Source organism: Chenopodium album, chromosome 1 (assembly GCF_948465745.1).
Source record: "Chenopodium album chromosome 1, dcCheAlbu1.1, whole genome shotgun sequence".
Taxonomy (NCBI): Eukaryota; Viridiplantae; Streptophyta; class Magnoliopsida; order Caryophyllales; family Amaranthaceae; genus Chenopodium; species Chenopodium album.
Genome location: NC_137834.1, coordinates 87,000,865 through 87,056,478, shown reverse-complemented (window position 1 = coordinate 87,056,478; position 55,614 = coordinate 87,000,865). Strand labels below are relative to the sequence as shown.

Genomic DNA, 55,614 nt, shown 5'->3' with positions numbered 1-55,614 from the left:
CAGGAATGGTCGCATAAGATTCTCAAAGACTGATTCTTGCATGACTTCAATCTGACAAAGAAAAGTTAAACACTAGTCAAAATCACTAAAACCCCAGAAAAAAAGGGTGAAATTACAGATTAAATTGTAGTATAATTTCATAAGATGAACATAAAAAAATAATAGAGTACAGAAAATTAGAATGATTGGAAGAAGATGATGACTTACTTGAAATTGGTGGGAAGTGAATAAAGTGGGGTACTCGTGAAATTGGAATGATGTATGAGAGGGGAGTGAGCTGCCATGCTCACTTCCATATCTCTCTTTCTCTCTCCTAAGAAGGTGAATTAATGGTGATTTTGAGAAATGAGGAAGATGATTAACCAACACAAAATTGGATGAAAATAGACAAGCCCATTCCATTAGCAGGGAATCATAATGGGTTGGGTCACTTGGGTGGTTGGGTCAGATGACTCACATCTTACCTCGATTCATTTTTTATACTCCCTTCGTTTCGTAATAATCGCAAGCCCATTGCATTAGCAATGAATTGATATTGGTTCGGATGATTCGCATCTTACCTCGATTCAATATAATCCCAACATTTTTCTTTTACATTTGTTTTATAATAGTCGCACACTTATTTGTTTAATAAGTATTTATTATTATTTTATTATTTCTCTCTTATCAACCTCTGTTAAATACAGGTCTGGGCCGCACCCGTCACGGGAGAGTGCAAGTCCACCACTTTTACAAGACCAAGGAGGTTCCACCTCAAAACCATATGGCAATGAGGGAAGTAGCCCCTTAGCCTTATATAGTGGTGGTAACTCTTGAATTCTTTCAATGTGGGATTTCATTACCATTACACTCCCCTTTTAGTGTTTAGTGTTTAGTGTTTAGTGTTTAAGTGTGGGACAAGAGAATGCTCACATGTATTGGAGTACATTTTTTTTTATTTCTCTTCTACAAACACTTCCCCATATAAATTTTGTTATTTCATGTGCTTTTATTACTTATCTCTTTTAACTTTTTTGCAAACTCAATATGAACTTCACTTTTCAATGTACTTTTTTTTTTTCATAAATAATGCTAGAATATAAATTAAACTTATTCCTTATATATGTCAATCTCTCAACTATTTCCTTACATATCATGGTTATAATCCATATTTTGATACGTGTAGAATATAAGTAAAGCCAAGCCACCACCTTTATAACTTATAAGGTATAATAATAATTACAAGTACAATTTTGCACCTAAAAAGAATCTTTAACTTAAGTTGCAATCAATCAAGCATGAAAACAACTATCATTATGTTTTGTTGTTTAAGCAAACATGTATGATGTATCCATGGCAGTAATGTTGCACATTTATCCCAAGTCACCCATATATGCAAACATTGCCACACTACAATTATTATAGGCATGTTGCATATATGTAGTCCATTATATTATATTCACTACCAATTCGAGTAAGCCTTAGCCTTTAATTAGCTATTTATAGAATATTCAAATTAAATTTAAAATTTCAATACTAGATCAATAAGTTTACATGCAACCACAAAAAATAATTTAATGTCGTTGATGTGGTTCAAATCTTTCAATGCTTGAGCGGTTGCACTACTAACTTGGGTCAGCTTCTTAATTGCACTACAAATTATTGTAGAATGTAGATGTATTGCATGTTCCCCCTTACAAAACAATAAAGATATTGGATGCATAGTAAAATTATTATGGCCCATCAATATTTGCATCTAAATCAAGCCAATAATTTTGCTTAATTAAGTTGGTGGAAGAGATTTTGCATCATTGCATGTCATATCATAATCCAGCCAATAATTTTGCATGTCATATTTGATACCATTAACTCCTAGGGGGTGTCCATTGTATCATATATACATAAACAAAGCAATATTTAATGAATAAATTCCAAAATCAGGGCTTTTATTTTCCAAAATACCACTATATTAACATCTTATACAATAGGGGTTCGCTCATTAATTTCTTATTTGGAGTTCCCTTAAATGATTAATGAGCCAAAAAATACTCCGTAAGAGCCACAAGGGTGGGGATGAGAATCGATCCTATGACCTCCTAGAATCGGGAGGGAAGCTCTAACCACTTGAGCTATCCCTCCCTCACTCTCATATATCTCTTATTTCATTCATGTAAATATTATAAATATTTGATACTCCCTTCGTCCTTTAATTATATGCCTATTTTTTTTTTCAATTATTACTCACATAATATAAATAAATAAACATATAAGGGACGGAAGAAGTATTAATAAAATGAACTCAACAAGATCACACATGTCTATTTTAACTATTATAGATACAATGACAATTTATAGTCAAAGTTTAAAAAGTTTGACCCAAATATTAACAATGAAAAAAAAAAAAAAAAAAAAAGAACAGAGGGAATAACACCTATGCGTTATAGTTATTTGCTAACTTTATTCAAAGCTCTTTGTTCAATGAAAAGAGTTTTGAATTTAATTCAGCTTTATCTTTACCCATGAACAACTAAGAATTACGCCTATAAAATTACTCCATTACATATAACTTGGGTCTTGTTGACGGACTTGTTAGTTTTTAGTCTTTTTACCGTACCCCGAGCACCATTTAGGTTATTTAGGCTTTTGCCAAATCTAAACCAAACTACATTTTACAAATATACGTAGAACGCAGTACTTGATCATATAAGACAGAAAGTTAAGATTGTGGTCATCTTTTGGGCAACGTTAAATGCCCAACACCTCCTTTCTTATCCCTTAAATACACTAAATACCAGCAATTAAGAACTGTCATGTCATTATTCTTACAATTATGCTGTGTTTTCGTCAAACACACGTGAATCCAATGAATTCTAAAAACCCCATTAAATACCCACAAATTATCAATTGCAAAAAACCATCAAAATAATTTCTTGATATCTTACACATTTCCTGGTAAAAACCCTTGATTTTTCTATGCAATTTCCATCCCTTTTCTTGTCAGTTTATTTAGTTTACTTGGGTTTTCAACAAATTTTATAATTAATAATTGCATTGCATTTGGTGTGTCAATTTTCTTTGTTGAATGTGAACATACCCATTATTATTTTAATGCTTGACTTTTCTTGGAAATTGTTTATAAATAAAGGGGATCTCATACTGTAAACTGTGCAATTATTAATTGTGTTTGTTATTTGTTGCTGTTGATCAGATAATTACTGATGGAGAATTCTGGTAAAAGGGTTTTGCTAACCTCTAATGGGGATGACGTTTCTGTTAACATTGCTTACAATTTGGCTAAACAAGGCTGCAGGTTTGAAATTTATTCTGTGTTTTGCAATAATTTATATAGTAAATGCATGTTTTTGTATGTTCTTTTCAATTTTAAAACTTGTATTTTTTTTATATATTTGTTTTCATGTTTTGATCTATTTTGAATTTAGATTATTGTAATGTTCAATGTAAGTTCTCTGAAATGTAAGATTGGGATTGATTTCTCATGCCCCCTTAATCTCATGGTTTTGTTTAATGGGTTTGGTTTGATATGATTTTCGAGTTTGAGTTCGAGTTTTCAAGGCGAGTTTGCGTACATCTTGATGGGATTATTTGAGTTTATACATAAAGCTATAGATTTGACTAGTTGATTTCATTTGAAACAAAATTAGCTCACTTTTATTGGCTATACTATAAGAGTAAGGGGTTTTTTTTATTAGTGTAAAAGGAATGTGTAACTTTTGTCCTCTAAGGGCTCTGACATTTTGTTTAGATCAGTTTGTTTCTTAGCAGGAATGTGTAACTTTTGTTTTATGTGACTTTTTAGATTGTATCTTAAGCAGAATAAGTCTGCCTTTTGTTGGTATTTGATGTAAACAAACTTTGATTATGTAGTTTTAAGATGAGCCTCCACCCTTTAGTTAGCCATGGGATCTGTATGAGTTAGTGGTGTTGTTTCGAAAGACGTTTTAGGCTGCGTTGTTGCTCGTAAGGAATCTACAGTTATGTTAATTTATATGTACTCAGAAAGTCAGAAGTGGACAAGATTTATGCTTGAGGGGGTATGCATTTCAAATTTTGGGTTTCCCTTCCAATCTCTTCCTTTATAGGAGAAGGAAAATGAAGCTAGTTAATTCTCTTTCCCTTCCATTTTCCTTCCCCATTTGTATCCAAATATGTCCTGAACTGGATACATGCTTTCATGGACTTTGTAATTTTGTATTAGCTAGAAGTGTCTCAGCCTATCAACTTAAGCTTCCAGATCTATCTCTAATATTCATTACATTTTACTGTGACAGACTTGGGCTATATATGTATGTTTTCAAACTTTGGTACTGTTAATTTGCACACTATGTTTTCTGTCTGATAAATTTTTAAAAATGTTTAACAGGCTGGTTTTAATGGGAGATGAAGGCTGTCTGCGAAATATCGGTGATAGGATAGCTGATTCTATAAAGGATAAAAATGCAATTGAAGTTGTAGGATTGGATATGGAGGATGATAGAGAGGCGGTCTTTCACGGTGCTGTGGAGAAGGCGTGCAATTTCCTTGGAAAGTTGGATGCCTTTGTGAATTGTTATGCTTATGAAGGTAATTTAAGTGACTATTACAATGTTAGTTTCCTGGATGTGTCCGTTGCAGAAATGCAAAATATGGTTGTTTTTTATTAAAATAAGAGTGAAGAAGACTTGGCTCAGAAACTCCTGCATTGTAAATCCTTCTCCTCCTAAAAGAATTATAAATAACATAGAAAATTGAAAAAACAAGACGAAAAACTGCATAGTGGTTTGTAGGTTATTATATTAGCATTTCATGCAGGTTTTTGATTAGCATTGTTAGGCATTATATTATGTTACATGTAATATAGTAATCGTGGTGGGCCTAATTGAGAATTTTGTGGATCATGTAATTTTTCTGTTATATTAAATATTGAGGTACTGCTTTGTGCCCAGGAAAAGTTAGCTCAAAAGGGACTTGGATGTTACGTTATGCTGCTCAATTAAAACGTGTGGAGGCTCCAAATTTGCATTTTGTGCATGCACTTCTTATTATACTGTTGAATTAGTCAGTGTATCTTTAACTAGTAGTTTATTGCTGCTTATCAGTTATCACCGTTGATGTGCCTCCCTTAGATGTTACACTTATTAAATTGCTTCTTATTATTGGCCTGCTCTGATTTTTGCAAAAATTAAATAAAACATCTTATGAAACTGTCACTACTTATATGCTGAGAAGTCGTACATTAGTTAATTGCGTTTGCATTATGACATTGTAAACGTATTATTGTTGATTGAGTTCCTTGTAGATTTGAAGGTTGCTGAATTTTATTATTTGTGACAGGCAAAATGCAAGACCCTTTAAAGATGGCCGGAGATGATTTCAAGAAAACCTTAAAAGTAAATTTTATGGCAGTCTGGTTCTTAGTAAAAGCCGTTGGAATTAAAATGCGCGACCAGAGAACAGGAGGATCCATTGTACTTTTGACTTCAATAATTGGTTCTGAGAGAGGATTATACAAGGGAGCTGCTGCTTATGGCTCATGTTTGGCTGGAGTTAATCAATTAGTGAGGGTAAGATGCAAGTAATTTAAGCTCTGCAATTTCGATGGATTTTTTGAGTTTTTACACCTTGTCAGTAAAGCAGGCTCAAGTGTCTTGCTGGCAGGGCAGGGGCATTTGGCTGCACTTTCTATGGCATGGCAGGGTGAGGTCCTGATGGGTACCCTTTTCCCAGTATACCCAGATACACCGCACCTTTGCCATGCTGTGGGCAGCTTGTGGCCGGTCTGTGCCATTTGTTAACTATACATCAATAATTTATATCAGTAAATCTTTGAGTGATGCTTTTTAAATTGTAACTCTCCATCCCATAATAATCTTCTGACTTCTAAGTGACTTGAGAATTGAGATTGATAAATAGTGGAAGATGCCCAATGTTAAAAGGAAGTGATGTGGGGGAAAAGAATAATTAGAAAGGAATGAGGTTGGGGGATAAGGAAAGTAAACTAGAAAAGGATACACAGGCTGTTGAGATGTATGCTCAGTGGGCTAATCTTCTGTGCTGAGCGAGCTCATGCCTCCCTCAGAAATTGCAGTGTAGACATGCGAGCCTTATGCTGCCTACATGTCCCTGTTGGCTGGCCCCGTAGACATGCGAGCCTTATGCTGCCTACCTGTCCCTGTTGGCTGGCCCTTTCTCACCCGAGGCCTTGTGCCAACATGGTCTTGTGCTAGCCTTGTCAGTTTGTAAAGCTTATAATGTCTCATTCTATCATAAGATGGACAATTAGTTATTAATGTTGCCTTTAGGTATGACTTTAAAAGCATCGGACATCTAGTATCAAAGCATAAGCGATTGATCCATCCTTCACTTGGATCATTATCCTGCTTTATGCATAATGGGTTCCCTCGTCTTATGTCCTTCAGTCCTAAATTAGACAATAAACCTTTTCTAACATGAGGACTTTATTTGTGGCCTTTTTCTTTGATTTGTCTTTGTCCCTGCTACTGTTTTCCAAGAAATCTGGAAACAAACGGCTATCCTCATTTGTTTCGATTTTACACTTGATGAATCTTTGCATCTATTAGTAGTCTCTGTAAAGGATGCGTTTGCCTAGGATTCAGAAGGGGAAGTGCTGCTGGCCTGCTGGGAGAGAGTTTTGGCTTTTAAGGCTGGGATGTGAGAGGGTTGGGAGCTGGAATCTGCAGATGAAAGATGTCACCAGGAAAGAATGGAGGTGATTGAGGCTATATTAGTCAAATTCTGGGTAGGAGTTGAATTTGATTCCAGTAACCTCTTTTTCTTGACACTCCTCTTCTAGTACAATAAACTTCCTGTACTGCAATGTCTGCAATTAAACTTTTGGACTCAAATTCTATTTGTTTCTGTCCTCCCTTCACCGACTCCTCTTCGTTCTTTTCTTTCTTAATTTATAATATTCCTAGAAATTACTGAATACAGTTAGTGGTTATGTTAAATTATCAGTCCGTTTCCCTAAAAAATAAAAGTGAAATTTTTTTGCTTTCTTAATAAGTTGCTGACTGTTGTGTTATGGCTAGTATAATGGACCTAACAGCCCAAAATGCTTTGGCTGCAAAATACAAGACTATTTCTTAAAGGGTTTAGTGTGGAGTTCTATTTTTCTTTCATTTTCATCGATTTAATTTCAGATATTGAAGTACTGGTTTGGTAAATAGCATTTGTTGTTTCACCACCTGAAAGAATTACAGTTGGTTTTTCTTTTGTGGCGTATCATGACAAGACCCACCACCCACAGACCACAGGAGTGCAAATGGGGTAGGACCATGGCATGTGCAACCCATATGGAGCTATGGCTTCATGTCATATTGATAATTAATTTTGTTATCTTAGTAGGTGGCTGGTTCAAATTAATCACAAATTTGTTGGCATTTATTACAAGGTTGTAGGTTTCTGTAAGAAGTTGCTGTGTTCATCTCGTGATTGATTTGTGTTAGGCAACATCTACTAATACTTCTATATCTTGCAATTGTGCACAAGGGATTTTTTTTGTTCACGGTTCCATTTTTTTGACTTGTGTATCTGATAATGCTGACTTAATGACTCTGTAGATTATGGCAATGGAGATAGGGACACACCAGATCAGAGTTAATGGAGTTTCCCGTGGCTTGCACATTCAAGACGATTACCCAACTTCAGTGGGGAAAGAGCGTGCGGAGAGGTTGGTGAAAGATGCAGCACCTCTGCAAAGATGGCTAGATCCTAAGAAGGATTTGGCTTCAACAGTTAGTTATCTAATAAGCGATGGCTCACGATATATGACCGGGACTACAGTATTTGTCGATGGAGGTCAGTCTCTGACTAGGCCTCGGATGCGATCTTATATGTGAGTCTGCTAGCTGAATTGGCAAGCTAAGTCTATTCGGAATCAATATCTACAATTGCTGAATATCATTTTATCATCACAGTTAGATACAACTTTTCACTATAGTAGGTATATTTATAGGAGGTTTAATTGTTACTGAATTTGTCAACTCATTATCTTTTTTGTTGTAAAAAAAAAGTTGCCATTAATATAATATAAATGATCAAGTTAATCATCCAGCTTGTTGGGCCCTAGTTTTTGAGTAGGTGTCATTAATATCATTTAGAAAATTTGCTGATTGCTGATGCAACCTGGAAGAAGCAATGTATGGCTTGGAATTGGAAAGGCAGCATTATATTTTGAAACTTTGATCTAGTTTCGTTGTGCATCTTTTGAATTTTTGGTAAACAAATTTATTACTGAATACAGAGTACTATTTACCGCGATTTTGAGTTGGTTTCGTATATTTAGAGTTTTAGACCTCCTTGTGCACTTTTTGATGAATAATAAAAATACGCGAATGTAGATTTTTTTTTTTTTTGAGGAAAAAAATACGCGAATGTAGATGAAATTCTATTGCTACGACTTTCAAGCTTTGGTATTATTAGTCACGAACTCAGTACTTTTTTTTAATTACCATTACCGTTATTCATTAACGTATATGGCACGTATCGCGCATCATGGTGACATGAGATAATTGTATGCCTTCTCTCACAATTATAATTTGCAATAAGTAGTGTACATGTGTGTGAGTCTCCATGATGTCTAGCATTTTGTTATTTTGTTGCAAAATTAGTGTAGTTGTTTCAACTAGTTTATCAGAGGTCCCTGCCTTCTTCTGCTGAAGTGAAAGATGAAAACTACCTCACCCTGTCTCTGTGTGGCCCGCTATTCATGCCTTTTTCTTCCCCTGTTTCAATCACCCTTTTTGTTTGTGTGTTCTCTTCTGTCTTCAACTCACTTGTTCATTGAACTAAAAATTACATAAAATGAGAGAGTACTAATTTCTTTTATCTTCCACTTTTCATAGAAAATAAAATATAAAAAGACGTTGCTTAATTAACAAAGCATCCTCCTGGTTGTGTCATGTGCATAGTACAACCGATTGTATAATGGAAATATTACCCGAGTAAGCGGTATGGTATGAAAATACCACGTACACCATACTAGCAAGGGTAAAAAAGAGTTACCCAAATAGCTCCCCTAAGATGGAGCAGGTATGATCTATTTAAGAATGGAGTGACTAAAAAGTGGAAATGATTAGAAAGTGGAAAAATAGTGAGTCAATGGTTCTCAACCCCACATTGGGTATTGAAAAATATAGGGAGATTTGATTATAATTTATAAATACTGTAGATTTGAAGTTCATACAACTGTTATTTCTCCTGTACTTGTAAATAAAAGAGGCCTACTTCATGCTTTATGCAGGGACTCAGAACTATTATCACCAATATAATCCAACTATCATTGCAGAAATTATTTTAAAACAAATTATTAAAAAAAAAAGTGTTTTTTTTTTATGTATGTACTGGTATATACTTTGCAGGTTCTCTGATTCTGATATCATATTATCGGACTCATTATGTTCACCCTCCTGAGGAGAGTCTCCTAATGTTTTTATATCCGTGATTAAGTACATAGGCTTAGATCGCTACTCTATAAATACGGAGTTAAACCCGAAACCACACTTTGCATCCCTCTAAACCCAGTGATAAGACAAAAGAGCTTGTCTTTTTTACTTTCTACTGTAGTATCTAATGTGGGGGACAAAAATACTTGTGTTTCCTCTACACCCACAACTAATGAACTTGTCCTTGATTTCTTCTTAAGGGAACACAATTTTTTTTGCTCCCCCCCCTACCCACAAAGTCATTTCCCTATCTCTCTTCCCACCTCATATTATCTCTCATAGTTAGTTTACCTTATGATCAATGGTTTTTCATTATCCTGTTGTCCATGTCAGAAATATGGGTGGCTTAGGAAGCCCTAATTTAGTGCTCTTCTGCTCAAGAACTTGATTGTATGTTTACTCTCTTTCAATCACTATATTTAATTCTCTTCTTCATTGCTTTGGTACTTGGTTTTTATTATATAATCACATTTTGTACTGTCCATGCACTTTCTTGCAACTACTACTTTTGCCTTGGTATTTCAAAAACTATACTTTATAATATGTGATGTTTTGTATTCAGTTATATGTATGGTTTTAACAGGATTTAGGTCTTACTTTGTATGTTGGTATTTTTGTATAGTTAGTAATTAACTTGCAGTTTCTTTTTCTTACTGTTTTTTTGTATGTTGATGTTCAAGGTTTGTTTTCTGATGTAAATGGAGTTATCAGTATGGTGATTTAGACTGTATACCGACATCGGTCTGCAGTGGGGTCGTAAACATAGCAAGTTGTGTGGATAAAAAGGTTTATTGAGTGGATATCATTGTAGTTTGTAGGAAGAGGAAAGGGGTAATGGAGTGGGACTCTAAATCATGTGCTTGGAATGGTGTGAGTAAGGTGGAGTTTCAAGATAATGGTTACCATCACCATCTGGCTACGTTAGCAGGTTCGAGTGGCACCGGAATTAGTAACATGTTTTCAGTGGATCTGAAGCTGGGAAGATTGGGAGATATGGGTGATGTATCTATGGATACCTTAAAGAATTCAATGCCTTTGAATATGGCTTCTTCGTCGTCTCCTTCACCGGTTTTGGCGCTTTCAAAGAGGGGAAGGCCACGCAACAGCGGCGCCCAAAGTACTGTTATTTGCTCGGTTGATGGGTGTGCTTCTGACCTTAATCAATGCAGGGAATATCATCGCCGCCATAAGGTATGTGAGAGGCACTCTAAGACGCCTGTTGTTCTTGTTGGTGGGAAGGAGCAACGGTTTTGCCAGCAGTGTAGCAGGTAACAAAAAGCTTACTCCTTTAGTTTGGAAATAAGCATCACTATTTACCAATGTGACAACTAAATTCAGAAGGATAAAAGTCAGTCGGTGTGAAATTAGAAGCTTTATTTTGAAACTTGAATGTTTAATGAACTTAGTTACCCTCTAAGCAGCGCTAATTAGGTGAAATTATTATCTTATGAACTAATTTAATGGACCATTGACCTCGTTTAATGTATTGTCTTGTCTGTTAGCTAGCCCTATCTCTGCATTGAGCTGATAAGAAACCATAACTTATTGGTGTAGATATAAACTTCTCTTCGGATAGCTTTAGGCTTAATTTTATATCCTGCAATGTTTGTCGCCGTTTTATGAGATTAGGCAAGCATCCGAGGTGCATTTATACAATCTATGTGCAGTTAAATAAGTTCCATAATGTATCACGTTCATCCTTCAACAAAATTATACAATTCATAGATAAGTTTTGCCCCTTCATTAGTAAATCAATTCATAGTGGAAATAGATTAATGAATTTGTTTGTGCTGCATTGATTCTGCTGCATTACCTGTGTTATTTTAATTCATATTTTTTTCCTCTCAATGTATGCACTTTAACCCCTCAGGTTTCATTCCCTGGAAGAGTTTGATGAGGTAAAGAGAAGCTGCAGAAAACGCTTGGATGGACATAATCGTCGTAGGAGGAAAAGACAGCCTGAAACTTTTTACATGCCTGATTCTGCTGGTGGCGTTTTGTCATCTCATACAGGTGACCTGATCAATTAAATTTCATTGCATAAAACGTGTTTTGGCATTAATTATATATTAATTATCTCAGGACTTCATTTTAATAATTAAGATTTCGTATTATATTCAAAATGTAGCAGATGGAATGCTGCAGTATTCCTGCCCCCAAATGCATACTGTAAATTGGCCTACAATGTCTCAGCAGCCTGATTTGTACTTCCAAAATAACCAAGAAACAATATATCAGCCACTTCTGAATGACGTTGCTCCAACCGGAAGTAGGAGAGGCGGCCTAAAGGTTTCACCTGATAACTCAGGATGTGCTCTCTCTCTTCTGTCAAGGTATTCATCTCAATCGTCAGATATTCGTGTGGGTCTTGTTATGCAACCAACGGTTATGAGTTCAGCAACAGCTCAAGGTAGCAGTACTTCTCTGCATCTAAATAACAGCTATCATCAACTTCCCTGCTCTCAGGGTTTGGACGATATTGAGAGTTCAGCTTCACTCTCTAGCAGTTCCAACACCAATGCTCCAAACATTGGAGGATTCCACACAGGCCATGCAGGGTATCGCGAAAACAGTTCTAGGATTTTCCCATTTGGTTGGGAGTAGTTAAGTCTATAAATACTCACTATTTTATAATCATGAATGTTAATTTTCTATGATTATTTATATCAAGATCCTGTGCTATAAGAGGATATGAACTAACTTCCATCTTCTCGCTTTCACTTGATTCTTTATGAGAGCTTTTCTTATGTGTGGTGATCTTTCTCTACTGTGGCTTTTGTCCTTAGACATGTTGGAAACAAAGTTTTATGATTATTTGCATTAATGTATCATCAGGTTAGTTTGTCCTTAGCTATAGTGCTGCCGGGAAAGCTAATAAAAGTATTTCTTTGTTGCCCTTGTTTTAGTATGTTACTCGCTTGTTGGATCCTTAACACTCCGACATAGGTATAGACTAGGCCATGTCACTTATTGTTGGATCAAATAAAGGAAATTTTTCACAAATTACCGAGTCTGACACTTGGATACATACATCAATAGTCTGACACAAGCATGAAGCACCTCGAGTGTAGTAATACTAACATTCAGATTGCTGAGCCTTTTTGGTTTGAATATCAGAAAAAATCTCGCAGTAATAGCAATGTTTATGGGAGTAATAAGAGTAGATTCTATACATTTTAAGCTAGAGGAGCGTGTAAAAAATCAGATCAGAATACTGCAGCAAAAATTAAACAGATTCTGAGGAAATTGGCAGAAGATCATTTTAGAGATATGATAATTATTTTCATATATCTTTTATCAGCGCTGAAAGTCGGAAACAGTGCTCTGCCCTCGCTCCTCAGTAGCCATGAAAGGATGAAGAGGATCCTCAATTATTAAAGAGAAGAAAAGAGAAACAGAATACTGAAGAGCCTCAGACTGGGGCATCTTTAAAGGATCATACATTGATACCATTAAAAAGATGCCTGTAAATGTGGTCCATATTATGTGAAAGGACTTTATAGTGCTCTGAATCTCAAGTTTTGTTTTCAGAAAGCAAATCAAACTAGCCATCTTAAACAAAAGTGATGCAGGAGTTGTATGTAATATGTATACACTATCTATCTCTAGACACTTACACCGGTACACGTACAACATACGAGTATATGAGGCTGCAGTACGTCGTTGCTTTAATTTACACGCGTACTCTTGAGTTGCTAATCCATGGAAGTCGTTTTCTGGTTTTAAAAGAATTTAGTGATGAAAAAGATATGGTTCTGATCATTTTAACACGAAGAAGCTAATCATATATCATTAGTCATAACTGTACTAACAGTGTAACGTTACGTGTCATGAACATATTCAATGGAAACATATTAAGCTTACTCCGTATGATTATAAAGATCGTCACATAATTCCATATAAGAAACCGATTATTGATATATTGTATAGACAACGTGAAGTTATACTTAGCAATATCTTAATTAACTGCACCTTTATTATTTAGCTAACAATAACTTAATACTTCGTATGAAATAAGCTACAGCATAATTAAGAATATATTTCAATAACTCATAATTTAGTTCTGCATTACCTGGAAATAACTTTGTAGATAGTGACATGAACATGTAATCTTTTATGATTCATGAAGCATCAGAAATCTGGAGAACAAACAAGACATGTTATAAGTGTAAAAATTTACTTAGGAAAGGCTCCATATTGACAATTATTTTGTCTTTGTGTACTGTATGGGGGATAAAATGTCGTAAATACCCTTGATAAACCAATTGGTGTTGACTTTAAACATATCGCCCCTACTTAGTTGCCTAACTGTTAAGCAATTGGTCAGACTTGTCCTATCAACAAAAACTAGTTAAAAATAGTTTCGTGTTTAAACCGACTCTTATCCAATAGGTCATTGCATTGTATACAATATTCTTGAAAATTTTGGTTCGCGGTAAAGTTGGCAACTTTTAACAAGTAAAAGGTGCATCAAGTCATTATAAATAGAGCATTTTCCATAGTCCATATAAAGGAAAAACACACCATATTCCATCAAACACTAAACATAAGCTAGAGATAAACCAGATAAAGATGGATTCACAACACAATCGTAAAGGATTCATCAAGGGGAAGTTGTTTTCCTTCACTCGAGCTTCAAAATCTTCCCAAAATGTTCATTATAGCAACAACAGAATGAGGCCGAAGCTGTCATCTGCTTCTGTTCCCTCGATCACTTATCTTGTCGATCATCAAGACTTTAACCCTCAGCCTAGACAAAAGGTTTCATTCTTTGTACCGGAATACAAATACAATTCTGTTAACGAGTTTGAGAGTTACTTCAGCACAGTAGATGATGAGAATGTTAACATGAAGGCTGCAAGCTATATTTCTTCTGTTCGCGAAAGGTTTAAGCTTGAGAGGATCAACTCTGAAAGAAATAACAGCTTGGAATTAATCTAAGTCGTACTTTAGATAATCGATTGTTTTTAAATTACCCTTAGGAAAATCTATGTTCACACTTTTATTTTCTAGTGTAATAAATCTGTAGTAAATGGATAGTGTTTTAACTTTTTAATGTATGTTACCTCTGATCTTGTAGTCTGTTTTCTGTATGTCATTGTTAATATCTTGTATAATGCTGCGCAATGCAGTAATCCTGTGTTAAGTTCTTTTTTTATTCAGTCTATCAAACAGAGTTCTACGTCGAATTCTTTCTATATGTTTCCTTATTCTTTTTAATCATGTTTTCTATCTAATTTGGCACTCTGCAAGTGTATAGAAGTTCATGAACTAAGAAAAAAAAAATGTAGTTTGGATAATAATAATCGATTTTAGAAGGAACATAAGATATTTCATCAGAAATAGTTGTTGGAATCTAAACATGACAAACACATAGCCACTTGCAAGGTGGTGCCAAAACTTGAGGAACCAATTCTTGCAGTCTAAGATCTAAAGTTACTTTAGTGCACAAAACAAAAATTGACTGAGGTGTACTTATTATGGATAATGTTGTATAAGTGAAAATGCTTGTGAGATTTTATCATGGTGAATATCTTGAAGTCTTATCAATCATCAGTGGCGGATCTAGAGATAAATTTGCATTCAGTTTTTCGTTGAAAATGTGTTGTCGGAAATACCTTTGTCAGAAATATACACTTTTCCGACGAAAAAGCCATCGAAAAGCACTTTTTTCCATCTGTTGCATTTAAGGGTCATCGGAAATTTCCTATGGCTTCAGTCATCGGAATTGTTAATGGCTTTCGAAAATTTCCGCCGGCTTTTAAAACCATTAGAAATTAACGCTTTTATGTGGTCGTCGGAAGCTATCCATCTACAATAGCGTGTTTTCTTTTAGTGGCATCAGATGTACGCAACTTTACCTTTATATAAAATAGAGGCTTCTAGAGACACTTATAAGTTCTATTTTACCAAAAAGAATCGAATAAAGAAAAGAAATAAAGATAACAAGATGAAAACATATATGAATATGTGGGAGCTTGCTATAAGGATAGTGAACACATCAAGCTAGGATGCCAAGGTGATTCCATCATGAATATGACCCTCTTCTTTTGTTATTCTCTCTATATGACCTATACCATATAATACATGCAGCCGATGCAAAGGCATATTAGTTATCCATTTTGGACCACTTATAAATTCTTATTTTTTATACAAAACACGGAAGGTGATAAATAATCTTATATTGATCAACACTGAAGAAGTAGACAAACTAAAACATAGTCATTTCCAAGTTACACTTAATACTCTAGAATTTTTGTTTATCAATTTTTTTTTTTTACCTCCGAGCTAGTTTAGTTGTCACATGATCACTCCATCATTGCTCAAATTACACTTCAATATGTTTGGGAGAATATAGTAGCTTACATAAACATGGTGAGTACTTGGTGAGTAAATCACTAAATCTTGCCAGCAATTGATCTGAGTAATTGAGATGCAATTATTAATTTGTCCACGGTTGGTATAAGCCCACGGACGAGGCGACATGGGCCAAAATCCTATCGGCACATTATCTAATTTGTCCAAGTCAGTATATAACCACATTATCTAATTTGTCCAACTATAGTACTACGTACTATCGGCACATTATCTAATTTGAATATGTTATATACTCCATCACTCCCCCTCACGTTGGCTCCGATACCATGTTAGTGGACCAACTCAACCAAAAGCTTAAACTGATGGTTGAGGCCCAGGAATATGTTATATACTCTATCACATCCATTTTTCGTCTTTATAAATCCAACAATATTCGATTAACCACAACGTACTTCTTAAGTTCTTATGTAGTAGTAGTCTAGAAGCTCTTTCATGTAAGACTATATTCTCTTCTTCTTTGTAATGTAAACTTAGGCCTTGTTTAGTTCACCTTATTTTTACTTATTTCAGAAAAAATAAGTTCAGATCAGAAAAAATAAGTTCAGATCAGATCAGATCATGAAAAATAAGTTCAGATCAGGTCAGATCAGAAAAAATAAGTTCAGATCAGATCATATCAGAAAAAATAAGTTCAGATCAGACCAGATTAGAAAAAATAAGTTCAGATCAGATCAGATAAGTTCAAATTAAATACAAGTTCAAACAATAAACGATAATAATTAAATTTTCATTATAAGCTCCAAATTATAAACGTTTACAAATATAATTTCCATCAGAAGTTCCAAATTTCCTTCGCTATATTAAGTTGTACTTCGTTCATTACAGCCTTACAATTCTCATTAAACAAATCATAATCTGCTCTTGGTTCAATTTCTATACCACTATCAATGGGTATATCCAACTCATGTAATCGAATAAAATTGTGAAGTGTGAATGCAGCAACCATAATCGCCAATTGATGTTTAGTGTCCATATTTGGCATCATTGTGAGTATTTTCCATTGAGATTTGAATTGTCCAAAACATCTCAAATCATTCCAATGATTTGTTACTAGTTTGATATTGAATTGCTTTCCACATTTTACGATCAAAGTACTCACTACTCTATCCCAATTAAGCTTTAAATATCCAAATTCTTTCATCTCCAAGCATATATCCAACAATATCTCCGTACATTCTTCAGACCATGCTACCCTACCAGCCATTATATTACACTATGATAAAGAGCACTTTGGAATCAATATTTCATGCATAAAATTATAGACATTAATGTTGAATTGGCACGAGGATTATAATCAAAAGGATTTTTTTGAAATAAATGAAGTGAAGATAAAATATTAATTGTGCTTTACATTTTCATCGATATTACTTGCATTAGGTCAAATGTAAAATTCATGAAATCAAATAAATGTATATTTTCCTACATTATCAAAAAAACAATGGACAAATGATAAAATTAATGACATAGAGTGTTGAAGTATTTACCTATGATGGAGATAAAAGACGAACAACCTATTGAACAAATGAATAGAAAAATATTTTAGGAGATTGATTTAGAGTGTGAAAATTATGACACTAAGATGTTGTTTTATATAGGAAAATAGAGGTGTTACCCATAGTTGTTCGGAATATTGAAATATGAAATGATAATTTTCAATTCAATTTAGTCAGCCATTTTACATTACCAAAAAATTTGTAAAATTTCCTATAAAGCTATGACAAATTTAATTTGCAATTTAGGTTTTTTAGGATCCCATTTTAATACTTTCTTATAAACAAATTCATTTATGATGTTGGACATTGTAAATAATAAAATTATCAAATATTACAAGTATATTACCTTATACTATCTGATAATATTAATAATTTTAGGTTTCTTTTAAAATATTTGTAAGGGATCTAAAATATTTTATAATAATAATAACAATTTTCCTAACAATAATAATAATAATAATAATAATAATAATAATAATAATAATAATAATAATAATAATAATAATAATAATAACAACAACAACATTAATATTGATTAAAATAAAAGTAGAATATTGAAATAATTAAAATAAGTTCAGATCAGAAAAAATAAGTTCAGAAAAGATAAGTTCAGATCAGATCAGAAAAAATAAGTTCAGTTCAGATCAGATCAGAAAAAATAAGTTCAGATCAGATCAGATCAGAAAATATAAGTTCAGATCAGATCAGATCAGACCAGACCAGATCAGCTAAAATCAGGTGAACTAAACAGGGCCTTAGTTGTACCTCCCAAAAAAGGCACTACAGGTAAACATAGTACATGACCAATAATTTTATTTGCAACTAGTTTTGTGCCCGTGCGATGCCCGGGTTGTTTATTAATTTTAAGATAAATTTTTAATCTATATGTCAAATTTTAAATCATTGATACAAAATAAGTTAGGAATTGATGTGGTTTTTGTGATGATTTAAACTATATAGTAGGCATGTAATAACTAATAATAATAATAACATTGGTGAAAAACATTTCTTGACCCGTAACCTGAAATAATGACCCTGTCCAAAATGACTCGTGACCCGACCCGATTGACAGGTCTACACATAGTAATAAAATTATATTAGATTGTAAAGTATATTGTTTTAATTGATTAGAATATATTATAAATAATGGATGTGGTGCATTTTGAGCTAATTCCTTCGCTCCAAAAAAATACTATGATACAAAAAATAAATTTATATGATAATTTATGAGTGTTATATTTTTTTTTAATAAAATTATAATTTAATTTATACATACGAAATATTGGTACTTTATCGAAAATAAAACTCTAAATTAACAATTTTATCCTAAAATTCTATCCAAATTTGATTGAAAATAAATTCTAAATTAACTTTTTTTATCCTACAAATTGAATTCTATATAAATTTATCTTACGTGGCGCGACACTTGGCGTTCGACACTTGGCGAAAAGTTGGAACGCCAAGTGTCACTATTTCGTAGCATGGCTAAAAGTTTAGCTTTATATATTAGTTATATGATGATTAGAAAAAAAAAAAGGGGGGTAATTTTCTTTTTAAAATCGTGGTAATGGTTCTTGTTTGACAATTGAGGATAGTACGTGACCGTGTGGCCGCTTGTAAAAAAATAAAGTAACTCCTAAAACACTAACCAGGTAAACCCTTTATAATACTTACGGAGTAACCCCTTTATAATACTTACGGAGTAACCCCTAAACACTCACCAGATAAATTCTCCAACACTAACAAAATAACCCTTATTATGGTTGGTCACACCTTGTGGCCATCCATAGAATTACTGAAACAAATTTAAGAGAGTCAAACTCTTGAATCGAAATAAATTGGCCATTTTAGTGATAAATTAATATATCTCACCAAGTCACCAATAATATACTCCGTACTTTGTACGAAGTGACAAATTAAATGGAGGCTAAAAGTTTTATAATTCTACATGCGGTCAGCCTAATTATCCAAAGTCATTATCATTACTTTGAATATGTACAATTTTCAATTTTTGTAATTTGGTACAGTAATTACAAATTCATACTCCGTATTAAGAAGATTAAACCAAATTTGATAGTACTATATTTATGCATTTCAGCATTTGTATTAGATTATATATGCAAATATTTTTGAAACAAAAATCATTAATACGATTATCATCCCAAACCAAAACAACCTAGCCCATAATCGAGCATTTTGTGTCATAATAATCACGAATACTTGATCCCAAACCAAAACGAATCTAACAAGAAATCAAAACCACCGGATCAATCGTTTTGACAAGTGTAATAAAATCAATAATATGCATGGAAGACAAGACCAAAAATGTCCAAAACTCACACAATCCATTATCCATGACACACAATGACATGAGTTGTAAGCCTTGTAGCAAAACTAGCATGACATAAGCAAATAGGTGTAAGCATTCCAATCCATGCTATCACCAATCTTGCTCTCAATTATTTTTATCATTATTTAATTTTAGAAACATACTCTACACCAATTATTAAAATTCATATAAATAAGACTTTAAAATCAATTTATTATGAGGTTGAGCATTTCACATAGTATCCTTTGCCCGCCTTTTTATCAATTTTTGTCGTTTATTTCTCCTAAACCGTGTGCTTCTCCTCCCATTGAATCCCTCCAAAACTAAAGGCTCCCTAAATTCAACTCCGGTATAATATATCTACTCTAAATTCTAAACCACCCACATTTTCACATTATTTATACACACCTTAATCTTTGACCATTTTTAAATCATTCAACTCATTCATTTCCTTACTTCTTCATCCATAATTCATTAATTCGATATCATTTTTCAAAACACAAACAGGTTCTTGTATAAGACGGTCTTATAATAAATAACACGATACGAAATGTGTCGTACCACGGATTATTACCACCATCAGGATCGCTTTCTTTGGTTGAAAGCCTTCTCCCTCAAACTTTCTCTCTCCTCCGCCACCGCCGCCGATGTGTCTCTGCTCCCGGAATCATTGACGCTCGTTTTCCTCCCTCGGATCAACGGCGGCCTCCTCGAAATCAACGGCTCAAAAACCCGCCCCAATTTTCCGGCGTTCATCACACTCCACCGCGTTCTCAACTCCGACTTCATCTTCACCTCAAAAGACCGAGTCCGCGCCTGCGACGGCGTCGTTTTCGAGGTTCACCTCGCCGGAAACCGCGTCCTTCACGGAGGTTTCCGGCAACGCGACGACGGAGATTTCAAATTGGAGTGCAGGTTTATGGAGGAAGAGAGAGAATTCGGTGTTAGAGAAGCGGAGATTTTCGTAGTATCGGAGGATGGCGGTTTGATGAGACTCATGAGAGAGAAAGCGGTGGCGAAGAGGCGGCGGCGGAGGAGGAATTGCCGGAAGTTTGAGGTGGCGTTGGATGAGATTCCGGAGGAGAGAGAATGTGATGTGGTGGAGGAGGAGGAATCAGGTGAGATGTGGTGTTGTTGTGGTAAGGGTGAGAGTGAATCGGACGGTGGAGATGATGAGGTGGAGTTTGATCGGATGGTGGAGGAGGAAATGGAAGGGGTTAGATGGGCTGTTGATGTGGGTATATGGGTTGTTTGTTTGGGTGTGGGTTTCTTGGTTTCTAAGGCTTCTACTAGAAATTTAAGGAGGAGGAAGTTTTTACTTTGAGATTTTTATGTAATGGATGGATTTTTCACATAATCAATTTTGTAAATGTAAATTATGAATTACTCACTAAAATGTTTCAAGAGAAGACATTGTCTTGGTAAATATAATATGAAAATTTGTTGATTAATTTGTTCCAAAGAACTGAAACCCGTTGAGCTCCTATCCTCCAAACGAGAACCTACACAAGGAACAAAGATTAGCTAACCCCGGGGTGGATCCGGGGATAACCACTCCGATGACAAAGTCAGAAAGTGTTTAAGAAGATAAGAAGAGAGAGAAAAGTAAGAGAGAGAGAGAGAGCGTAATAAATGCTACCTTATTATGGGTAAAACTTTGATTATTTATAACCCTACTAGATGACAGGTGGCTGCATGACATGCAAACTATCATGCGCCAAGTGTCAATTTTCTGCTACCACGTGTCGATCATTGTCGGGCCGACATGTCTGCCTTTTGCCTAAATGCCAATATTGTTCTAAATTGCTATGCATCTGTATCAGATTGAGATATCGACCTGTTACGTTCAGTCGGCCCGTTTTACATATTCTCCCATACAAATTTAAAATATTCTAACAAGCAAAAATTACTTTTGGATGTGCTTGAGAAAGAACTAAATATACATATTTCACTTATATTATAGTGATAAGAAATGTTTGATGTTTAGTTATCAGTATATTGGAAACTCACAATTATTTAGATTTGAGTACTTTATTGAATAATTGTACACTCTGTAGATACCATGTATATCTTATATGGAGTATTTTGTATTAGGTTGAGAATGAAAATATATAAATAGTACTCCGTATTAGATTGATTAGTAGGGTGTGTTCTATTCACCTGATTTTCACTTATCTAATCTTATTAGACCTTATGAAAATTTATTTAAATTGTAATTTGTACTTCCTCCGTTCTATTAATATTGCAACAATGGACTTTTTGTACTATTCATCACTCTTGTTTGATCATATAATATGAGTTATACGTTAAGCAAAATATAGTTAAGTGGGATCTTGTTGGATTCGTCTCATAAAATACTTTCACAATATCAACTTTTTATAATTTTTACTCTTACACAATTATAGATATTTAGCATATAAAAGATGTTTCGCGATGCGTAATTTCCTCCTTGTTGCAATATTAACAGAACGGAGGAAGTATTTGGGTAACCCTTGTCAAAACTTATTAAACCTGAACTTAACTGAACTTATTACACCTAAAATAATTGAAAATACGGTGAACAAAACATACCCTAAGTCAAATTGTTGATAAAAAAATACTCGGTTAATCAGCTATACCCACTTATCTTACATTTAAGGGTTGTGTCACTTGGGTGCACCTCGTCGTCTTGATCTTCTCAAGGCATGTACATCTCTCATGGTCTCATAATCTCGTGCACAATAGGATAATGAACAGGTGCACTTCCATGCCGTGCATATTAGGATAATGAAAGTCTTGTGGTGTCGTGGTGATAGATGATAAAAAAGGGAACACAATTGAAAATATGCACAATTATACACCCTTGACCCTTTCTGTATGCAACTTTGACCAACATTAATGAGCCATCTATTCTTGAAATCTAGATAATGTAAAAGTCTTAAGACCTATCGCAAATTCGCAATATACACTTTCCCAATAATTTGCAATTTCACTACAAAATTTTACATGATCTTCATCTTTTGGGAATAATGGGCTCTGGCCGGTAACAAATACGGACTATTTGGAAAAAAATTTGGTCTAAGCCTGGACTACCCTATTATATTGGTTGGGCTTAAGTGTGCTTGGGTTACTAGCTTGCTATATTTGGGCTAATCACATACTTGGGCTTTTGGGCCAAAATTGTGGGGCCTAGGAAAATGAACGAGTAAAGTGTGAATGAGGCCGTTGCCATTTCCTTTTCCAAAAGTTATAGCATTACCTTTTACAATTTCAATTCAAGTCCCAATAGTTGAATACAAACGTTTTTTGTTTGTTTGTTTGTTCATGACAAAGATGGTTATTTTGTTTGTTGGTAAGAATAATTGTGATGAACCGATATCTTTCAAAGTTCAAACAGCTCAACTTAACACGAGTTAGACGACGATAAAAGTGGTAGGCCAAAGAATCACTAATACAAATTTAAACTCTTAACTTTAACAGTTAAGATCAAAACTCACGTACTAATCACTAGGTCAAATTTAGCTTTATACATGACTGCGTGTATATATGTTAGTAATATCTTCAACAACTTTTTCATAGTTATAAACAAAGCACTAAGCAGAACAAATTACCCCAAGTAGGCCAAGATTAACCTTTCCCTTAATGCACAATCATATAAGCTTGCACGAGTAGGGTAACATTACAAAAATGAATAGCAAGTGTACATAAAATTTACCCCACTAAAATAGGCATATGGCCGTTAAAAAGAGGAACCAAAAAGGCGGCAAAACACAAGATCTTCAAGTGATAGCACATGAAAGAAAAGTCAAGTTTTATGATTGGCACCGGAATAAGAGCGGGAAAGTTATGCTATTAATGGAGGGGTCATTAGGGACATTATCATTACCTACATTTTTCTTTTCCTTTTTTTTTTTTTAACTTTGCATTCTTCCTTTTATTTTTTATTTTTTACTAAGTATGTAAGTTGTGATTATTCATGATCAATCCATATATTCTCTTTACTATGTAACCATACAAATACTGTACAACACCTTGGCTTTTAGGTTTTTTTTAGTTGTAATCCCATTTAAAATGTAGCATAAACTCATAAAGATCCTAATTAAGAAACCAACAACTCAATCCCTCTTATATTAATTACCCATGTGTTTTTAATGTATATTGTTAGTTGGTCTTTATATTTGGTTGTTATAATTATTAGTGGGTTAGCAAGATGAGTTGAGTAGTGAATAGTGATGTTCACGTAAGTTAATTTAAGTAATTAAAGCCTGAACTAAGTTTTATTAAACAAACTCAAACATATGTTCAAACTTGTCTTGTTTAATTAGGACGTTATAGTATACCATGGTGAATTTGTTCGTTTATTGACTCATGTTCATAAACAAGCTTTTTACTAGTATATATGAAACTTGTATACGCTAATTTGACATCTAAAAATCCCTAACTCAAGCATAATAACCAAATCTTCTAGCAACTAATCAACAATTGTGATTAAGTCACTAATGTTTATTAAATTAGCTTTGACCTTTTCTTATAAACAAATATTTTCATGAACAATAAACAAAAGTTTATTCATGATTATAAATAAACTAGATGAACCAACTTGAAGAAAGTATTTAGGTGAGTTTTGTCAAGCATAATAAATCCTAAAAATGAGATTTTCCAAAACAAGTCACGTCACATTGTTTATATTGCTCTTTTGCTCGCTTGAAAATTCTCGAACTTAGCAACCAAGTAATTTTTTTTACACCATACACATAGTTATACAATAAATATTGTCCTAAGGTCTTGCTAGCACTTGTTCAATTAGTTGTACTTGTACAATACACAATACATGTTGTTTGAAGGTATTACTATTTACTAGCACATGTCCGTAGTTGGTTAAGTAATTGGCCTTGATGCTTCACTTTCTTGTACAACAATACTAGTACAAGTACTCCCTAGTCTTAAAAGATTGACCTAACACATCAATGTCTTCCCTAAAGTACATGAAAATGTTAGTAGTAGGAATAACATGCATAAAATGAAAAGAAAAAAGTGAGAAAGAGGACATGACGTAATATTGCATTAAAATGGCTCGAACTATAGTGGCCTGACTGGCTGGCTTCACTTACAAGCTGTGACCAAATTTTTTTGCTGGGATTAAAATTAACTTTTTTTCAAGTAAACCCAGCAAAATAAAGACTGTAAAAAATTAGGAAACAAACAAAATAGGAAAAGATTAAAAATATAAAGGACACTTAAAGTAGAACACTGAAAGTGACACTAAAGAAATGAAGTCAAGACTCAAGAGTCAAGAGAGATTAGATCTAGTGAAGAATAAGCTAAGATGCATGCTTTAACCTCAACCTCAATTTCCTAGCCTTAACCTTGACATTTGGGACCCGCTTTCTCTTTCGTTTATCAACGGCTAGCATGTATGTTTGACTATATGGTCTGCAATACCATGGAGTATAACACAAGATAATCTTAGCTTGGTCACAAATTAAATGCAATTAGAGAAAATAGATATTAGTACTCGTATAACTTTTCCTAACAACACATATAAATACATAATGACCCACATTGATAAAATAAAGGGACAACTAAACAATTTAGATTAAGGACTACTCCTCATATTGTCACACGGTTTTGGGATAAAACCTCTTTGGGCTTTCTTATGGTAAAGACTTGATGGGTGCGGCTCAAGTTGTATTATTCATTGGGTATTAGAGTTAGACAGACTTTTCTATCTAATGTCACTCTGCTAAAATCCTCTTAATAAATAGCACGAAAACCCTTTAGGATTAGCCAAATTTGTTTTTCTTTGATTTGGCTCAACTCCATAATTTGCGAGCCAATTTACAACACGATCAGTGTCATGATAACAACGATAAATTCAATTCAACATTAGTCATATGCGACTACTCTATATACGACATGTCTCATTACTCCCATATATAAACTTGAGGAATTCGAGTTACACGAGTACACGACTTATACCACCAAACTAGCCTAGTGTATGAAAAATGCCAAAAGGAGTTTAGGCCAATGTATCACATAAAGATAGATGTAATGTAAATTATGTTAACATATTGCCACTATCTTAATAATGGCCAAGCTTTTTGGGCGGTGTGAAGAGTGACTAGAAACAAGAGTACAAGAAGAAAATGGAGGATTCCTGCCTCTCTATCTGGCGCATCACTTAAACAATTTATACGACCGCCCCACACAGCAACCTTCTCTCTTCTCTCCTCTCTTCTTCCCTTTTACTTTGCTTCACTGGTCACTGTGCACTTATTAATGGACTCACTCTTTTTCTCTCTCCTAAATCTTATTCCCTTAATTTAATTCTTCCCCTTTTCCCAATCTTCCATAAAATCACTTCACACTCTTCCCATTTTCAATAAAAAGTTCCTCCATTTTTCTGTATTTTACCCCTTTAAAATAAATTGGAGGGCACTTTCTGTGGTTAATTTTTCTGGGTTTTGATTATTTGCTCTGTTTCTTGTGAAATTTCAACAAAGATCTCATCTTTTTTTCTGGGTTTTTTTGTTCCTTGCGAAAAATGGAGAGAATTAAGCTTAATTTCTTGCATTTACTCTTGCTACTTTTAGTGGGTGTTGCTGTGTGTCAGAATGATTCAGATGAAGTTTCTGGAATTTACATTGTTACTCTCAAGCAAGCTCCTTCTGCTCATCTTTACTTCAATGAATTGAGTCAAAAGCATAAACCTGGGTTCAAAAAACATACTCCTATTCAGTCAAGCACATTTCACAAACTTAGGTAAACCCATATTTTTCTTCAATTTAGTTATGATTATTTGTCTTTTTTACTTATATATTGTGTTTCTAATTTGGGTTTTTGCACATGTGTATTATTATTAGTAATTATAATGGGATAATTTGGAAGGATTAATCATTTTTGGGATATTATTTTCAATTATTTTGGAGGGTTTGTAACATAATTTGTAATTATATTCTTCAAAAAAATCATTTCTGTATAATGTATGTTACATTACATGGGATCATGGATGTGTACAACGGTCAATTTATTTGTCTTTTTTGTGAGAAATTAAGGGTTTAGCAATTGGCCATTTGGCCCCAACTCATTTTTTTTGGATTTCTTGGATTTATTATATTAGGGGTCTTGTCTTTCTCATTTATGTCCTACCAATGCTTGTCCTTTTGACTTATTGCCAATTTATTTGATTTAGATTGGTAAATATTACTATTTGTTGTTTTTTGTCAGTTGTATATTAAGATATTTGTGTTCTGTTACTTCTGTTACCTAATTTTAGATTTTTTATTTGATCCTTATTTGTTGAATACTAGGGATTTACTTTACCTTCTTGTAATATGATTTGAGCTTTCTGAATTATAATGTACCTGATTTTTCCCCCAACAATGTGAATTATTCAGGAATGACTCGAAAGTGGATCCTCATTACGGTTCGTATATTGCACGAGTACACGATTCGTTGTTGAGGAGGGCGTTGAGAGGGCAAAGATATCTGAAGTTGTATAGCTATCACTACTTGATTAATGGGTTTGCTGTGCTTGTTACCCCTGGGCAGGTATAATGTTTACCGTGTTGTGTTATGCATTATGTGCACAACTTATAATGGTTAATTAAAAGTCCTATTACACTTAACTTTTCATGTCTCATTCTATTGGGCTTAATGATTGTGTTCCCCACCCCCCCTTTTCCCTTCCTTTGATCTTCTTTACCCATTGGGTGTGCATATTGGCTGGTACAGACATGCTTAGACCCCGTTCATGAGTACAGTACACGCTCTTAAAGCTTTTCACCCGCCTTGTTAGGCAATTGTCAGACTCTCTGTTTAGGCGCATTTTAATTACATTAACTGCATATGTTTCATTGATTTTGTATGTCGTGGACGGGGATATTTTTAATGCAATAATCGTGTTTGTGTAACTTATGAAAATATATCTTGACATGGAAAGTAGATGATAATTGCCAATACTAAACCTTTTTTTTTGTCATAAATCACGGTAGCTTACTGTTTGCTAATACTGACTTTATATGTAAAATTTTTAAGGCAGACAAGCTTTCTAGAAGAAGAGAAGTAGCCAATGTGGTACTAGACTTCTCTGTTAGGACTGACACTACACACACACCTGAGTTCCTAGGATTGCCTCAAGGGGCATGGCCTCAGGAAGGAGGATATGATTCTGCAGGAGAAGGGGTTGTGATTGGACTTATTGATACTGGGATCGATCCTATGCATCCAAGTTTTTCGGATTCTATGGAAGCAAATGCATATCCAGTTCCGCAACATTTCTCCGGAATCTGTGAAGTTACTAGGGATTTTCCTTCAGGTTCTTGCAACAGAAAACTTGTCGGGGCGAGGCATTTCGCTGCATCGGCCATTACAAGAGGGATTTTCAATTACAGTAAGGACTACGCATCACCTTTTGATGGTGATGGACATGGGACGTAAGTTTCTTGTGCTTTTGGGTGTTATCACATCTTTCTAGGTCATTTATTTTTTACTATTGCCCTGCATGCAGTATACTGATGCTGATGAAAGCTCATTCCTGATATCAAAGTTTGCCTATTAATTTCGAATGTATATTTCTTGTTATCACTAGCTTATGTGATTTGATACTTGTTGCGTTGAAATTGGATAAGAATGGATGGTGTGCTGAACCGTTAGCTGATATGATAATACGAGGGGAAAAATGATAATTGAATAGTTGATAATGAGCTTTCTTGAGGTTTATAGTAACGTATTGCATAACTGCATTTTTGAGGTTCCATATTCAGCAGTTTGATGGTTTTGCATTACTCTTATGAAAAACAAATCAATAACATCAGCACTATCACCCATTATCAATGCAGTCGAAGCAGGGGTGTGGGAATTGAATAGGTATAATTGAATAATCATTGTCAATCTATAACAATACTAACAACATTCATAATAATTGAAGTACTAATCCTCATGTTACATTTCATTCAATTTTGCATCTAGTAGGACTTATTTTCATGGGGGTCCTATGTATAGTTGATAATTAAGCTAGTGGTTTCTTTAGTGCCGTAAGTTTGTGATTATACCAGATAAATTAATCTATTTTTTTTATTTTTTTTAATTTTTAATAAAGAGAGATGGAATTATAAATTTGATGTTGCTATTTTTATGTGTGCTTCTTGGCTATGAATATAGGCATACAGCTTCAATTGCATCAGGAAACCATGGTATTCCGGTTGTTGTATCTGGGCATCTCTTTGGAAACGCAAGTGGAATGGCTCCTCGCTCACAGTAATGCATCTGAACACCTTTCTGTTGCTATCAATAATTTTACATTCCCTATAAAAAAATTATACATTCCTTATTACGAGTATTTTTCATGGAATAGTCATTAAGGGGGATTTTGGCTTTATATTATGGGGTAAAGAATTCCTTTAATAGCAGTAGAATATCAATGATTCAGAAGCTAATTTACTTGCAAGTTCAGGTTGTTGGAATACGCAATTGACGTTTTTAGCTAATTGTTTTCAAAAGCAACTTGCATATTCTAGGTGGTGTCTGGTTGCTGTTTCATTTTGGAGCATTAAATTTCTCATGTTGGTTTCATACGTTCCTGCTATATTTAGATTATAGAATTGATAAAACACAACTCGTTTAATATCTCAGCTATTTCCTCAACTTATATAAGCCATCAACCAATTGTCTCATATAGTCATATCTAGGCTGGTTGGCCTATATAAATCCCTTGTTGTTGGCTAACAATTATATACGAGTGTCGATGTAGAAAGCTCAGATTAAGATTATTTTCTGCCTTTTTGGTGTACTTATTCTTTCAGAATAACTATTAGCTATTATGACAAACGTTCCTTTTTCTAGCATATACCATCTTCAGGAGTTGAATGAATTTATTGATCATACATTCACACAATTTATTTCACTCTTTTCAGTGTTGCTATATACAAGGCATTGTACAAGGGTTTCGGTGGATTTGCTGCTGATGTAGTTGCAGCCATAGACCAGGTACCTATCAGTTATTCATTATGATGATATGATACAAATTTCTAGTCTCCTCAAGTATGACGGAGGACACTGCATTTGTACCCAAGTGACAGATATCAGAAATTCTCCCTTGGAAAATGTAAAGGGACAACTTCAAGACTGTGGTCTCTGAAAATGATATGTTTGCATTGTCATTTTCTCCATTGTGTCACTCTGGAAGGGGGAAGGGTGTGTGTGACTGTGATAGTGTCATGCAAGACTACTTGTTTCATACATATTATTCTTTGTTAGCTCATTTAGTTGTTTCCTAAAACTCGTTAGCAGTCTAGTTCAATAAAAAAAATTTGCTCTTATAAAAACCCTGATGATGAATTTCTTCTTTCCTCTTTACTAACTGTATAGGTTCATACTCATTTATGCAGGCAGCTCAGGATGGTGTTGACATTCTTAGCTTATCGATCACACCCAATAGGCGTCCTCCAGGAGTTGCCACATTCTTCAATCCCATAGACATGGCCTTGTTAACAGCTGTCAAAGCTGGTATATTTGTAGTACAAGCAGCCGGAAACACTGGTCCTGCTCCACGCAGTATTTCTTCCTTTAGCCCATGGATCTTCACAGTAGGTGCTTCTTCTCATGACAGAGTTTATAATAACTACATATCCCTTGGCAACAATGTGACCTTATCTGGGACTGGACTTGCATGTAAGTCTGAAGCTTTACCATATGAATTTATGATAGTATTGTTTTTTTCTTTTTTGGAAAACCCAACTTGTGATTGCTCCATTGTCCACAAATGGGCTATAAGTTAAGATTAGACTCTAGTTATTCAGCTCAATTTATGATAGTAGTGTTTTGTTGAATGGTACTGCTGTGATCTGTGTTAATAAATTTATTGATGAGGGTGTTACTATTGTGGTTGAACTTAAGAACATCCTTAGAATTTGAGAGGAGTTGCTGGTTCATGGGATTTGGTAGCTGTTTCTTGCTTTCCTGTTGAACTCATGCAGTCAGATTTTTTTGGGTGAATTGACATCCGTAACACCTATGTGTTAGTACTGTGTGCATTGGTCCATGGGATAGTAGTGCTTAATACTCCAGTACTGCTATAACCAAAAGACTTATTATCATAAAGGTTGTGCAACTTTCTATTATTTGGTCTTGGTTGTAATTTCTAGCTGGTGTTTCAGTTAGCAATAACAATTAATAAGTATTGTTATCCAGCAAGCTTGAATTAGACTAACTAAGTATATTTTTCCTGTTTATCTGATTCTGTATTTGGCCATCACAAAATTCAAGCTACTCATTCTTTTCTTGATCTGAATTTTTATCTGGTTCACAGCGGGTACAAATGACACTATGTATACATTGATCTCTGCTGCGCATGCTTTGAGCAATGATACTGCTGCTCCAACTGATATGTACGTTGGGGAATGTCAAAATCCCAGTAGTTTAAATCCAGACCTTGTTGCTGGAAACCTTTTGATCTGTAGTTACTCAGTACGTTTCGTGCTAGGAGTTTCCACCATCAAACAGGCTTTGCAGACTGCCAAGAACCTTAGTGCAGCTGGTGTTGTGTTTTACTTGGATCCTTTTGTTTTAGGGTTTCAGATAAACCCAACTCCTATGGATATGCCAGGCATCATAATTCCTTCAGCAAATGATTCCAAGGTACCCTTTTTATTTATTTATTTTTTGAATTTAGTACAACGAAGCATGTACGGACAGTCGATAATTTCCTGCTTCTAAGCGTACCTACATTCGTCTCAAATTGTCAATAAGATTATAAGAGATCTTTGCCTGTGCAACTGCACTGTATCTTCCGTTCATCCTCATCAATAATTTTTTTTTTCCTTTGACAGGTTTTACTCCAATATTACAATACCTCTTTGGTGAGAGATGGGACCACCAAAAAAGTTGTAAAATTTGGAGCGGTAGCCAGCATTTCTGGTGGACTGAAGCCAGATTTCAGTTATTCTGCTCCGAAGGTGATGTACTACTCTGCTAGAGGTCCAGATCCAGAAGACAATTCTCTTGATAATGCAGATATACTGAAACCAAATCTGGTTGCTCCAGGAAATTCAATTTGGGGTGCTTGGAGCTCACTTGGCACTGATTCTACTGAATTTCTAGGTATATGTTCTTTTACATGGTGTATTGTTGATAATGAATATGGGTAAATCTAAGGTGAAACTGACTTTCTTACATTAAAATGTAAATTATATAGGGGAGGAGTTTGCTATGGTGTCTGGGACAAGCATGGCTGCTCCTCATGTTGCAGGACTGGCAGCTCTAATTAAGAAGAAATTCCCTACTTTCAGTCCAGCAGCTATTGCTTCTGCTCTTTCGACGACAGCTTCACTTCGTGATAAGAATGGAGGGCCAATCATGGCCCAGCGTGCTTATTCTAACCCAGATGCGAACATATCTCCTGCAACTCCATTTGACATGGGCAGTGGATTTGTTAATGCAACTGCTGCTCTAGATCCAGGACTCATCTTCGATTCAAGTAAGTCTCGTTTTGGAAAACTATAATATGCTCCTGTCGCCAATAGGGTTTAATAATGAATTGCTAATGATTCTTCCTTCTATTATTTGTATTTTTTTTTTGACGATGTTATTTGTAATCTGAAGTGATAATGAATATGGTCATATAATTTCTCATGCTTCACAAGCTAACTGGGATGCAGATGTGAATTAATCTTATAATTCCATGGAACATTGGCAAAGGACTTTTAAATGCCGCCTTAATTAGGATATAACTAGGCTTAGCCCCGATTATATGACTCAAAATTTGCACTTAGTGAGGGATCTAATATTTGAACACAGGCAAATAAATATCAATATGGGTTTATGTTTGAGTTCTCTGCACTAATGTGATTTGAAGCAATGTTGAATGCAGTTGAATAAGATGTATCTAACTCCATGCATCTTTAAAGAAACATCTTTTATAACCTGTCAGAATTGCGATTTTGTTTGATAATGGTCTGGTAACGAGTCATCTCTGAGGCTCAATGTATGTTATAAGTTTGATGCCGTGGTAATGTGGTATGGAATGACGAAATAGTGACACCAACAGTGTTATAAATCTGACAAATGTACACTTTTTCAGACAATTTTTTTGGTATTACCTTTTGATATTTCTTTGCCATCATCTTTGCTGCAAAATAAAATCTGACATATATACACTTTTTGATGCTGCAGCCTATGATGATTTGGTTTCCTTCCTTTGTGGTATAAATGGTTCAGCTCCAGTAGTGTTAAACTACACAGGTCAGACCTGTGATGGGATTCCTACTATGATTGGCTCAGACTTGAACTTACCCTCTATTACAATCGGGACACTAAACCAAACTAGAGATGTCAATCGAACAGTTTTAAATGTTGGTGTGAATGAAACTTTTCGTGTTGGTTGGAGCGCTCCTTATGGTGTTTCTATGAAGGTTGAGCCCACACACTTTGTCATTGCAGCTGGAGAGAAACAGGTACTGACTGTATCTCTGAATGCTACTATGAACAGTACTGCTGCTAGTTATGGTAGGATAGGTCTTTTTGGGGATCAAGGTCACACTATAAACATTCCTTTATCCGTCATCTTTAAATACTCTTACAATGTAAGTAGCAGTTGATGACTATGAAAATGATTATTTCTTCTATTGTCCGAGCATGGAGGTCGGCTAATTGTATCTTACTAATCTTTTCACGGGGGTGCTGATTAATTTTTTTTGATTCAATACATGTAAAGTAGTTGTACTATGTTCAGAATGTAGATATGTGAGTGTATGATAATTAAAAAGAAAACCTTCTATTTCTGCACCTTTCCATTAATATATTAAGAGTAAAAGTTCTTACAATGTACTACTAGTAGATGTGGCTAGTCCAAACAATGATATTTTCAAATAGATTATTGAATATAATGATCTAAGAATGAAAAGCGTCAGTCTTTTTTCTTTATTCTTCCATTTAGCTTCTTCTTCTGTGGAGAGAATCAGGGGTTCAGGGTTTCATCGTTACCTGGAGTCATTGTTGTTGGATTCTGTGGCATCATTTTAGCTGGTGGATTGGGGAAGCTGGGTGGAACGCCACTTGGGGTACCGGGGATGGGCCCTGAAGGATTTGACGGTCCTGTGGGTATCGGTGAAGGGATGGTGGGCATTGAAAGGTAGGTAGGCAAGTTGGGGAAGGGGTATAGGGGGAGAAAGTGAGGTGGAAGCAGTGGTTTGTGAAATGCTGGAAAAGCCATAGATGCTGTAGGCTTATTTTGAGAGGGTGCTGCCATGGCTGGCTGTCCAATCTGGGGTGATGGATCGGGTAAGTTATTCTGTAGCAAACGACGGGCAGCCACATGGTGCGAAGTGAAGCAAGCAACCAGCAAGAGAGCTAGGAAAATGATCGTATGAGACATCTTTGTTGATATTCTTTGATTCAAGGATTTAAACAGATGATGAAGGGTTGTTTTTGAGTCGAGGTTAAGTGCTTTTGACTTTTGAATCTGAAAGAGGGTTATATACTTATATAGTGTGCTGGAGAGGGTTGAAATGATGCATTGCATGGTGTTTCTAATCCAAACCTAATACATTCAATCAGGTTTTGCATGTTATTACAAGGGTAATATAGATAGACAAAAAGAGAGTTCACATGTTCTGTATGAAGTTTGACTAACTTATTATGTCAAGGAGGGAAAAATGTTATAGGTGTTGCAAAATTTGCAATTTCTAACATTTTCTGCATATAGTGCCAAGTTTTTTGTAAGAACGGACAGAGAAAGAAAGAGAGGGGGGGGGGGGGGGGGGAGTTATCTCGTAGGTGATTCTAACATCTTGTTTGGTTGTTGATAGGTACTCCGTAATAAATAGTGGTAATGGTAATGCTTTTATGTTGTAAAAAAAAAAAAAAAAAAAAAATCCGCGTTAGCACCCTTGGCCATGGTAATGCTATTTCCTCAAATATTTTATTCAAAATTTTCATTACCACGGTAAAGATGGTATTATGTGGTAATGAAATTTGTGAACAAAAAAACACATTTGGAAAATAAAATTTCTTAGCAAAATTACATAAACAAATCTATTACCATTCCCACAATTAATGACCGCTCACCATGGGTGCAATAAGAGATTGAGAAATTAGTTATTAGTGGCTTAGTGTCAGACTAAGAGTAGGGGGAAGAAATGAGGGGATACAAGATTTTTACGCTGGCACACTTGATGATTATACTCCTTCCGGTTCACAATGTAGGTCGTTTTGGCTGTAGTTTATTAATTCAAAGTTTAGACTACCTTAGGTTTTGGCGAGTGTGTAATACATTTTTATTTTTAAATTCACACAATCTTGTTATAATGTACTAGATGTGAATCAAATCTCAGAAACAGAAACCGAAAACTAGAAAAATATGTAATTCTAATGTTTGCTGTTGTGCTGGTGTCATTAACACAAAGCACACTGCATACAGAGGATTTTACACAATGCACATTACAATTCTGGAGGAGATGTATGAACTGCCATTCGTAAATGGTGAATCTCCTCCTTGGAGCCTGAGTTGCTATCTCTGGCTCTCTGCATGCCGTGGCAATCATCTATGCTGTCCCTGGCTTGAATTAGTTTGTCTCGACGTAGTTACATTTCTCATCCTCTTTAGCATACACGGATACACCCCAAGCTCAAATTTCGAACATCATCTATATTCCATACTACACTTCCCTACTCTGTGTCTAGTCTCGACGTAGTTTGTTCTATGAGAAGTTGAGGACTTATTATAGTGCAGAATAACATAAAAGTAAAACACGCGAGAGTTTAACATGGTTCTATACATTTTATGCATTCTTGGTTAAGTAAAAAGTTCTCTGAACTCATCTAGTGAAGAAGTTACAAAGCCAACTCTAATCCCCCAAAAGTCCTTAGATACTGATAATGAGTTCCAAGATCCTGATAAACTCGAAGAGATACTGATGGAGTGAAATGGGAGTGTGTGTATCAAATTCCAGAGTGCAGAAACCATCGACTCTGAATAGACTCTCTAAGTAGACTATAAGTAGCTATCCTGTAGTAAATGAGGCTTGTGCTGTTTTCATCTAGGAACTAACGCGACATGCCTCTCAGATGGGATGACTGTTCTGCCTTAAATCTTGTTAATTTCATGAAAGGAGTTGATTGTTTGGAGGTAAAGTAGTAATACACCTGATAAGTTATAACATGTACATATACAAGTATATTATCAGTTAGTTGAAAAGAAAATTATATATGTTTTGCAGCTTCTATTAATGTATTGGAAGTAACAGTTCTTACAATGTCATACTAGTAGTCTAGTAGATATGGCTAGTCCAAACAAAGCTAAATTTCTAATACATTATTGAATACAATAATCTAAGTATGAGTCCTGTACTCCTGTGGGAGACCGGCTTATATTATTACATCAGATCAGTTTGATGCTTCTATGAGACGTTTCAGATTCAGGGGTTCATATTGGGAGTACTTGACGGATTCTCTGTTGTAAAGTTAGGTGGTGGAACGGGAAAGCTAGGTGGCACGCTGCCCGGGATACTGGGGAGGGATCCTGTGGGAATCGTAGGGAATGTCGGTCCTGTAGGCGTGGGCAGTGAAGGGATATTAGGAAGGCTGGGGAAGGGGATAATTGGGAAGAAGTGTGGTGGAACAAGTGGTTCCTGAAATGTAGGGAATGTCAATGATCCTGGAGTTTTTCCGAGTGAGGGTGTTGGTAGAGTTGGTAATCCGAGCTGGGAAGACGGATCGAATAGGCTCATTTGTAGCAAATGGCGTGCAGTTGCTTGGCCTGAAGTGAAGCAAGCAATCAGTGAGAGAGCAAGGAAGAAATTTCGCTGTGTAGTGTAAGGCATTTTTGGTGATGTTCTTTGAGCTCAAAATACTAACAGGGAATAAAGATGTTGGTTTCTAATAAGGCAATGCTTAGTGAGATTAACTTGTTGAGTATGAAAGGAGTTTTATATTGTGTTAAAGTGTTCAAATGATGCATTGCATGGTAATTCTAATCCAAACCTAATAGTTTCAAAGTCAAGCTCACAAGTTATCTATGAAGTTTGACTAACTTCTTTTGTTGAAGGGAAAAAAACCAGTTTTGTTCAAGTAGTGTGAGATTTCAAAGTCACAATTGTTGGGAATTAAGAACAACTAGCTAGGTAGATAGGAAGAGAGTCTCGACAAGTGGTTTTATTTTCTTCAAGGGGCTTTTTTCCTATTATTCCATCTTTTCGTGCAGATTTAGTTGTCACATTACTAGTTTAAATTATACTTTGTTGTGTGTTACAATTTTATATTGGACGAAGACATTTTATAAATTCAGAACCTAATTAAGTCAGCTAATTTATAGTTCCTACTAATAAAGAATCTAATACAATGCAGAGACTTGAGAACCCAAAAAGGTTGAACTACTAAATCAAAAAACATTGAAAGTCAGAAGCAATAATCTTCAACATTAAAAAGTTCCTGCACATAAATTTTTAACCAAGATTTAATAATTTTATCAAAACTAGAGTGTATAATAATTTGTAATAGATAAAAGATAATAAAAAGAAAATTGTTACAGAAAAGATAGAGAGAATATATAAAAATTATGAAGAAAAGAAAGAAAGGAAGCTTCTTTAACACAATGGAAATCATATTAATCTCTGCAATTTTTTTTTTTTATATCATTCATATTCATAATAATAGATTGACAATATATAAATGTGATAGCTAGTCAAATATAAAAGGATGGTAAGATGGCTACAGTTTTGAATTTTCGATAAAGCTACTGCTAAATCATCTCCAAAACCTTCACCTTAATCCAAACCACACCTACTGTAAATATAAGTACTGAAAGAAAAATTTCTTATTCGAATTTAGTTTGCAGAGACATTTTGAAGTAATCCCTTAAGGCTCGCTGTTGCTACTGCTGCTTTCAGCTGAATTCTCATTCTGATCACGCAGTTGGCGCAGTTCCTGTGACTTCTGCACCATTCTTCTCATGATCGACGTCTGATAATAAGGTATGTCCTCAGGCGGAGCAGAACCAGAAGCACCATCAGGTATGAGAGCTTGAGTTGAAGCTCTCTGATCAAAAAGTGTCTTACACCTTGAAAGCATAAAAGCTTTTCCTCTCGCTTCAAATTCTGCCCTACTCTTCATCTTCTCTTGTATCGCTTTCAAATCCTTTTGCAATTGTTCACAGAAAGGATCCCTTGCCTCTCCTGAGGCTGTCTGCATCAGATTTGTTTTATCCTGCTCAAGAAATGATACAGCTTCGCTTAGCTCTCCTCGTACTGCCATTGCTTCTGCCTTGACAATGTTTTCTGCTATTCCAATGCGGATTATCTCTCTATCTACCTCTCTCAGCATGTCTTTTGTTGAAACGTCCTCAGCTGGTGGCCGGGGAATTTCAACACAGATGATGTCAGACGTTATGTATAGGTTAGACAGTGGGTCTTTGTAGGAACAATTGACCTCTAACAACCGCGTTGTTGAGGTCTCCTGATCAGCTGGTGGGACTGAGACACACACCAGGAACATCCTCTTTTCTTCCGAGTACAAATCCACCATATGTATCACTCCATGTATCCCATCAGCATCGATACAGCTGCGATACCTGCTGGAGAAGATGCACTTAATTTGAACCCCTGGAGAGACACATCTCACTTTTAATTCCACTTCTTGTGCCTTAACACTAAACAATCCGCCTATGCACTGAGCAAAGGCGTCTTGGATAGTATCAATTGACTCGATATATGAGAAGGTCCCGCCTGAACCATCTGCTATGGCGTGCAGGGCAGTAGCATTGTGGTCATGACCAAGCCCAAATGTGTGTACAGGAACTGCACCAGCTTGTGAAACAGATATTGATGAGTCATTAGTACGGAGGTAAAGCGGGAGAGTTTTGAGGGCGTCAAGGGAATCTGTATATCTTCTGTCTTGACCGTCAGAAAGAAGAATAATACTTGAGACTGGGTTCATTTCACTCCTCTTCTCCAGGATCACCGCGGCTGTCTTCAGTCCTGCAATGATGTTAGTAGAGTCATGGGTGTGCTTGAACTGGATAGTGTTAACTCGCCTTACATCAGTCATCCCACTAAGTTGGGTCAGTTGTTGTTTTGAGTCAACAAATGTGATGATAGACAGCTGGTCTGAAGGGCCAAGGTTGTCGACAACAAACTTTATTGCCTGCTTGGCGAGCCTGATCTTTTCACCACCCATACTGTCACTCACATCTAGAACTGCAATGAGATCGAGTGCGGCATGGTCAACCTGCCTAGGGGCCTGAAGGCCGATGAGGACAGCAAAATTGTCGGATTGTTTGGAGTTGCTTAGTACAAGGTACTGAGGTAAGCCTGTTACTATCATGTTAGCATTGTGAGGGTGTGTTGAGGTTGGAAAGGAGTCGGTGTTGGTGTTGGTGTTGTTGATGGGTGCCTCAGGGGTAGGGGTAGGGGTAGGGGCAGGGAGGGGTTCGCCATCTGCGAAGGAAGTAGGCTCCAAGGTAAGTGGTGAATATGATTGTAACATTTGTATGAAGAGGTCTGTCCAAGTAGCGCGACAAGTAGGGCAAACGCGACAGCCAAGCTTAACCCTGGAAGCAATGCAGCTGATATGGAAATCATGAGAACACTCTGCTGTAAACAAATCCTTGCCTTGCCCTATAACCATCTTTTCAAAGCATATGTCACACAGTTCCTAAGGCATCACAACAACAACATTATAAAATCAATGAGTTGTATATATACATCACCAGTTCACCAAAGATAAAAGAAATTCATTTAAACATAAAAAAGGAACCTGAAAAATACAGGGGTAGATATATACTACAGCATGAATCATGTATTTCTTATAACTTAACTATGTTTGTCAAAAAAAAATTTAAGGTGATAAGTATGTAATACATAAAAATCATATACGAAGTATATTTCTTGAAATCTATAGCTAGTCAACATTTAATTACTAGGGAAAAAACCGATACAAAGTTAGATTCACGTTTACATTTGAAATAAATAGATTATACAATCTGATCATAGAAGTTGAAACATAAAATTTTGATCAAGTTTCAATGATTTAGTACGTACATGTGTTTAAATTTTTATTAATCAATCAAATTATATAATTGAAACAACAAAACAAACTGTTCTTGGAGCAATTTGAAATTCCAAGTTTATCTCATTGATTTACATATTAATTGAATTGACAACTCTATATGACTATATCGAACCTAAAAATATACGTAAATTCATTATGAATGAAAGTGCAACCTACATCAATTGTCAGAATTTGACATGAAAAAAATTATCAAACAAAAGAACATGCACCAAACACACACCAATTTGAGCAAATTCACTCTAGAGTTTGGACTTGGACATGAACAAATCAATAATAATAACAACTCTCTAAAATAACTAATCAGTCAAAATTATTACTCTTAAAGCTTCTCAATTACATGCTTATCATCTTTACATATAACATAAGTACATAAAATATATGAATATGCAGAATTACAACAATCACAACAAAACAAAAAAAAAAAAAAAAAAAAAAAAATGTACACCAAAATGGTGTAAATAAAACATAAAGAAACTGGTTAAGATTAATAAGAACTAATGTATAATAATAAATAAGGAGTAAGTAATTCAGTTTACCTTAGTTTTGGTCTCCATTTTTTTCAAAGCACTCTAAACAAATTTTTCTCCCTAACTAAGATAAATGGACTTAACTCTCTCACTTTTTTTGAGATAGTAGAGAAAAATGTGACTTGGTGTGTTAGATGGCTACAAGCTTGGTGTTTATATAGCTGTCCAAATGCCTTTGGTTTGGTCACTAAGGATTTAGAGCTACTCAGCTACACATATCAATATCTTATTGTTTAATTAAAAGATCAGTCAGATACGGATCACACAATATGTAAAACTCTGGATATTTAGGCATAATCTCATATTTCTAAGTTTTACAAAGATAATCAATAATGATTTTGTCTTTTGACGTCAGTAAATCAATAATGATTTTGTCTTTTGACGTCAGTAAATCAACAATAATTTTATATTTTCACGCGCTGCCAACAAGGTTTTTCAGGATTTTATCAAAAAATCATCTAGAAAGTTCATGAATAATTGATTAGTATGTAACAAGAAATTGATTATGCCTTTTCACGTGAGTAAATCAAGAATGATTTTTGCATTTTCACGCGCGCAACAAAGTTTTCCATGATTTTATCAAAAAGTCATCTAGAAAAGTTCATCAATAATTAATTAGTGTATGAGTAACAAGAAATTGATTAGTATATGAGTTATAAGTAGGGGTGAATATGGTTTGGTTTGGTGCGGTTTGAGTCCAAACCAAACCAAATCGCAAAATACGGTTTGGTAAATTTTTCAAACCAAACCAAACCATATTAGTATTGAAACCAAACCAAACCAAACCGTAATTATTACGGTTTGGTTTGGTTTGGTTTGCGGTATATGATGAGATGATATTTTTTTTTCCAAAAATTGTCAAATAATACTTCACTAATTTATAATAATGTTTAAATAAGTAGCCCAAACGGATTAAATTGTACTACAAAGTTACAATAAAAATATCAAGGGCTAACACATAATAAAAATAATACATAACTATAAAAGATATTCATATGAGTACTACATTATAGTCATTAATTATAGAGTATTGACGGTATAGTTTTTATTTATTTTTCATGGTTTTTTAATTATTCTTTAATTTTTTTTTATATAATATAAAAAAAAAAATTATTGAAAAATTATATAAATATTAAAATACGATTTATTGGTTTACGGTTTGGTTTGGTTTATAATTTTTGCAAAACCAAACCAAACCATAAACCATATTTACAAAAAAATCGAGACCAAATCGTAATTTTATAAACCGTAAACCAAACCAAACCGCTAAAATACGGTTTGATCTGGTTTGGTTACGGTCTAGACCAAACTGTGTACAGCCCTAGTTATAAGAACCCAAAAATTAGTGATTATGTTGATGTCAATATGTAATAATTTGCCTATGCTCATTTCTATTCACCATGATTTCATTAATATAATTATTTTTATTTTTTAGTTTTTATTTTTATTTTTTATTTTTTATTGTTATTAGCACTTCTTTAGTGTAAATTGAACTTGGTAATCCTTATTAACATATTACCAAAACTTATCCTTTTCCAAAGTTATCTTAACTTAGGCCAATTGACCAAATTGGTAAATAAAAAAGACCCTTAGTGACAATTTGGTAAAAAAAAACTTAATCCGACGACAATTTGGTAAAAAAAACCTAACCATATGCGACAATTTGGTAAAAACAATAAACTCCGGCGACATTTAGACCAAAAATTCTATTTTTTCCAACAAACTCTTTAAAAACCATAATTTAATTTGTTTTTGTGATTTTAAATTTATTTTTCCTTTTATAAATTTTGAATACCTATGCCATTTATTTTTCATTTAGCAAAATCTTGATACCAAATTTATTTCCTACCCCTTTTAAAAACATTTCGTTAATAGGAGGTATGAAACTTAAGTGAAAATTGATACTAAACATGTAATTTCTTGAAATTGTTATTTCTATAAAAAAAAGGATTGATAAATAACCACGAAAAACGAACTAAATTAAGTGTTCACGAGTAATTTGTTGGAAATTTTGTATTTTTTGGGTAAAATGTCGCCTGAGATAATTTTATTTACCAAATTGTCGCTCAGGGTTAATTTTTTTACCAAATTGTCGCCAGAATTATTTTTTTTACCAAATTGTCACTAAGGGTCTTTTTTATTTACCAATTTGGTCAATTGACCTCTTAACTTATAACTCTATCTGTTTTTTAACTTTTTGAAGTGTTACAATTAGTCAATTACATACTAATTTTTTAGGTTACACTTCTATATATTTTTTTTGGCAAAATTCTACCTTTTAATACTAGTAATCTGTATATCTCTCTTTCCACTCACCCTCATAACTTTTTTTTTTTCCTTCATATATTTCAATAAATTATTAACTTCGCAGTACAACTTAGGGCATGTTCACATTTACTTAATTTCAGTTCAGTTCAGTTCAGTTCAACTCCAATCAGTTCAGTTCAGCTTAATTCAGTTCAACTCCTAATTTTCCTCTCTCATAAAATATTCATTTCAGCTTAGTTCAGTTCAGTTTAGCTCCAATCAATTCAATTCAGCTCTAATCAGTTCAGCTCCAATCAGTTCAGTTCAGTTTAGCTCTAATCAATTCAGTTCAGTTCAACTCAATTCAGTAAATGTGAACAGACCTTTAATCTAAGTGCTAGTTAAAGTGTAACCTTTATTTAAAAACATAAAGAGGGAGCATCGATCTCTTATATGAACTTATTAGTGTTATTGTTAATGTTTAATTTGTTCACTATGTTTCATGATAATTATTGACTCTGTCAAACTTGACATGCCAATGCATATGTGTTAACGAGTTGTGCCTAGTTAATTTCTCAAGTAAACAAAATTTGTTTTGTTTATAATCGTCTACATGCGTTTTTTTATGTACTAGTTGAGGGGTACATGTGTAATTTCCCCACAAAACAGTAAATGCAAGTTGCAACTAGTATTTGGACAGCTCACCAAAAGTACTGAATAAATGACCTCGCTTTTCAATATATTTACAGAAATGTCACCAGATTAACAAAAATTCGTTTATCTGGCATAAACTTGTATTTATCGATGTTTAACTATCTATATAATCAACAATAATAAAAATTATTTAAAAGTTAATACTGAGTTTTAATACAATTTTTTCCATACACAACATTAATTACAGCTAAAATCGTTTGATTTAGCTTCTTGCGTTCTCCCTATTTCTTCTGCATTGTTCCATAATTTGGTCAGCCTTGATCTGAATTTCCTCAAGAAGTGCGGTATAATCGGGTGAGGCAGGAACAATCTGCCTATCAGAAACCTCCGGCGATAAGCAAAGGGCCTGGATGTCATTGAGGACAGCAGAGGAGCTGGATTGTTCGACTATCATGTTGGCATTGTGAGTGTCTGTTGAGGTGTTGGTGTTGGGTGCAGGGGCAGGGGCAGAGAAGGGTTTGTCGTCGATAAAGAGGTGTGTTCGTGTCCATGTAGCGCGACAAGTAGGGCAAAAGTGAGAGCCATGCTCAACCCTGGAAGCAATGCAGCTTGAATGGAACAAGTGAGAGCATTCTGCTGTAAACAAGCCTTGTCCTACAACCATCTTTCCAAGGCATATGTCACATACTTCCTATTACATCACAATAAAAACATTATATAATTGATTAATGAATAATGAGTTGTTTAATTACAACTATTGTATGACAAATAAGGAATGAGTAATTTAGTTTACCTTGGTTTTGATCTCCATTTTTTCAAATTAAAGCACTTTCTTTGAGATAGTAGAGAAGGATGTGACTTGGTGTGTTAGAACTCTTAGAAGGCTATTACTAAGCTAGCTTGGTGTTTATATAGCTGTCCAAATGCCTTAAAGGTTAAAATGATCTAAAATTATGTTAGTTTTGGAATTTGTGAAGCTTGATTAGTGTTGTTAATGTTTCATTCACTTAATAGTTCCACTTTTATATTTTAAAAATTGACATTTAGAGCTACACATATAAATATATTTTGTTTAATTAAATTATGAGTCAAATATCTGTCAGATACAGATTACAGTATGTAAAACCCTGGCACGAAATCCATATTGATTATAATCTCTCATTTCCAAGTTTTAAAAAGTAAATCAATTATGATTTTGTCTTCTCATGTAAGTAAATCAAGAATGATTTTGTATTTTTTTCACGCGCTGCCAGCACACCTTTCAGGATTTTATCAAAAAGTCATTTAGAAGGTTCATAAATAAGTGATTCATATATAAAACAATTAATTGATTAGTATATCAGTATATGAGTTACAAGTATACTCTCTCCGTCCCTAAATTATATTCATGTTTTCCTCTATTATGCTGATTATATTGATGCCAATATGTTGTATTTCAGTGATTTGCTTAAGTTTATCTCTATTCACCAATAATGCCATCAAGTGAAGTTAACCACAAGTCCACAAGTCATCTTAACCTATGATTTGTTCTAATTTATTAAATTGAACTGAATTGTTTATGAGAGAAGAAAATTATGAACCGAACTGAAATGAAATTAAGCCCGAGAGATTAGGTACCTAGGCAACCAAAAAAACCGGCCCGTGGACAAACCTTCTTGAGCTTGACCGGTCAATTGACTCAATTCAGTCACTATCGACTAAATTCTTACAGACTTGATCAAATTCTCAGGTAATTTATCTGAATTTACGATTTTCCGATTGAATACTATTTTTATAACCCTAATTTTTGTTGCTGTAATTTGGCAATTCCATCTTCTTTGAAATCCGTTTTTCAATTAAATTGTACCAAGAATTTTTGTTCTGGGTCGTAATTCTCAATTTTTTTTGTAAAGAGTGGAAATTTGCAATTAAGGGGGAGAAAATTTAATGTTAAGTTTTCTCAATTTTAGAGAACCAGAAAAATTATGGAAAACAAATTATTTGTAGTTGTAGGAAAAGAGATTGAAGATAGAAAATCAACTCTAAATTGGGCTTTAAAATTTCCAAGAAAGGTTACTTTTTATTTAATTCATGTTCATTTTCCTACCCAAATGATTCTCAAGTAAAATTATATTTGTTCCCTATAATTCTATACTTTGTTGGCAATTTTTGCAATTCAATGACCTAATTAAGCATTTCTCAGACAACTTTTCTTTGAATTTTATTTAAGTTGGACTTGTATGAATTAAATTTTGTGTACCTTACAGATAAAGAAATTGATAATGGGTGCAGCAGCTAACATTAGACATCTGAGGTATGAATACAAATTTGATTCCTTACTTCCACAGTTTTTCGTGTTCTGCGTCGATTTGATTTTTTTCATATGATCATATCTGGTTAGTATGCAAGGATGCTTTTCATAATCTTGGATCCTTTAATCATCTTAAGTTCTTGGTTTAAATGTGTTACCTGTGCTGTTAAGCATCAAGTAGAGGACATTGCAATGATTATATACTAGCAACTAAACATCTTTTATTTGGTTTGTTGGATTGTTTCCTATATATTGTATGCAAAATCTTAATCACTACCTTCATCTACACTAAATGGGGCTTTTGTGGACCGAACAGTCGAATACCACATCATTTTACAGGAGATGTAATGACTATAGCTAGTTCTGCCAATGGTGTCACCATCATCTACTATGTGCATATTGACTAGATCAACTAAATAAAAAAATGATTACAAGTTCATAGTTAAATATTTAACTTACTAAGTTCTGTGACTTGGCAACTTGATCATCTTTCAAGTTCATTCATTCGAGTTGAATTTTACCAAGTTCTTGTCTTCTGGTTATGGGTGAAAACAAATTATATGTAGCAGTTGGAAATGAGATTGAAGAAGCAACATCAATCCTAGATTGGGCAATAATGTTTAAAAGAGGGTAGATCTGTGTAATTCATGTTCATGTGCCTGTCCAAAATATCCGTCAACCAATAAGTAATTGCGATTACCCTTTTTGTGGTGGTTGATATCTTAGGTTTGCTGTTTGCAGAATCATTAGTTTGTATATTCCTACATTCCAATTTTACTTTTGCTTTTGTTTTTGCTTAGATTTTTTATTTCTAAATGATCAAATTTTTCAAAAAAAAGAAAAAGAAAAAAAGAATTTGAATCATGCTAATCACCCTAATTTAAATTATTGCAGATGGTTTTCGAGCACCTTCATGGGCTGTCAGAGATGGAGCACTCAAAGAACAGGAAAGAAAGGTGGACAAAATGTTAGATGATTGTATTAAGAGGTGTGCCAGAAATGACGTATGATCTCATTATCCCCTTTTCTTATGGCACAATTTATATCTCATATAAATTCATAATCCTTTAAGATAGCACAAAGTAGAAGTTGAATTATTATACTCTCAAGATTCAAAACTTTAGAATAAGGAATGAGCCAAACGAAAATTGTTTTTGATTTTGAAAGTACTCGTGTAGATATGTCCAAACAACCTTGGAATTTCTGTATAAACAGTTTCAAGGAAACAACAGAAGTTATTGTCTAAAGCTTGGCCAAACAATCTCTTTCTTTGGTGTATATGTGAGTCTTGTTTAAAAATCAAAGGTTTCAATGTTGATATGTTATGTGAGTGGCTCTTTCCATCCACCTTAAGCAATTGCATTTATGGGCTCTCTTCCACAGTCTCACCCCCTTCTCTTCATTCATATCTCAATCTATCATTTTTGTGGTCCTTTTGGGCAGGTTCTGTTTGAAAATATAATTTTCGAGAAGGAATCAGTAACTGATGGAATTTTAGAACTCATATCTAAGCTAGGGATACGGAAATTGGTGATGGGTGCAGGAGCGAACAACATCTATTTGAGGTGTAGATACAGATTATGCTTTGCTTTTCCGTGTTTTTTTTTTTTTTTTTTTTTTTTCCTGATATGCTTTCTATGTTACGGTCTTGATTTAATTGTAACAACTAATGATAATAGTGACCACGTTATATTCACTATGCTGTGACAAGAACTACATGTTTTGACACAATTACAATTCAATGATTCAACCTATAGACTGAAATGTATTTTTTTGTTGCCTTAATATTGCAGGAGAAGTGCAAGCCTTCCCTCAAGAAAGTCTAATTACGTGCTCCAACATGCTCCTGGTTTCTGTCATATCTTCTTTGTAAGCAATGGTCTTCTGATCTGTATGAGGTATATATATGCTACGAAGAAAATTTCCGTGGTTGATAGCTGTGTAATTTCCATATCACCTAAACTGTTGCTATATTAGGAGATGCCTTTATTTTGTACTCTGAAGTCTGAACATCTTAAAATAGCATACTTGACTATCAATTATGGATTGGGGGAGTATGATAGAAACATGCTTGTTCATTGTGTGTTCAATGTAAAGCTTTTGAAGTGATTTGGAACATAAGTGTTGCTTAGCTGGTAGATTAGTGTCCTTACGAATTATTTGGTTGAAGATGCATGGCTAGATACCAGATAAGACTGGCAGTCTGCGGTAGTGCGGTAGCAACCATGTACCTTTACCCCTGAATAATAGGATATCTTCTAATGAAAGAAAATGCAATTTGTGAGAAAATAATATTGAATGGAAGAGGAGTTGCAACATAAATGTAGGGAATTGGAAGAGGAGTTGCAGAAGTACAGGAAACGACGAGATGATGTGAAAATGGAGTTGCAGAAGTACAAGAATCAATTTGATGAAGTGAATATGGAGTCTGATGATTCCCAGGAAGCATCAAGATCAAATATTCCTGCAATTTCCTGTGAGTTCTCACAATTAGATCTTGTGGAAGCTACTAAGTTCTTTGATCCATCATTGAGAATTTGGAAAGGATATAATGGTAATGTGTACAAAGGCTTCCTACATGACTGTGAATTGGCAATACAGACACCTATACCTTATAGGTTGCAGAATATTACAGAGTTTAAACAAGAGGTAAGAATATTCATCAAGAGTTATATGTCTATATCTGTCATACTTCATCTTATGGACTTAAGAACATACCCTTTTTTTTCTTTTAAAGAGAGTAGGTGTATAATTTCCATAATGTAGATAGTATGGGCCTATGGTTACTCCATTTTTTGTAGTTTATTTGTTCCTGACTATTTCAGTCATACAAAATTAATTTAATGTTTGATGCAATGTAAATTTAAAAAATTTATTTTTTTAATTGTAACTTGCTTCTGTTTGCATCAATTGTACTTAGTAGGTTGATTTTTTAAGCAAGCTACATCATCCAAACGTGGTGAAACTCATTGGTGCCTGCCTAGATCCCTTGGCTCTCATCTATGAGCATCTTCCCAATGGAAGTCTTGAAGACCGACTTAATTGCAAGGGCAATACTCCCCCCTTACCATGGCAAACAAGAATCAGTATAGCAACTGAGATATGCTCAGTGCTTAACTTCCTCCATTCCATCCAACCTTGCAGCATTATACTCGGTAATGTAAACCCAAATAATATACTTCTTGATGCCAATTTTAGATGTAAGCTCAGTGTATTTGGCCATATCATCCCAAACAATAGGCAGACTCTTACAACTGATGAACAGAGCGATTCTTACACAGATCCTGATTTTCAAGGAGAACATCTTTCACCTAAATCTGATGTATATTCTTTTGGAATTATATTGTTGTGCTTATTAACTGGAAGACCTGCCTTGAGGATAGTGGAGGAGGTTCAGCATACTCTAGAGAATGGTCGTCTCTATAGCATCCTGGATTCGTCTGCTGGTGACTGGCCGATCACACAAGCAAATCACCTGGCTTACATGGCTTGGAAGTGCTGTCATGTTAAAGCAAAATGCCGACCAGACCTTGATTCAGAGACATGGAGTGTTCTGAAAGAAATGATGATGCCATGTAAAAGCTCATCTAACCCTCCTGGTGACAAAGTACCCTCTTATTTCATTTGCCCCATTTCTCAGGTTCGTTTACCTTGGATCAAACCTTGTATCATAAGTTCATGTTTTTTAATCTTCTTTTTGTTTTTCTATTAACTTTATTTTACTTGTAGATATCCTATGACTTTATCTGAATTAGCTACTTGAATGTAGGAAATAATGTGGGATCCACATATTGCTGCTGATGGATCTGCATACGAAGCAGATGCTGTTAGACGGTGGTTTGATGGTGGTCATGATACTTCACCAATGACTAATCTTAAACTTGATGACCAAAAACTTATTCCTAACCGAGCTCTACGATCTGCAATTCAGGATTGGCTTCAGCAGCACCAACAGTTATTCATCTGACCTACTTTAGCTTGCCAATTCTCCTTTACTAAAATCAGGCATTGTTTGAATTATGTACAGCATGGATGTGATTTGAGGGTTCTTAAGTAGATATGTTTTTTTTATCATTATATTGTGTAGCAATCAAAGGCATATCTTTTGCTTGCAGGGTGTAGCAATCATGTGTATGATGACTTGTTCAACTTTGTTAATAAATTATTTCAGTTTGCTCATAATAAGAATCTCCCTGAACTTGGATTGGGTATATGGAAGAATCTAAGAGCTCATAAATTAATATAATCAAATTTAGTTTGTAAAAGCCAATTTTGTTCCATAAATTAAATTTCAGTTGTTAGAAATCAAGAACTTTACTGCTTACTGTAGTTATTAGCGGCGGATCCATATAGTATTAATTTCACCGGTTCACATATGAAGTAGAGTATGCAGCTGGTTATTGTGTTGTAGGGTGTGGTGAAAGTGGGTCCGGCAATGGTGGCGGCTGGTTAGGGAGTTAGTCCAGTCTATATGCATCATATCTCTGTAATATAAATTACATTTGTCATTTTTACATGAGATTTGATGACTGATTCTGTCAACGGAGTCACTATCCACGAAATGCATATAGACTAGATCAAAGTAGTCCAGTTTTTGTTGAAGTAGTAATAGTATTCGTTGTAATAATCTCGATTAATATTTTAATACACTAATTAAATTCTATGACTTTGACAACTTAATTGCTCTTCTATTAAGTTTATTTCAGTTGAATTTTATTAATTTCTTGTCTTCTAATTATGGATGATCATAACAAGCTATATGTGGCAGTTGGGAAAGAAGAGGGTGATGATAGAAAATCAGTTCTAAACTGGGCTTTAAAGTTTTGGAATGGGGAGACCATTTGTGCTGTTCATGTTCATGTGCCTACCCAAAAGACTCGCCAACAAACAAGTAATTATAAAATCATTCATTTGTAACTTTTAACTTTTCGATTTGATGTTTCTTTTTTTCAATTATTTGCTTGGATTTTCATTTTTCTTGATGATCCAATTTGAATGTAGGATATGGTTTTCGATCTCCTTTAAAGACAGTCAGAGGAGTGGAGGTCAATCAAGAGTTGGAAAGACTAAAGGTCGAAGAAATGTTAGATGATTCTCTTAATATGTTTGCCCTTAAGCAGGTATGATCTTTTTATACCCAAGTTTATCTCTCGGATCATAACAGCACCAGGTAGAAGTTGAATAGTCGTAGTCTCGTAGATACATAACACTATAATAAAGAATGAGCGAAATAATACAAGTATGAAATTTCTTTAATCCTTTTGGCAGGTTCCGGCTGAAAAAATAATTATCGAGAAGGAGTCTGTAACTGATGGGATTTTGGAACTCATATCTCAGTTAGGGATACAAAAACTGGTTATGGGTGCAGGAGCCAACAGCAGATTTTTGAGGTTCTGACACAAATTTTGCTAAGCACTTTCACATTTTGTATTCTGTTTTGATGTCTACTTACTTTTAAAGGAATGGAGTAACAAGTAACAACTTATGATATTATTGGCCAAATACGAGGCATTATTTTGAGAAGAGGCAAATTTTATGTTTAATATGTTTTGGCACACATGCAACTCAATCTATTGACTAAAATGTCCTGTTTTGTTGCCCTGATATTGCAGGATAAAACCAAAACCCACCTCAGAAAAGTCTAATGAAGTCCTTAACAAGGCTCCTGATTTCTGTCACATCTGGTTTGTATACAAAAGTCGTCTAATATATACGAGGTATATTTTACTACTTGGAAAATAATTTTACAATGTGTTCATAGTCTTACAGATTCAGTGTTACTTGAAATTGATGATTTTGTGTGTACTAGCTTTAAATCTTTTCAATTGTTTTGTTGGTATGGTGTCATAATTACTGTACAAGGTGATTATTGAGAATTTTGCAGAAAAGGTTTAGAATAGTTTGTTTGTGTACATATAAAATAAGCCTAACATTGTATTCTCTCGAACTGGAATCAGTTGTCACATTATTTGAACCTGTCAGAATTAGGGATATATGTGACATGATTAACAAAGTTTAGAGCAACAACATGGCTTTTCCTCTTCTTAATGAGATCAATATTAGTGATTGCAAGATACTGATTTCAACACGTTGATACAGGGAAGCCATGAGGCAACTGAATCAGCATCTGGTAGAAAATCAGTTGAACAGACTGAGTTATTTAGAACAATTTATCGATTTACCATCAGCTGAATCATCACCGTTGTCTCAAAACATGCATCATGATTCGTCGCCTGCTACTGTACTGGTAGGCATTCAGCCCCTGTTTCTATTACTAAAGATAGTCATCAACGGCGGAGGACATAAAATTTTGGTGGGTAAAGGGATAAAGGATTCAAATATTTTGTGCGGGAAGTTAAAAGTTGATTTTTCTTAAGGATTTTTCAACAATAATCCTAAGTTAACTCAAGTATTAAGTATTCATTTCTACTTGAAATTCTATTAAACCAACTGAATCTTTGCTTTTCAGCAGAAAAATATCATAGACAATGATTCATATGATCAACTTCAGCAACCCTTAGCACAAGCTGAAAAAGTTAGACAAGAAGAAGCTTGTGAAGATTCGGAGAGACGGCAGAAAGCTGAGAGCGAGGCCATGAAGGCAATTCACAGTGTAAGTTTCAAATATATTCTATTCCATTGAAACAATGAATAACTATTTTGTTGGTTTGAATACCAGAGATTCTATAAGTTTTGTTTTGTTTATCATGGGGAGATCAAAATTGAAAACTCAATAGATTCTCTCAAAGCTAGCATTTTATACAGTCAGAGACACTAACAAAAGCCAAGATTATGTCATTATGATTTGTCTAAATTTGTGTGTGTCATCCTTGAAGAAATTCCCTTTTTTAGAGGCATTGAGCATGAAAATGACCCTATCACATTCACATAATATGTCAATCAAACAGCTTACTTTGTTTGTAAAGCAGTTTGGTGAAGACTAAGTGGAATTTATTTTTTCCCCCTCTTTTTTTCTTTCTTTCACTGCATTAAAGATTTTTATTTTTAATTATCGACTTATATGTACGCAGTTGAAAGCTTCTGATGAAAAGCTAAATAAGATGAAGGGGAAAATAAACGATCTACAGCTCAAGATACATAAAGGTTTAAAGGTGCTTTACCAAGCAGCAGCAGCTGGTGAGTTCTTATCAATTGAAATTGAGGATGAGGATGAGGAAGAAGAGAAAATGCTCTTCACGGAATATTTGCAGAAGAACAAGAAGCAATGTGATAAAGTGATAATGGATTTTGATGATACTCTTGATGTATACCTATCTGCGGATGATGATTCTGCTGAAGTAGTTCAAGTGTTGGAGGAACAAGTTTCCCAGGAACCATCTAGTTCAAATGTTCCTATGTTTTCCTGTGAGTTCTCCCAGTTAGATATCAGAGAAGCTACTATGTTCTTTGATCCATCATTGATAATTCATGAGGGAGACAATGGCATTGTATACAAAGGTTGCCTGCATAACACTGAAGTCGCGATAAAGGTACTTAAACCTGATAGCTTGCAGGGTAATGCAGAGTTCAAACATGAGGTGAGAAATTTAACTACACTTTATTTGTAATCTTGCATTTTAAACAAGAGATATTTTGTTCTGATGATCATTAACTGTAAAATCATATTGTTTTTGGAGAGTTTAGATTATAGAAGAATTTTTGGAGAAACTACTTTGTATGAAACTATTATTGTATGTATGTAGTGAATAGATTGTAAGCATAGTAATATTAGCAATCACTTTTGAACTGTTGCATACCTCGTTTGCATAATTTGAACTTTGCTTGTAGGTTGATGTATTAAGCAAGTTGCGCCATCCAAACCTGGTGAGTCTCATTGGTGCATGCCATGACTCCTTGGCTCTCATCTATCAGTATCTTCCCAATGGAAATCTTGAAGACCGACTGAATTGCAAAGACAACACTCCCCCGTTACCATGGCAAACAAGAATTCAGATAGTCATTGAATTGTGCTCAGCCCTTAACTTCCTGCATTCTATCCAACCTTGCAGCATTATACACAGTGATTTAAAACCAAAAAATATACTTCTGGACGCCAATTTCAGCTGCAAGCTCAGTGGGTTCAGTTTCTGCCATATTATCTCTAACAACAAGCAGACTCTCACAACTGATGAATTAATGGGAACTTCTTACATAGACCCTGAGTCTCTAGATGATGGACTTCTTTCCCTTAAATCTGATGTATATTCTTTTGGAATTATATTGCTGCGCTTATTAACTGGAAGACCTGCCCTGAATATAGTGAAAGAGGTTCAACATGCTCTGGAGAATGATTATCTCCATAGCATATTAGATCCTGCTGCTGGTGACTGGCCGGTTGTACGAGCTCAACAACTTGCTCATATGGCTTTGAAAAGTTGTGACATAAAAGAAAAAGACCATCCAAATCTTGGTTCGGAGATTTGGAGAGTGCTTAACCCAGTGATAACTTCAACTGAGAACTTTTCTAGTCCTCTGCAGCCTGTCAGTGGAGATCAAATACCATCCTATTTCATTTGTCCCATTTTTCAGGTTTGTATTTTCCGTAGCTTGAAGATATATATGTAGCATAAGCCTATGGTCTACCCTTTAAATTTTTCCCAACTCGCTTTGACACATTTGTCAGATATCTTTCATTGAATGAGCTTAACTTGATCATGTAGGATATAATGCGGGATCCACATTTTGCTGCTGATGGATTTACATATGAAGCAGATGCTGTAAGAGGGTGGTTTGAGAGTGGTAGTAATACTTCACCAATGACTAATCTAAAACTCAGTAATCATAATCTTACTCCTAATCGTGCTCTGCGATCTGCAATTCAGGAGTGGCTACTACAGCACCATCTTGTTTAGGTTATCTCACTCATGTTGTCTACCCCATAAAAGTTTGTTTCTGATGTTTTGTAGGTAATTGTTCACTACATTGTATAGTAATTCAAGGCATTTTTTTAAAGGTAAGTAAAAGAAACATTAGGACGCTTACACAAGAGGGGAAATCCTGATCACCTGTTGTATAGTTATTGGTGGCTTATTTGCTTCCTGCAAGAAATCATTTGTATGTTGATATTTTTTTTTTAAGGAAATCCTAATGTATAGTAATTGGTGGCTTATAATTTGTTTCCTGTAACAATTCGTTTGTATTAATGATTTGTAATGTTTTTGGTCTAAATGAGCATGCATAATGACAAACTAAGCAACACAAGCTTGAATTTAGCAAACTTAATTGCAAAAGAACCTGCAGAAATGTTGATCCTTCAAAGCTAAGTGGTACTCGATCAACTAGGAGTCTAGGATCGCGGCTCTTTATAATACTCCTTAAGATTTAATTTGTACTGCTACTACTTATTAGAATACCTTTAATCATAACTAGTTTTGTGCCCCGTGCGATGCCCGGGTTGTTTATGGAATTTTAAGATAAAATTATATAATAATTCAATTTAATTGATTGAAAATAGAATTCTAAATTAACTATTTTTTTCTACAAAGTCTATCTATATTTATCAACGTGGTACAACACTTGGCGAAAAGTTAAAATGCTATACGATGTTGTCTTGTGGCCTAATTATGAGTTTATTATTTGGTATTCTATCGAAAATAAAACTCTAAACTAACCATCTTATCATAAAATTCTATCCTAATTTGATTGAAAAAAGAATTTTTAACTAACTTTTTTATCTTATGAATCTATTTAAATCTATCCAATGTGGCGCAACACTTGGCGAAAAGTTAGAATGCCAAATGTCACAATTTCATGACCTGGCTAAAAGTTTAGCTTTATATATTATTTATATGATAATTATATTGTGGCTCTTTTATAATAGGTTTTTTTTTTTTTTTTGGGTTTTGGTTTTGTGTGTGTGTGTGTTTTGTAAAAAATCACACATGTAAGGGACTTGAAATTGTAAATGACCATATTGTAACACGATATAATGTATACTTTAATTATTTTCCTAGGGAGATTTATTTTTGTTATTGTAACTACATAGAGGTTGCTATATATACTCGGGTGTACCGTACATTTATGAATATTTGTTCTCATTTTGAAGGTTGTTTTTCATTTTATCATCAATTGAAGAGTTGTCAAAAGCTAACCCGACCTGAAATACCGATCCTAACCGACCTATTAACCGACCCGTCTGAACTCGAAAAATGGTGACCCGAACTCGACCTAACCCGACTTGAAACCAACCCTAGACCCGAGTTGACCCGAGCAT

The 55,614-nt window shown here is 34.5% G+C and overlaps 8 protein-coding genes and 1 pseudogene across 16 annotated transcripts in view; 7 read left to right on the top strand and 2 right to left on the bottom strand.

The window, feature by feature from the left end:
* The window catches only part of LOC145560651 (ABC transporter I family member 11, chloroplastic-like), a 5,941-nt gene extending 5,542 nt beyond the window's left edge, over positions 1-399 (bottom strand). For 2 of the 6 annotated variants that reach the window (XR_014093291.1, XR_014093309.1), the window contains exons 1-2: positions 208-397; positions 1-51 (exon numbers count right to left, since the gene is read on the bottom strand). The exon at positions 1-51 is cut by the window's left edge and continues 7 nt beyond it. Coding sequence is in view for 1 of the 6 variants with exons in the window: in XM_081621802.1 (XP_081477928.1) it covers positions 1-51; positions 208-296 (140 nt within the window). In the remaining 5 variants the exon portion in view is untranslated. Of the gene's footprint in view, positions 52-207 lie in introns of all 6 variants that reach the window. The other 4 variants (XR_014093297.1, XR_014093303.1, XR_014093285.1 and 1 more) reach the window with 4 other exon arrangements.
* Positions 400-2,715: 2,316 nt separating this feature from the next.
* On the top strand, positions 2,716-8,188 carry LOC145560609 (uncharacterized). Its single transcript, XM_081621798.1, has 5 exons — positions 2,716-2,931; positions 3,188-3,289; positions 4,361-4,560; positions 5,311-5,540; positions 7,560-8,188. Exons 2-5 carry the CDS (start codon positions 3,198-3,200, stop codon positions 7,836-7,838), a joined length of 801 nt encoding a protein of 266 aa, XP_081477924.1. The 5' UTR covers positions 2,716-2,931; positions 3,188-3,197; the 3' UTR covers positions 7,839-8,188.
* A 1,045-nt stretch (positions 8,189-9,233) lies between these two features.
* Positions 9,234-12,147, top strand: LOC145624863 (squamosa promoter-binding-like protein 18). 3 transcript variants are annotated; one of them, XM_081677951.1, is made up of 4 exons: positions 9,234-9,833; positions 10,124-10,711; positions 11,314-11,456; positions 11,572-12,147. In XM_081677951.1, the coding sequence occupies exons 2-4, from the start codon at positions 10,278-10,280 to the stop codon at positions 12,045-12,047; spliced, it is 1,053 nt and encodes a 350-aa protein (XP_081534077.1). In that variant the 5' UTR covers positions 9,234-9,833; positions 10,124-10,277; the 3' UTR covers positions 12,048-12,147. The 3 variants fall into 3 exon arrangements, with proteins under 3 accessions (XP_081534077.1, XP_081534073.1, XP_081534081.1); XM_081677947.1 differs by having other exon boundaries at positions 9,234-10,711; XM_081677955.1 differs by having other exon boundaries at positions 9,236-10,711; positions 11,575-12,147.
* Positions 12,148-20,193: 8,046 nt separating this feature from the next.
* Positions 20,194-20,967, top strand: LOC145638127 (uncharacterized). Its single transcript, XM_081689087.1, has one exon. The coding sequence runs from the start codon at positions 20,194-20,196 to the stop codon at positions 20,965-20,967; it is 774 nt and encodes a 257-aa protein (XP_081545213.1).
* Positions 20,968-25,711: 4,744 nt separating this feature from the next.
* LOC145624855 (subtilisin-like protease SBT2.3) lies at positions 25,712-33,442 on the top strand. The gene is made up of 10 exons (XM_081677943.1): positions 25,712-26,384; positions 27,020-27,173; positions 27,660-28,057; positions 28,785-28,880; positions 29,537-29,609; positions 30,011-30,293; positions 30,931-31,259; positions 31,451-31,721; positions 31,816-32,097; positions 32,793-33,442. Exons 1-10 carry the CDS (start codon positions 26,167-26,169, stop codon positions 33,215-33,217), a joined length of 2,529 nt encoding a protein of 842 aa, XP_081534069.1. The 5' UTR covers positions 25,712-26,166; the 3' UTR covers positions 33,218-33,442.
* A 3,802-nt stretch (positions 33,443-37,244) lies between these two features.
* LOC145638118 (E3 ubiquitin-protein ligase WAV3-like) lies at positions 37,245-39,239 on the bottom strand. Its single transcript, XM_081689078.1, has one exon. It carries the CDS (start codon positions 39,237-39,239, stop codon positions 37,473-37,475), a length of 1,767 nt encoding a protein of 588 aa, XP_081545204.1. The 3' UTR covers positions 37,245-37,472.
* A 6,656-nt stretch (positions 39,240-45,895) lies between these two features.
* LOC145560583 (U-box domain-containing protein 33-like) lies at positions 45,896-48,463 on the top strand. 2 transcript variants are annotated; one of them, XM_081621797.1, is made up of 6 exons: positions 45,896-46,087; positions 46,296-46,405; positions 46,845-46,966; positions 47,195-47,299; positions 47,729-47,877; positions 48,322-48,463. In XM_081621797.1, exons 2-6 carry the CDS (start codon positions 46,367-46,369, stop codon positions 48,327-48,329), a joined length of 423 nt encoding a protein of 140 aa, XP_081477923.1. In that variant the 5' UTR covers positions 45,896-46,087; positions 46,296-46,366; the 3' UTR covers positions 48,330-48,463. The 2 variants fall into 2 exon arrangements, with proteins under 2 accessions (XP_081477923.1, XP_081477922.1); XM_081621796.1 differs by having other exon boundaries at positions 47,729-48,456.
* A 7-nt stretch (positions 48,464-48,470) lies between these two features.
* On the top strand, positions 48,471-49,151 carry LOC145638109 (U-box domain-containing protein 33 pseudogene; annotated as a pseudogene).
* Positions 48,904-54,538, top strand: LOC145624851 (U-box domain-containing protein 33-like). The gene is made up of 12 exons (XM_081677938.1): positions 48,904-49,041; positions 49,171-49,355; positions 50,170-50,292; positions 50,403-50,521; positions 50,670-50,791; positions 51,014-51,118; positions 51,501-51,648; positions 51,874-52,014; positions 52,433-52,939; positions 53,190-53,930; positions 54,062-54,253; positions 54,308-54,538. The coding sequence occupies exons 2-11, from the start codon at positions 49,286-49,288 to the stop codon at positions 54,251-54,253; spliced, it is 2,268 nt and encodes a 755-aa protein (XP_081534064.1). The 5' UTR covers positions 48,904-49,041; positions 49,171-49,285; the 3' UTR covers positions 54,308-54,538.
* The last annotated feature ends 1,076 nt before the right edge of the window (positions 54,539-55,614 follow it).

Excerpts from the sequence above, each read along its gene's own strand:
- LOC145560609 (XM_081621798.1), top strand. The coding sequence starts at position 3,198 with ATGGAGAATTCTGGTAAAAGGGTTTTGCTAACCTCTAATGGGGATGAC. Across the intron at positions 3,290-4,360 it reads TTGGCTAAACAAGGCTGCAG|GCTGGTTTTAATGGGAGATG; the intron begins GTTTGAAATTTA and ends AATGTTTAACAG. Across the intron at positions 5,541-7,559 it reads GAGTTAATCAATTAGTGAGG|ATTATGGCAATGGAGATAGG; the intron begins GTAAGATGCAAG and ends ATGACTCTGTAG.
- LOC145638127 (XM_081689087.1), top strand. The coding sequence starts at position 20,194 with ATGTGTCGTACCACGGATTATTACCACCATCAGGATCGCTTTCTTTGG.
- LOC145638118 (XM_081689078.1), bottom strand. The coding sequence starts at position 39,239 with ATGGTTATAGGGCAAGGCAAGGATTTGTTTACAGCAGAGTGTTCTCAT.
- LOC145624851 (XM_081677938.1), top strand. The coding sequence starts at position 49,286 with ATGACCAAAAACTTATTCCTAACCGAGCTCTACGATCTGCAATTCAGG. Across the intron at positions 50,522-50,669 it reads ATATGTTTGCCCTTAAGCAG|GTTCCGGCTGAAAAAATAAT; the intron begins GTATGATCTTTT and ends TCCTTTTGGCAG. Across the intron at positions 52,015-52,432 it reads CCATGAAGGCAATTCACAGT|TTGAAAGCTTCTGATGAAAA; the intron begins GTAAGTTTCAAA and ends ATATGTACGCAG.
- LOC145624855 (XM_081677943.1), top strand. The coding sequence starts at position 26,167 with ATGGAGAGAATTAAGCTTAATTTCTTGCATTTACTCTTGCTACTTTTA. Across the intron at positions 27,174-27,659 it reads TGCTTGTTACCCCTGGGCAG|GCAGACAAGCTTTCTAGAAG; the intron begins GTATAATGTTTA and ends AAAATTTTTAAG. Across the intron at positions 32,098-32,792 it reads AGGACTCATCTTCGATTCAA|CCTATGATGATTTGGTTTCC; the intron begins GTAAGTCTCGTT and ends TTGATGCTGCAG.
- LOC145624863 (XM_081677951.1), top strand. The coding sequence starts at position 10,278 with ATGGAGTGGGACTCTAAATCATGTGCTTGGAATGGTGTGAGTAAGGTG. Across the intron at positions 10,712-11,313 it reads TTTTGCCAGCAGTGTAGCAG|GTTTCATTCCCTGGAAGAGT; the intron begins GTAACAAAAAGC and ends TTAACCCCTCAG. Across the intron at positions 11,457-11,571 it reads CGTTTTGTCATCTCATACAG|CAGATGGAATGCTGCAGTAT; the intron begins GTGACCTGATCA and ends TTCAAAATGTAG.
- LOC145560583 (XM_081621796.1), top strand. The coding sequence starts at position 46,367 with ATGTTAGATGATTGTATTAAGAGGTGTGCCAGAAATGAC. Across the intron at positions 46,406-46,844 it reads AGAGGTGTGCCAGAAATGAC|GTTCTGTTTGAAAATATAAT; the intron begins GTATGATCTCAT and ends CCTTTTGGGCAG. Across the intron at positions 46,967-47,194 it reads GCGAACAACATCTATTTGAG|GAGAAGTGCAAGCCTTCCCT; the intron begins GTGTAGATACAG and ends TTAATATTGCAG.